Source organism: Pantherophis guttatus, chromosome 3 (genome assembly GCF_059756535.1).
Source record: "Pantherophis guttatus breed Tessera chromosome 3, ASM5975653v1, whole genome shotgun sequence".
In the NCBI taxonomy this organism is placed as follows: domain Eukaryota; kingdom Metazoa; phylum Chordata; class Lepidosauria; order Squamata; family Colubridae; genus Pantherophis; species Pantherophis guttatus.
Genome location: NC_142065.1, coordinates 59,094,812 through 59,155,759, shown reverse-complemented (window position 1 = coordinate 59,155,759; position 60,948 = coordinate 59,094,812). Strand labels below are relative to the sequence as shown.

The following is a 60,948-nucleotide window of genomic DNA, read 5'->3' as shown; positions in this document are numbered from 1 at the left end:
AATAGCCTTCATACTTTTGTATATTTATACTTTTGACTTTTATACAAAGTCATCTTATTGCCCCCATAATCTGGGTCCTCATTTTACCTACCTTAGAAAGGATGGAAGGCTGAGTCAACCTTGAGCCTGGTGAGATTTGAACTTGCAATAATTGCAGGCAGCAGATGTAAGTGGATGTTAATAACAGTCCTTTAGTCTGCTGAGCCACCAGAGCACTTGGCTTTTATCCATCAGCTGGAATATTCATAAGTATCAGGAGTGACAGAAATAATCTAAAGGGCATAAATCAAATGCCCACACAGTTATACCTAGTCTTGCCTATTTCTACTAGGGCTCTTTGCTGCAAGATATTTAGTGCCACAATTTGTAATTCAAAAGTAGATTTTATTACAATAGTCCAATCCAGGCACAAATAATATGATTCTGTAGTTACATTATTATAAATTAAACTGTATTCACACAGAATAAAAAAATAGAGGACTACATCATGTACAATAAAATTAGTTACAAAGGGAACTCCTTTCATGCACAGCCAGCTCAATCAGTCACCCTTTCAGTCCTTAGCAAGTCATTTCCTTTCCTATCAATTTTTACAGCCATGTTTTTCCCCAGCAGTAGACAACAATTGCTCATCTATTATTTTATGTCAAGAACAAAAACAATGTTGGTTCCCCATTGGTAATACACAGGTATTTCAATTAATCAATCCCAACTTTTCAAAGAAATTGTTCCATTCTGGATCATTTATTCTTAAAGAGATTTTCTACAACCCGGTGTGACCAATATCAAAGCTAGCACAAATCTTCACTGCATATATTAGAAAAGGCCATTTTTAGAAGGCATAAACATTTCCAGGTTTTGTTTCCTCCCCCCCCCCCCCCCCCCGCCTTGCATTTCTGGCTTTCAATACAAAAGGCCTTTCTGTTAATAGAGTTTTCTTATCACATTGTTTTTTGCAATTTCATTTATGTACATGCTAAAGATTCCATCTGGGTAGAGTAAATTGGTTAATTATACATTCAGGCCCCAGGCCCATGAAATCTTTAATTGCTGTAGATACGGGTTAAGAGAGTGTTGTGTCATAAGCTTGGCTTGTGGGAAGGTAATGCTTTCCTTTGCCTATCCCAGTCACTTTTCATCCATTTTGCAATAAAGATACATTGACACTGCCATTGCTCCAATCTGAAAAAGAGGAAAATGAGATAAAAAGTAAGTTTATACTCTTTCCATTAGCACAGAATTAAACCAGAAGACAACAATTCCCATTATCTTCTTGAAGAAATAGGTAATACTTTAAATAAAATCTAGCTCAATTATGAAAGAAAAAAATAAATCACCAAAACACCACCCTGCATCATACACGAAGGAGTCTCCCTAGCTATTACTTTCTAGGTTGTTCAAGGTTTGGTTATTTTTGGTTGAATACAATTTACAAAACAGCGAACTATGCCTTAATTCTATGTTTGAACTATGTCATCCCAGTTTACGATGTTAAAAAGAATCAAAATTTAGCATTTTGCATGGATGAAGTCACTGAAAGTCAAGTCTACCATAGAAATGAGAAGTACCTTCAGGGGTGGGCTTCAAAAATTTTAGCAAGGGGTTCTCTGCCCAGTTGCTGGGTGAGTGTGGCTATGGTGGGCGTGGCCTAATCAACCTCCTGCACCAAGATGGGGGGGGCGTGTTTTTGCCCTCCCCGGGCACTGGAGGCTTTCCTTGAGCTTCCAGGAGAGCGAAAACAGCCTCCCCAGGCTCCGGAGGCCCTCTGGAGGCTGGAAACGTGCCTGTCTCCGGCCTTCCCAAACTTCCGGTAGCCCCGTTTTCCGCCCTCCCCGAGCTTCCATGCGTGCCCTAGAAAAATGGGAGGGGTGGGGCCAGCCAGGACTGGGATTTGGGGTTTTCCGAACTCCACAGAACCTTAGCTAGAGGTTCTCCTGAACCCCTGCAAACCCCCAGCAGCTCACCCTTGAGTACCTCCCAAATTCTTGGATTATTTTCCCATTGGCATACCTATGCTAAGGCAGCTTCTCCTGCAAGGGAAAAGAGCAGGGAGATCGGTTGCTCTTCATTACAGGTAGTCCTCGACGTACGGCCACAATTGAGCCCAAAATTTCTGTTGCTAAGTAAGACGTTTGATAAGTGAGTTTTGCTCCATTTTACGACCTTTCTTGCCACAATGGTTAAGCGAATCACTGCAGTTGTTAAGTTAGTAACACAGTTAAGTGAATCTGGCTTTCCCATTGACTGCCTGTCCAAAAGTCGTAAAAGGGAATCACATGATGCTGGGACACTGCAACCACCTTAAAAATGAACCAGTTCTCAAGCATCTCACATGAGATGCTTGACCACATGACTGTGGGGATGCTGCAATGGTCGTATGTCTAAAAAATGGTCATAAGTCACTTTTTTCAGTGCTGTTGTAACTTCAAACAGTCACTAAATGAACTGTTGTAAGTTGAGGACTACCTGTAGTACAGTTTGTTTGTACTTATCCTACAAGTTGCCTACCTGCTACGTTTAAGAGGGTGAAACCTAAGTAATAATCACTTATTTATTTAGAGTCTTAGAGTGAGCATAATTTTCCATTATTACCTTTTAATAGTACATGGCTGATAGGACACTTGATATTCTTTATCAAGTATTTTTGGAGTACAGGTCCCATAGATCCTATCAGCATTAATGTAAAATCTAGACCTTTAAAAAATCCTGCTATATGGGAAATAGGTAACCAGTGCTATTTCCCACATAGCAGGATTCAAACTAGAATATTTAAAGATACTACTACTAGTAGTAGTTCTTTTAGACCCGAGTGGTTATCTTTCTTAGATAGTAAACTTTGAGGGCTGAAAGAGCCACTGTATGCAAGAGTAGAAACCTATCTTGTATCTGTGCATACAAGAACATCAAGCAGGGAAGACATAACATATGCTCAAATCCTTGTCTCTCTTTACATGTTCTGCTCATGGCTGTCATCTTGACTTTTTTGACTCCACCTGAGGATACCCATGGATGCATGCTATCACAGGGTGCAAATCATGAGAAAGTTTCATTAAAGAATAAAGCACATCAATGTAAGAATAGAATCGAACAGAACAGAACAGAACAGAACAATAACAGAGTTGGAAGGGACCTTGGAGGTCTTTTAGTCCAATCCCCTGCTTAGTCAGGAACACTATTCCATTTTAGACAAATGGTTATCTAATCTCTTCTTTAAAACTTCCAGTATTGAAGCATTTACAACTTCTGGAGGCAAGTTGTTCCACTGATTAATTGTTCTGTCAGGAATTTTCTCCTTAATTCTAGGTTGCTTCTCTCCTTGATTAGTTTCCATCAGTGCTTCTTGTCCTGCCCTCAGAAGCTTTGGAGAATAGCTTGACTCCCTCCTCTTTGTGGCAGCCCCTGAGATGGGTTAATGCTAGATGGGTTCTTACAAAGTTCAACCAACATACCTCTAAGGCCCCAATTCCAGCTGCAACTCCACCCACTACAGCTGCATTCTTACGAATTTCAGTCAGCATCTGATCGAAGCAGCCCTGGAATTAAAATTAAAGAAAAATCAGTTAAATTTAAAAAGCCTTGGCAGGAGCCTTGGTAATACAGTGGTTTAAAGCACCCTGTTATTAACACAGCTGCCTGCAATTACTGCAGGTTCGAATCTTCCCAGGCTCAAGGTTGACTCAGCCTTCCATCCTTTCTAAGGTAGGTTAAATGAGGACCCAGTTTGTGGGGGCAATAAGTTGACTTTGTATAAATATACAAAAGTATGGAGGCTATTGCTTAATGCATTGTAAGCCGCCCTGAGTCTCCGGAGAAGGGCGGCATATAAATCAAAAATTAAAAAAATTAAAAAAATTAAAAAAATTAAAAAAAAGAACTGCTTGTCTCTAGAAATTCCAAACCCCATTAGCCTGGGAAGAGTTCAAAGGTGCCATTGAATTTGGCTGGTATTCATCACAGGTCTTTGTAGAAGAGTGAAGTCCTGAACTTATTTGAGATCCAAATTTTTAAAACACTGTGTCAGAAATGCCAAGTATAGAATCTGGGTGCTAGATCACTGAAGGTCATTCCACAAAGCCTTGCCCCACTTTCCTCCAGAATAGACATGTTTTCATACCTTCACTGCAAAGCTTTCAGCTACAGTTCTATTGCAAGTAGAGGCAGAGAGAGACAAGCTGGAAGAATTGCAGCATTGCTCTGGATATAAGTCCTTTGAGTTCTTGTAGAAATAGGAGTCATCAAAGTCTGTGTAATTTGATAAACCACAGCAATTCAGCTAAGGAGAAAAACATATATTAAGATTAGAGTTCACATTCACCCACAGGGGATTGCATTAGAAGACCTTCAAGGACCCTTCCAATTCTATTATTCTGTTATTTATTTATTCTTTTTCAACATACAACATACAATCCTCAATAAAAACTCCTTACCCGCTAAGAATCCCACTGCAACTATCTTTTCTTTTATATTAATGCTTGTCTGTTTATAAGCGAACATTAGAAGCATTAAGATGACTCTCAATAAACTATGATACAACTATTAAAAGTTTCTGAGATGAAGACAATCTTCCAACTTTGAGGTAAAACTAACCGGCAGCTGTAAAGAAAGCAACATCGTTTCTGCTTAGGCGCAAGGGAGGTTTCTACATTTTCTCATAAAAATCTTGCATATAATGTGGAGATTGGAGTACCAACTTACTTTAGTCATTGTAATATTCCATGCTTCAGTAAGTGGGTTAGGTTTCCCATAGTCATCTTTTAGTAATTTTGCCACTGTTGCTTGCAATAGAGTCTGTGCCTGAAAAGAAAAATTATTCAAAACATATGAGAACATATAATAAGCTTTCCATATAATTAAAGATGCAAGGCCATTCTTTCATCTCAGTATCTGTGGAATTATTAAGGTTCTACTTCCCCTTCTGTAGGTCCTTTATGTAGGGATAGAAGGCCTTTTGTGGGCTGCTAAACACATATGGAATCAGGGGGAAATATCATTGACACTGTCACATAATGTCTTCCATAATGGGTATTCATGTAGTGAGATAGCTCCCCACCAACCTTTTTGAGGCATTCTAGCATCTTTGCTTATCTTGGGCATCAATAGGCACAAAATATGCAGCCATTCACCAATTTTATTTTCTAAAAATATTTATTGAGTCTATGTGGGAACCAGCCAGAGGTGGAGGTATGGGTTGTGGGTTTTTTTAATGATATTAAAGGTCAAGACATTACAGTATACCTGCTTCATTTATTCCGTTTCAGTGAAAAAAAATATTTTAAAAATAAGACCAAGTACTGAGGGAGCCTGGCAGGTGGTCAAGGAAATTAACCATGGATGCACTGGGGCTAATGGGTATTAGGTTGCCTAGCCCTTTCCTTCCAATAAAAACCAAAATTCTGAGACACATGAAAACATCTATTTTCTCTGCATTATTGTTATTCAGTGATGAGCTTCTTAAGGTGATTCCATTCATTTCTATGTCATTTGATCATTCAGGGTTGAGCTTCCATTCATATCTATGTCACTTTTTTATCAATTCAATCTCCTCTTAACATCACAGAAGAATGCAGCGGGCACTGAAGAAACAAGACTACTCATAACCCCTTAGGCATCACAGATGAGAGTGCTTGGCGTTCCAAAGATGTAATTCTACGGCAAAGAATTCAAGTCTGTGCTACAACTCATTTTGTTACTGCCCATGGTGATTGCCAAAAATGGGCAATAAAGCAAGCCACCTTTAATTTTTAAAAAGAAGGTAAACAGCAAACCACAAATAAGTGTCTACCTGGTTTTCCACAAATCAATGCTTTGTCAAATGGGGAATAGCTATACTTCTCTATACAGATAGGCTATGTAGAACATTTCTCAAAAATTGCTGTTTGGATACGTAATGCCAAATATCCTTTACAATGCAGAGGATATGCAGCACAATCTTGCTTGTGCCCTGCTGGGTTCAATAAACTTTCTTCCTCACCATCCCCATATACCTATACACAAAGTTTGAATCAGGGACCAGGCTGAGAGAAGATGGCTAAGAGAAAGTGAGATGTCCTTCTTTTCTTATGATATGGACATTAGAGTAGGCTACTTTCCATTTTATTCCTGAGGAAACAAGCCAGTGCATTTATGTCTCATTGGGTCTTGGGTGCAGAACAAACATATGCCATAAGAAAAATAAAGATTTGGAAAAATAATAATAATAATAATAATAATAATAATAATAATAATAATAGTAGTAGTAGTAGTAGTAGTAGCACTCTTACTAAGTTGTATGCATTTCTCCCTAACAAGGACAGACCATTATTACACAAAAGCTAAGAAGTAAGGTATCTTAACCTCATTGGTAATCTAACATTTAGGGTACATTAAGTGGAATATCTGTATTTACTTGAAATCCTGAAATACTACTCACAAACTAGCGTATTTTCTATTCCATGATACTTACGAGTGATGTGTAGACCAAAGCTACCACTGCACCAGCAACTTCAATTATAAAGATGATCAGGATAATGCTGAAGAACTAGGAAGAGGGACAATACAGTAATAAGTTTGCTTATTCTACAAAGTATTAATTCAAAAATGAAGCATTGGATGCTCTTGGCCAAGTGTGTTCCATCTCTGGAAAAATAGCTGCTTATAAGCAGCTTTCTCAGTCTGAAAGGCTGCTATGAACAGATTTTAAAGAGAATTAGCCCATTTTATATGGGGTTTCTCATATAAAACTCAAGCTCATATTCCTTCTTTTACTTTCACTGCACCTTCTTATTTGGATTCCTAGATTTTTCAGAATAACTTTTTATTAGCCTAAATTGCTATTGTAGTGGCAGTGTGGAAGACCCTTGATATTTTCATAAGTTTAGTGACAGAATTTTGATTTATCCTTCATATTAAGAAAGTTCTTTAGAAAATTCTGAGCTAAGCTGCTTGTGGTTTTTTTGCTCTTGTTTACTAAACAAAGGAGGAAGTGGAAATCTTCATATAACTTCAAAGCTTTTCTTGCTGTGAAAGTCTCAGACTCTCGATTCCCACCCCTGAATTATTTGCCACCAAACCAAGGTCAAAGTCTGTAGTCTCCTGACCATATCAGGGCCTTGAGGTCATGGTGTCAAGTTTTGATAAAAACCTTGAAGTTGTTGTTTGTTGGGAACTTCTGCACAAAATTGGTGTTGTTATTAAAGAGTTCCTGACAGTCTGTAAGAGATGTGGATATTATCTTTCTTGCTATGCATGCTTTTTGTGTTATGTTTTTAAATCTGTTTGCTTGAGCTAATAATCAGGCTTAAAATCCCTTTATTTACTTGGACGTTCATTGTTTCTGAGTCCAAAACAACCAATTGCCTGGGCAACCAATCGTTGCCCTGACACTTGGCAAAACAGTTATGATTTAGTATGTTGTTTGAACAAGACCTTATTTCCTTGTTCAAGTTATCTAACAGGGAAATAAAAATCAGCATTTACCAACAATAGCTGGAATATGTACTTTAAAAAAAATAAATAACAACTTAGTTTTATGACCCCAAAAAGAGGAAAAATATAATCACAAATAAGGAAACACTATATTCAAAAATATTGACTTGTTATTTACATACAAATTAAGGAATCAAGAAAAAACCAACTTGTTACTATCCAAAAAAGATAGAAATTCTATCCCTACTATATCTGGATTAATGACTTCAGATCTTTTCCTTTAAAAAAAAATATCCTCAATGAATAGTTTTCAATAATGCCTTCATCATGTTGGGTTTCATTACATACTTTAGTATCAATCAACACTTTTATGCAGCAAACAATGAAAACGCTTTGCAGAATTTACCGTGATCAGAAGGCACTTGCTCTCTTTCTGCGCTCCACAGCATCCGAGGAAGCCCAGCAGGAACAGAATAACTCCAATGGCAATGAGGAGGTAACCAACATGCACAAATTGGAGGACACTGGCGGATATCGCACCAAATATATTGAGGAAGGATTTACTGTCAACAGTAACCCAGATCCCGATGCCCAGCAGCGTTGCTCCACCAAGCTAGACAAAAAAATATATATATGTTCACGTGTAGGTAGTGGAGGTGTACGTGCACATCCATACATCCAGAATTGTTATCTTTAGCTCTGCACTTGTATCACATGTGATTCACCATATTGAAAAGACTTCAGACAAGTACTTGGAGGCTTCAGTTTTCCCACATCCACAATTCTGCAGTCAAACATGCTTCTCGAGTTCTTGCTAGCCACTGCGTATAACTGGTAGATTGATTTCAGCAAGAATAATTATTATTCACCAGAAACAACTGTTTCTAATTAGGAATTTCTAACTTCTCATCAAAAGGTGATGTGAGAAAGCCAAAATATCATCTTAAATATCACCTTTAAGTAAGACTATGCATTTTATTTATTTATTTCTATTAAATTTATACGGCTGCTCATTTCCCCAGGAGCAACTCTGGGTGGCAAACAACAATCAATATAAAAATATAAAACAATTATTATTAATTTTAAAAGAAATCATTAAAAATTAAAATATAGAAACCATAAGATAGAAAGATAGTAAATATATCAACTCCAATAGTGGAGAAATCTTAAGAGTACAGGTAGTCCTTGACTTACAACAGTTCATTTAGTGACTGTTTGAATTTACAACAGTACTGAAAAAAATCACTTAAGTTTTTCACACTTAAAATTGTTGCAGCATTCCCATGGTTACATGATCAAAATTCATACTTGGCAACTGACTCATATTTATGATGGTTGCAGTGTCCCAGGGTCATAAGATCATCTTTTGCGACCTTCTGACAAGCAAAGTCAATGGGGAAGCCAGTTTCACTTAACAACCGTGTTACTAACTTAATAACTAGGGTGATTCACGTAACAACAGTGACAAGAAAGGTCATAAAATCGGGCAAAATTCATTTAACAATTGTCTCACTTAGCAACAGATATTTTGGGTTGAATTGTGGCTGTATGTTGAGAACTACCTATATTACTAGTTCCCTGGAATCCCCAAACCTAGCGACATAACTAGTTCTTGATGAACTTCCGAAATGTTAACAGAGATTGAGCTAAACTAACTTCAGGACTGAAGAATGTTCCATAAGGCGGGCACCACAGCAAGATGGCCTGCCTCCCGGGACCCATCAAATATTTTTTGATATTGGCAACTGATCTTATAGTCTAGTCCCCACATACACAGTTGAACTAGAATTGTGTATAACTATAATCACTGCCTTACAGCTTGACACCTACAATCTAGACTGCATTTTGACATAATCCTTATGAAAATTACATTTATCCCTTAAAACGTTTTGCAATATTTCTTGGGCAGCTTTTTTGACTTATTAAAGCATCACATTTATGTCCTTTAGTGTAAACACTAAATTACCTTTTAAAAGGTTTTAAAAGTCAAAAAGTAAAATTCATGAAATTTGAAAATAAGCTTAATATTTAAGCTAGTTTTATCATGGCCTACTCTGGAATCCTGATTTATTTCCATTTCCTACAAACTGGAGATACTTCCCTATTTGTGATTCTATCAAAAAATAATTAGGACTCAAACAAATATGCTTTAACATTGCTAACATATTTAATGCAGCACTAAATATCATCAGTCCTGTATGATTACTTTACATTTATTTCTATTTAAGGAAGTTATATAGATTTAACCATTGTACAGAAGATGATATTTCAGCAGGTATAATGCCAAATCTTACTCTTCTGCATTGTTCTAAAATGCATAGAAGCCCCATTTTCTCTGACCCTGATCAATCTTCCTCAGATAATTTTATAGTCCTTTGTATTCAACAAGCTGTGATGCTATTGTCTATGGAGATTCTCAGGCATCTAGGTCATGGTTGTCCTGAGCAGTGGTAATATATGCAGTACAATACAGTGAGACATGTACAAACATTGGAGAAACAAAACAATCACTTCACAAACGTATGGCACAACAGAGGAGAACAATCCCATCAGGACAAGATTCAGCTGTCCATCGGTATTTGAAACACAAAGTCATACTTTTGAAGCAGCAAAGTCCACATTCTGGACAGAGAAGACCACTGGTTTGAAAGAGAGTCAAAGAGACCATCTACGTTGAAATTGATCAGGCCTTCCTCAACAGAGGGGGAGGGATATACCACCGCCTATTTTCTGTTTACAACACAGTCCCTTCCCACAGTTCCACACTCATTTGCACTATTTGGGTGACCCTGAGAGCACAGATAAATCTCCAAATGGCCTCAATGACTCAGAGAGATTGCTAACAACTAGATGACTGCAAGAAATATAACGGGTGAAATCCAGCAGGTTCTGACAGGTTCTGGAGAACCGGTAGTGGAAATTGGAGTAGTTCGGAGAACCAGTAGCAGAAATTTTGAGTAGTTCTGAGAACCAGCAAATGCCACCTCTGGCTGGCTCCAGAGTGGGGTGAGAATGGAGATTTTGCAATATCCTTCCCCCAGGAGTGGGGAGGGAATGGGGATTTTGCAGTATCCTTCCCCTGCCATTCCCACCAAGCCACACCATGCCCAAGCCACGCCCACAGAACCAGTAGTAAAAAAAATTAGATTTCACCACTGATATAAATCCTTCAATTCTCCACCATTCAGTCAGAAGTGAAGAAGCTTCTTGGATGAGAAACGAAACCTCTTCAAGGAAAAGCAAAGTTGCCCTTTGGAAAAACACCTTTGGGACTATGATTCTATTTTTCGAGCACAGGAAGAATCATTGCAAATTTCCCAGCCTTTCAAGGAGGTGTTATCAGAAGCTATCAAGCATTTCAACTGTGTAAATATTCCTTTTTAAGTGAACAATGCCTGTAACATAATTCACAAACATTCCTAAAGAGGTCAAAGCAATTGTCCTTGAACACAGGTGCAGGTTTTATTTGCTTTCAAACAAAAGGACAAGCCACAAAACCTATATCTAAATATTGGTGCCAGGCTGAATACATGGGGTCTTTGGGATGAAAAGTCACTTCCTTTCTAGATAAACCATATCACAATTCCCAGATTTGTAGAACAGATTCAGAAAATCTGAACTCACTTTGCTAAAAAACAAATTGCTGCCAGATTCATTTGACCTCTCAGAATTATTATTCAATAAACAGCATGAGCTAATACAGTAATTGCTGAAAGGGTTGTACATGCAGCTTCTCTGGGAAAGAAATGAGCATTGCCCTATAAAAATAATTCAGAAATTCAGGATTTTAGGACAGTTGATCAGGCACAATTGCATCTTTCTAAAAACAAGGGGCAAAACATGATATCCACTATTGTTCTAAATTAGTATTTTTAAAGTGTCATTTTTGTTTCTCTAGGACCGTGATGGCAAACCTATGGCACGCGTGCCGCAGGTGACACACAGAGCCATATCGGTGGGCACGCGAGCTCAGCTCTGCTGTATATGTGCACACCAGTCAGCTGATTTTTTGGGCCTTCTGGTCCCATTGGAAGTCGGCAAACAGGCCGTTTCCGGCCTCCTGAGAGCCTCTGGGAGAGGGTGAGGAAGGCAGTTTTTGCCCTCCCCAGGCTCCTAGAAAGGCTCTGGAGCCTGGGGAGGGCGAAAAATGGGCCTACCAGGCCCACCGTGCCATCACATGGCAAAAGCGGGGGAAATGCAGGGGGGGCACGCACACATGCGTGGGGGCGGGGCACATAGAATTATGGGTGTGGGCACACGTGCTGCCGACCCCCCCCCGCACTCTCCTCACTTTTGGCACGCGATGGCAAAAAGGTTAGCCATCACTGCTCTAAGACTTTACACCTTCATCCATATAAAAGCCCTATTTCAAGGAACTGACCTTTATTAAAAAGTAGGTAAATAATTCCAGTGATCCTAATTTTTCTAAGGAGAATTAGAAGGCAACCCTGCATTGTAGATTAATGTTGTTTTGTATTTTGTAGGCTGCTTTTTGTGTAATGAACATTCATAGGGTGAACATAAAGATGACTATAGTGGTCCCATAGTTTTTTTTCATAAATCTCTATTAGGGGACTGCATGACAGTCTGAGAAGGGATAAAATAAAGTGGTGAAGCTACTCCCTTTTTCTGATACTATCTTTTTTTCTCACTTTTCAGTATATTTCCTTCTCAATCTTTCTGTTCCTGACACTCTTCTCTCCCGGTCTCCCCCCCCCCCGCCCCCAAAAGGTAGATCATAAAAAAGGCGGAGGTCTAATTTAAATGTTTCAGAACATATTAAATTAGAACTAGGCTGTAGGCCCACAGTTTACCCAGATTAAAACAGGGAAAAGAAACACAGGGATAGGGAGTTACTGGGGAGGGACACAAAATGAGTGCCACATTTTGAATAATGTCACGGAATAAAGAGATTGAGGGTAAGCATCTACAGAAAATGCAAATATGTTGCAGCTGCATATGCGAGCCATGTAAATGACAGTTGCATATATACTACGCTTTGATTCAACAAAGATTTAGTCAAGCCAACCAATTATAGTAAGTCGAAGGAGAGATCCAGTTTGAACCAAATCCAATAGCCTAACCTCAACTCCATAGAAGCACATTTATAGGAAGTGTACACGGCACAAAAAAACTTAGCTTGTTTAACCATGGTTTGTTAATCAAGTCATAATGACCTGTTCAAACATACAACTAAGTCCTAAACCACAATTTACAAGCCACATATTTTATCTGTACCTTTTGTGTTTTATTGATTTTATTGTACTTTCTTATTAGATTGTTGTGAAACACTCAAAAGTTTTTTAAAGTAGGGCAGCCTACAGGTTTATTAAATTATTATGATTTGTCGCACTGTCATCCAGATGTTCAGACTGGATTTGGCATTTTTGTCTACCTATCAAGTCCTTTCCAAGGACGCAGGATAAGGTAGATATGGATGTTTGATAGTGTCACAGATATTGTTGCAGGATATAAACTGTTCAGAGTAAAGACACTTTTTGCAATTGACTGATGTTGCATTTGTCAATGCCAATGGTGTTCAGTTGGTGCTCCAGTTATTGTCCTATGTCTTGATGTGATTGTATGGTTTTGGTATAATGCAATTTATGAAACCGGTCACCAACTACCACATACTTTAATATAATTGATGTCACTTGGCCACATATCAAGCAGGCATAGCCAGGATGAGATGTCATTCTACATGCAGTCCTCAAACGTTTCTCAGACATTAATTTATATTGTTCCCCATATTGTTAGTGTGCAGAAGCCATGTATGGGCTAATGGTTAAGATATTGGAAAAGAAGTGAAAAGACCCCCACTTCTTCAACCATGGATATCCGTTGGGTGACTTAAGGCAATCTTCCCCTGAGGCCAACCTACCTACTTAGCCATTGTTCTCGGGGGGGGAGGAATAGCTCTTGTTCCATGCTTAATTATAACACCAAATAAAAATATTATGTAAAGATCTTTTTCTTCTTTGCATGTTGATTTTCATAGATCAATTTCCCAGATAAGCATCAAGGACAGGAGGGAAAGGAGAAACATCCAAATATTAGCTCCAAACTGCATTCCTTCCTTTCAGCACAACATATACAAGCACTTCTTGCTTGTTCTATGAAACCCTTTTTTGGGATTGTAGCAGGGGTGAAATGCTCCTGGTTCAGACCGGATCGCCCGATCCTGTAGCGATGGAGGCGGGTGGTTCGGAGAACCGGTAGCAAAAATTCCTGCCCAACCCACATTGCCCAGCTGAGCCGCACAATCATCAGAGGCTTTTTTTTATTTTTAAAAGCATTTTTTCTACAACCTCTTTGGCCAAAAAAATGCTTTTAAAAGTAAAAAAAAAAAGTCTCTGATGATTGCGCGGCTCAGCTGGGATCATCAGAGGCTTTTAAAAGCATTTTTTCTACAACCTCTTCGACCGAAGAGGTTATAGAAAAAAATGTTTTTAAAAGGAAAAAAAGCCTCCGCCAATCAGGCAAGTCAGCTGGCATTGTCAGAGGCTTTAAAAAAAAAAAGCTTCTGCCGATCAGGCAAGTCAGTTGGGATCGTCAGAGGCTTTAAAAGCATTTTTTTTACAATCTCTTCAGCCGAAGAGGTTGTAGATAAAATGGTTTTAAAAGTAAAAAAAAAAAAGTTGGCAATGCCCATTCAGTCATATTACCCCACAACCACCAAGCCACGCCCACAGAACCGGTAGTAATAAATTTTACATTTTACCACTGGATTGTAGGATGGGGCTTAAACACTAATCTTTTTACCCTTTTAGCAGTCCAGAACCCTTTGCAAATGGGAAGTATATACAACTGTAGAATTAAGTGGGGGGAAAAATCAACCTGAAATCCTGGGGCCCCTAAAAGCCCCTAATTCTTTTCAACACCCACAGAGTTTACTTCAAATATAGCCACAGGATGTTTAGCAAGAGCTGTATGAGCAACTGCTCTTTCTTCAAGCTTTGAAACTAGGTGTATGCTAAAGGTGTCAGTTCAAGCTGACATTCAAGACTTCCTTGAGAACATTAGCCAGGTATGGAGAAAGACGACTGCACTGCTTTTTGAAATGTCATTTATAGAACAAGTATGACATCAAAGCCACACCCACAGAAACCATAAAACTGACTCAGTTTGTCCGAGAAACATGAATAGATTTTAATGACTACCTTTGACTTGAGCCACAATTGTACTCAAGTTATCCATTGTCAATTTGAGGCTTGGCCTTTCTTTGCAGAAAAGCATATTTCCTTAGGAGGACTACCTGTAATACAACCTAAAACAACCACACAGCAACACTTCTAATTGTTCTACCGGTAATTGCAGCCCCCAAAAACCGCTAGAAACACAGAAAAAAAAATTCCTACAAGCCAACCATATTATTAAATGACTGTTTCATGTTATTTTCAAATAGTTTAATCTGTGAGCTGACGTAACTACAACTAATATTTGCAGGCAAACTTCAGCTTCACTGAATATATGATGCAAGTCACTAGAAGCCACAACATACAGGCATGAAGTGGCCAGCAGATCATCTAATATAACTTCTAAGACTGTTTACCATGAATTTATGGGACAAGCGGACAAAACAATAGTAGAATCATGACTAAGGGAGAGGAAGTTTGGACACTGATCCTTCCATATATGTATGTGTTCTTTCCCAAGGACTGTCACCAACCTGCCCCCCAGAAAGCGCTATTCGCTAACCAGGGATTATATTTATATTGTAGTTGTGACCATCTCCTACCACATATCTTATTATACCCAATGATTATTCGCATGCTGAATTTTTGATAAACTCACTTGTTTCTATTAAATCATTCATAGTTGACTGGTAGAACCGAGTTGGCAAAGGTTACTACAGCATGTGATCACCAGAGATTAATTGTAAGATAAAGACACAGCTTGCCATAAACATGCTAATAATGTGCTGTAAACCGATACCTGCCTGATATGCTCTTATAGAGAAGAATAAACTTGATGGTCTAATCTGTCCTTCATTAGAATTCATTAGAATTCTAAATATGTCTACTCAGACTTGCTTTGACTTTGTGTTTCAGCTTCACATATGTCTTATTTCATACCTATTAAACATACAGTACAGACATGGAGCTAAAAGGAGGTGAAAAAGGTTCTTTCACCCACTCATTATTTCACAAGAATGCAAAGCACCTCACTGCTTATTTACAAAAAAAAAGAGGTAAGTACTCACAAATATGGCCAGGTTAAACAAAATCATCATAACCTTCAGGAATGTAAAGCAGCTCATTTTGACAGCTGTAAAAAACAAATAATGAAGAACTTAAACAACAGCAGGTCAAGAAACTTTTAGAGAACTAAATCCAACCGATATTCAAAAATGTGGACACAAATTTCAACCTATGGTCTGGTGTTTACAAACTCTCAGTGTGACATTCAAACGGGTTTCTTTGAGGGTAAAAGCCTATTCTGAATTTTATTATTATATGGATATTGTTGGGCAATATTTGGATAAGAGACTTATGTATTGATCTAAAAGCAGGGATGTGTTAGCCTTAAAGGCCAATGTCCCATTAATTCACATCACTTCCAGCTGGAGCCTCATTGACCAAAATTGTAGAAGCAGAACTCCAGCATATAGAACTGTGGTTTAGATAAAAATCTTTTTAGACACCCTTAAGATCAATATCCATTCTGCAGAGCACTAGAAAGATATGCTAAATTAAAAGGAAATAATAAGAAAAACCCAGCAGACTTTATCCAGTACTCTTTTTTTCTTCACCTAATGGCTTTCATAGCACTGGTCAGCACTGGCAGTATCAGAATTGAAAAGAGCTCAACTCCCACTTCTTGCCATAATCCAGATTAAAATATCCCCAAAAGATTCTTGTCTAGACTCCTCTTGACCTTCAGTATTTGGTTCAACACTACATTGTTCTTATTGTTAATGTCCTTCCAATATTTAATTGGAATCACTTTTCTAGTAACTTACATCTAGGATTTGAAAGAGCAGGTTTTGCCTTTTTCAAGTATTATTGCACCATCTGTATCTTCTCAGTTTAAGGCTAAATTTCCCCAAGTTTACCAATCTCTGTTTTTAGCACTTAATTTCTAGTCTCCTGATGATTCTTGTTGCCCTTCCTTGAACTTGTTCCAGTTAGTTTGACTAGTGCAGTACTCAAGGCAGGATCTGGCCAGTACAGAAATAAATCAGAACTATTCAAATCAAATCAGTTTTTTTCCTATGATCTAGAAACTATAATTATAAAGTCTAAAACAACATTTGACTTTTTACCTCAACAGCAACAATACATTATTGTTTCATATTCAGTTGATCGATTATCATGTCAATATTTTTTCACAAGTTAAATTGCTGAGTCTCCAGTTGCATTAATGGAAGTGACAAAGTGGTCTGGACAAATAAGGCTAAAAGAGATATGTTCCCCTACATCCTCATCTTTACTTGGTGTTACTACAAAAGAAGTTATTCCAGAGTTGATTTTTAAATCTTTAGAATTGTTTGATATAGTAATATTGCAATAACAACAACAAAACTAAAGACAGAAATTATATATAATATCAGAGTAAATAGCACAGATAAAAGGCAGTTAAAAACAACAGACAAGTCCTTTAGTTTTAAAGAAATAAACATTAAATAATCCTCATTTTCTTTTACTAAGGTCAAATTAAAAACTGAGGCTAATTCTTATGCATATCAATCTTTTTTTTCAAATATGCAAGAATCCTTAGAAACAAAGGTCCTTTGTCATTAGTTCATAAATACACAAGGAACTTACCTTTAAGGGCACCAACTAACTCCAAAATCAACCTGAACAAGTCTCACTATCTTTACACTTGACAAAGCAATCAACTCTTAAGTAATATGAAGAAATTGTTTCGGCCTATTAGATGAATCACCTTTTCGAGCCAATCAAATCTCTGTAAGAGCTAAGGCCACACCTCAGCAATTTATTTCTTTTAAAAAAAAAACACCCATAGGACTACTAAACCACGTTCCTTTATTCTTTACTGCTCCCTTGTGGTTATAGGTGAATGGTGTTTTTTTGTTTTTGTTTTTTTTTAGCTTTACGGCTGGTTTGAACAACTCTATGTGTATAATACAATGCATGAAGGAGTTGGAGACAAATAGTTGGAAGCAGCCAACTATTTACAGAAGAAACGCACAGAAGAAATTAAAACTGATGCTACAACGTTGCTTGGCTTCCAATAGTAGAGATAATAAGGAGAAACCCAGACAGAACTATGGGTTGGGCTGGTTTTGTGCAATCTGGTTGGCTACTTAGTGCTGCCATCTCACTTCCAATCATAACACCGCTGCTTCCAGTCCCCAAACCTCCAAGGGATCAAAAAAAGTCCAGCTTAATATATATGCATTTCCAACTGAGTCCAGCTTAATGTATATGCATTTCCCTTCATGCGAAAACCAATTGCAAAGTAAATAAGTGATTGGCCAAAAAATGTTCTTACAAAATTTGAGTGGGAGGAAGGTAGGCATGCATTACTCTTGACAGGATGCAAGTTATAGCAGCCATTTTGGTGACTTCTGTCTTTCTCCTGGAATCACAACTCAAATAGCCTGGAATTTTCTTGACAGCTAAGATCTTTGTATGGATTAGCATCATGGCTGCTGGTGGCCAGAAGGAGATGATCATAGGAGAAGATCATAATCATCAAGGATGATTATTATATGATTTATTATTATTATTATTATTATTTTGTAGTGTGGGCTAGATGAGGTTGGATCTGCCTTTTGCCTTCAGATGAGGAATAGGGAGGGGAGAAATTCTCCCCGCCAGGCCTGCTGGGTCTGAGGTAACTCTGCAGTTTGGTTGAGGTGCCCCTATGCAGTGGAGGGCAGGATTGGTAGTTGGATCAGACCAGCTCAGCTCTGGATGTCTTGCTCAGTGATTATTTTTCTCAGACTATGGTCCTAAAGAGAGAAGAATCTGGAACCAACATCTGGATCTTTGCTTACTTTTAACTGCATTAAAAAATAAATTGAAATAATATACCACAGGATATCTGGCTGGGTTCTTTTCCAACTGACCAAGTTTTTTTTCCAGTTTTGAAATAAATGACATTTTTCTTTCCTCATATTATTTCCAGGTGAGGCAATGATTGAGTAATTGCCATGCTTCCGATATGTAATTTTATGGAAGATTCAGACATCATCCTTATCCTCATCATCTATTTGTTTTTGTTTTGTTTTTTTCATTTTATCTTATTTTCCTTAAGGGGGAAAAATCTATTTAGGAGAAATATGTGGAATAGCTGCCCATTGACTTCTGATTATTAGAGCTTTTCTTTTCTTGTATCTAATTATGTCACAAATATATATCAGCAACAACTTTTTTAATGCTCTTCTTCATGACATTGTCTGATTTGATTTCCAGCCTATACAAATAGATTTACTTAGTGACCACAGCTGGGACTGGAAACTCAATCTTAAGCAGTCACTAAATGAAACCACAACTGTGCTTTAACTTTCCTTTGCTTCACAGACCTTGAAGGGTCATAAATACAAGAATACTTTTTCATCACCATTGTGACTGCAAATTGTTGCTAAATGAAGACTACCTGTACAGTATCTAAAGCAGCCTTAAATTGTTGTCTTTGTTTCAGAATTTACTGTACCAGTACTACTGTTTTCTTCCCATTCCTACATACACTTTGTTATGGGTGCAGACTGACATGCTTCACCAATCAATCTGTTGGTGGCACAGCTAAGTGACTATCAAAGGTGAGAGCAGCCTATAGGCATATCATCTGCTTTCTGGTTTCTGACTTCCATGGAGTGTGTGTGTGTGTGTGTGTGTATGTGATTTAAAACAATTACCTTGAAGAGTTTCAACACAATGCATACCTTTTAAAAATCCCCATAAAGGTTTTAAGACTCAGATGTCAACCATTGCCAAATATAGTATGGAGAAAGGAGAGCACAGCAGCCTATAATTTATCCAGCAAAAAACTTAAATTGTATGGCCTTAGCAAGTGCAGAAAGCATCTTTCTCCAAATTAAAGAAAAAAAATCCATGAAAATGATAAAAGGCCATCTCTTGCTTTTTGTATGAACATTTTTTTCTTCACATGCTCTGTTTCCATCCATTTGGGTAGAAGATGAAAATCCTGGTCAAAGACAGAGCCACTTGGTAGCAGTCCAAGCCCTGGTTGCTTTTATTTGAATGATTGTCTTTGTTGATCTTTGCCAAGAGAATAATGCAAATAACTTTGTTAATGTTTTGCATGCAACACAGTTTAAGAGAATCAATTACAGTTTTCCCACCCATTCTATAATAGTTGGAGTCCATCAAGGACAACACAATCCTTAAGTAGGGTGAAGGAACCTTCTAAAGTTAGACAATCACAATGGCATTTCTTGTGATTTAAAAATGCTCTGACATAATGTGGTTTGTACGCCTTAGCATGTTGTAGTTTATCATGCAGTCTACAAATCACATGCAAACAAATCATGTGAATGTATAGCATTTGCAAATTCAGCCAACTGTAGTTTAGTACATTAAAAAAATGATTGCACAAATCATGGAGTAATTCAAAGAATGAACCTTTGACCTGTTCCATCTTTTGAAAGAGTGCTGTGAGTGCATTCTGTTTTACATCTTTTAAACTAGCCTACTTCCTCAGCTATAGTAATAATCAGTTTGATTGACATAATCAATCAATCAATCAATCAAAGAAATCTAGTTATTGAGTAGAATGCTCCCGAGAAGAGTCTTGTGACAGTCTGACTATGCTGTGTATGTCTCAGAAATAGTTCAGTTCAAAATTCAGTTTAGTAAATTAATATTTTAGAAGCTTTACTTTAATCTGGTAGGGCAATAAATAAAATGGAATCCTTCCTGGGATTCCGTAAGGGAGAAGTCCACACTGTGACACAATGAATTAAATCAGGGATGTCAAATTCACATCATTACGTCACATGATGTATCACGACTTTTTCCTCCTTCGCTAAACCAGGCGTGGGCATGGCCAGTACATGACACATCCAGCCCATGGGCCGTGAATTTGACAGCCCTGAATTAAGCTATGGTTTGTTTAAGCAGGTGTTGTTAAAGTATAATTGGGGAGACTCACATAAAATGCTAATCTATAAACTGTGCTTTATCAATTATAAAAACTAGATTTGTACCAAACGAAGCCTAACCTGCCAACAAGGCTAGATTCGATGTGTAAATCTAGATTTGGAATGGAAAACTTGGTCAAAGTCAGGGTAGATATCATCTTGCATTCTACACCATTGGGTATTCTCTCCCTTTCTACCTAGAAAAAGCTGACCAACTGACCAGCAAGAGTTCTTACATCTGAGTTCTCAACATGTGGGAAGGGCAGGAACACGGCCACAGTAAAGTTTTCTATGAGAAAATAGTCCTAGTTATTCTTCCACTAGAAACACAAGCCTACATCCCTTGGTTTCCCATATTTTGTGATGATATAACAAACAGAATTCTAAAGGAAAACAATAAACCTGCCATTTGAAAATTGAACTTTAAATGTTATGCATTTTAACTCAGAAGGGGTTTTTTTTTTGAGACTTGAATTGTAAGCTCCACAAAAATAAAACAGGATTTAAAGATATACAAATGAATTAAAGTAGTACTTGAGTACTTTCTTGGCTTAATATTTTCACCCCTCCCTATCCTGCAACAGCTACCTGAACTGAATAATGAAAGCATTTTGGGAATACCTTAAGTGTAGCATTTTCACTTAGCATCAAAGTAATGGCTAAGATAACACACTAATGCATGTCTTGAAACTCACTATACATGTGCTTAGCAGGACAAATAGTATAGTATGTCCCTACATGTTAGTTGGTGAAGCAATGTGGTAAACCAGAATGCAGAAACTTCAGGGCCAAACAACAGCTTCTTGCACATTAGTAAAAATTCTGTGATTCGCCTTGGTGACTTTTAAGATATGTGAACTTCAACTCCCAAAATTCTCCAGCCAGCAGGGGAGCTGAAATCCACATTTCTTAAAAATGTTCAGTTCACTGAGTTTCATATTTAATGAATAAAAGAGATAATAATAATAACAATAACAACAGCAATGTCTGAGGGGACCTTGGTGCTCTCTGAGCTTGCTTGTTTTCTTGAAGACATTTTATTATCTAACTAGGTAACAGTATCAGTGCTAGTAAGGAGTGCTGTTTGCTGGCAATTTATATTCTGGTGACTTGCCTGTCTGTGTAGGTGGGGGCAGTCTTAGAAATTATTTGGTTGGACTGTTTACTGATGGTTCTTTGGCAATTTCTTGATTGGGGTATTGTTTACTTGATTGTTGGTCTGAAGTTAACCTTGGAGTTAGCTATGCTGACCTAGGTCCTGATTACTGGTGGAGAGGTGCTGGAGTCTTTTTCTCTTTTGGGCTGGACAATTGTCTCTTTTGCATAGTCTATAGATCTGTCATGGTAAACCTATGGCACGCATGCCAGAGGTGGCACGCAGTGCCCTCTCTATGGGCATGCATGCTGTTGCCAGCTGTTCTTCTGCTTTCCGGTGCATGCATGTGCGCTGCCCAGGTGATCTTCGCACATGCTGGAGCCCCAGAAACCCGAAGATCAGCTGGCTGGTGCGCATGCGCGCACTGGAAACTCAAACACCAGGTGGCTGGCACATGCATGCACACTGGCCACCTGGTCTTTGAGTTTCCGAGGCTCCGGAACACATGTTCCAGTTTGGTCACTTGGTGCCGAAAAGGTTTGCCATCACTGCTATAGATGTTGTTAATGTCTATGTGTCTATTGATGGCTGATTTGTCAGAGTGCCAGGCTTCTAGAAATTCCCTGTCATCTTTTAACTTGGCCTGGTCCAATAATAATGTCTTCTGTATCTCCGCTCTCCTTTCCTTTATTTATTTATTTTTTTAAATCACACAGCTGCTTCCAATCTCATCATCTCCATAACTTGATTTCTCCCACCTGATTTTCCCACCTTGCTTCTCTGACCATAAAGCTGCCTCACACAATTGTTGATATTTTTTGGGCAGCCAGTGGTTCTGCTGACATCCCCAAACAAATCCTGTATAATGGCATGAATGTGGTTTCTTTTAGACAAAGGAATGAATGACCTCTTGGTTTCTTTTAGACAAAAGAATGAGTTAAGAACCTCAGAGTTGGTCAGATGAAAGAGGAGCCCAAGAGCATAATTAGCTACTTTTCATACCCTCATTCCCTTCCCACTGGCTTTACAAGGAGGCTGAAAAATTGCAAGAAAAAGCTAGTTTGGTTTAGTGGTTAAGACACCAGGGTTGAAAGTGGAAAACCATGAGTTCAAGTTTTGCCTTAGCCATGAAAGTCAGGTGGGTGACCTTGGCCCAGTCACTCTCTTTCAGTACAACCCACCTCACAGGGTTGTGTTGGAGGAAATAGGAGGAAAGTGTGATGGATATGTTCACTGCCTTGAGTTATTTGTAAAAATACTAAAGGCAGGATACAAATAAATAAATTAAAAAATAGGGACAGAGCAGCACCGGAGCTTTCAGCGGTAAGAAACAGGGAGAATCATTGCATCATCTCTTTGTGCCCCTGTTTCCCTCCAAATTCCAACAGCGTCATCAAAATGTGCCAGGTGACACAAGATGGAGGAATTCTGGTGATGGGAGCCTTTGGCCCTGTAATGCGGAGTTACACAAATATAATTTCTAAAGGCTTCCTTTCTCCATGCAATGTGAGATTCCTTGATAGCTGGGCTGGAGGAGGCAGTATCTAAGGAAGAGTAGAGGGAATTTTTTTTTTTTGGATTCTTGCCAATGGTACTCTTAATTTGAATTTCCTTCAGCCACATTTGCTCAATGTGTTTGTTTTTGTGAAGTTTTTTTCCCAACCCCTAGCATTCCTGCTCTTAAACAGTTAATTTTTAAAACATAGGTAGCATTAGAAATATAGGTTAACATAGAAACACATTTATTATCAGCATCAAGCTATTTCTGGGGTGACATCAGGGGCGGGTTTCAAAACCCATCGCTACCGGTTTGCTCATGGGCGCACTTGTGTGTGCACGCGCCTCTTCTGCGCATGCACAGAAGCATCCAGGCAGGTGGACGGAGCCTCCCACCGCTGCTACCAGTTCGCCTGATCCAGGGTGAACCGGTAGCAACCCACACTGGGTGACATCCAATAGACCTTTAGAGATATGGAGTAGAATCCTGTGAAAGATAAATGTATGTCTTATTCTTGAGCATGTCCTTTTTCCCCTCACTCTTGTAATTTGTATTAAATTTATATACCACCCATCTCATTGTCAAGAAATGTACAAATTATATAATCTTTTGTCAGGTTAAGTACGGTCTGCAAGATTAATGAAGGCACAAGCTGAGTTGCTTTCTGAGGGGGAAAAAAACCATTCTGGATAGTTTTGTCCTTCAGGTTTATTGTACTGGTTCTTGCAACATTCTCTGAGAAGTGTATTCATTTCCTAATGTGTTTAGAAATCAACATTAAAAATGCAAAGATGGCTCCAATCCCAAATTCACTTAATTTGTAGATACTGAATTGTAATCTGCTGGCTGAACAGAGACTTCTAACTTTTTTGGTACACTGATTGCTGACGAAGTATTTGAGGGCTTGCAAAGAGACCTATAGATTGACAGCCTTTGGAAAAGGATACACGGTGCGCGTGCCAAAGAAAATGATGTCATCAAAGTTGAAATTAGAAGCTAAAAAAGCTTGAAAGATTTTTCTTTTCTTTTTGGCTTGCAAGTTAAATATTACCTTGCAGCTTCTTTTTATCGTCTGTCTGAGTCTGTGCCAGTGATAATACACAGATCTGGCAAGTGAAACATATAATTTGGATGCCTCCTAATTCTCTTGTCATGGTCTTAGTAAATAGGCTGTAGTACTGGGCTGTCTATGAACATAAAAAGGGGATAAGGAAGACCTGCCTTTTTGACCTGGATGCAACAGAGAGTTTGTAAGTGAGCAATCTAATAAGGGGAATCCCTAAAGCTATCTGAAGGGCTTCAATGAACATGCCAAGGAATGAGGGGATTTCCTAGGCACTGTGCAGAATATCAAGGTCTTGTGAGGATTGTGGATTCTAAGCCGAAATGTAGGCCTCACCATACAACAGGAAGCCTTTGAATCACTGATGGAGTAAATTTGTTTGTTTAAATCTATATATATAAAAGCAAAAACCACTCACGCATTAATCACGAAATCTCCAGAACCTTAAAGCCTACAAACTTGAAATTTGCCACGTACGTTCCTCTTGGCTTCTAAGTGCTCACTAAGAAAGGATTTTTCAAAATGACCACCAGAAAATGTATTTCCTATATTATTATAACACACTCTGATGCTAATTAGTTAGTCGTTCTACTCCCCCTCCCAACTTGAAAATAACTCTGGAGGGAATGGGATAGCATAGGACAGGCTTCTGTGGGGCAAGCCTCATGGAGAGAAGGGGCTAGAAAGCCTGAGGGAGAGAATGGGATAGGATAGGAGATGTTTCTGTGGGGCAAGCCTGAAGGGGAGAAGGGGAAAGGCTTCTATGGGGCAAGCCTGAGGGAAAGAAGGGGATAAGAAAGGAACTATAGGGCCAGCCTGAGGGAGAGAGGGGGAGTGGAGAGGATCTATGGGGCCAGCCTGAGGGAGAGAAGGGGGTAGGATAAAAGAGGCTTCTGTGGGGCAAGCCTGAGGGAGAGAAGGAGACAGGAGAGGCTTCTGTGGGGCAAGCCTGAGGGAGAGAAGGGAGAGGCGAGGCCGATCGTAATTACTCATTAATTTTCAAACTCTAAGTGTCGATTTATCAAGCCCGATCACATAGTTTCATAGCGGAGCACAGGTATTCAGATAGTATTTTTATATATTTAATATGGTAACTTTCAGAACTGTAGCAGCATTTCCTGTAGTGACCAGAAGAGGACTGTACTTTCTAACTGGGTAAGTCTAATATACTTCAGCCCATATGGCTTTTTCAAGCATTGCTCTTATTATCTGTCCATCAGCTGAGAAAAAAAGGAAACTTTACCAAGAAATTTCCCTCTTAGAGGATAATATTTGCTACTAAAGGGAGGTTTTCTTGAAGCAATTTTTAGTCTATGGCAGGGTGTCAAACTCATGTCGTCACGGCGGCGTCATATGACATATCAGGACTCCCCCCCTCCTCGCTAACCTGGGTGTGGGCATGGCCAGCATGTGACGCATCCGGCCTGTGGGCCGGGAGTTTGACAGCCCTAGTCTATGCAGTACATAGGATTATTTTTTAAATGTGTTATTCAAGGCACTAGAGAGGAATTAATATTCTCAAGCAGCTATTAGCATGTTCAAGAGGAGTGAAATAAAGGCATGTTATATTTGCAATTAAGCTATCTTCCTGCCTTTTAAGTAAACTTCAACTGATTTAACCTTATTTCAGACAAATTTGTGTGTCTGTCAGAATATAGTATTCCATATTTTGTTCACTATAGTAGTTGGGGTCCAAGAGAAAGTGCTAAATAGTTCTAAAATTCTCTGCCTTCAGTAGAAAGTGCTTTAAAATTCTATAGTAATTCTTAATCTGTGAGCCACATGCTAAGTGTTCATATAGCTAAAAACTGTCAGTTAAAAGTAGATGTCTTTTCATTGTACTTTTTATTTTAAGTATGATTATTGAATTTTAAACTCATTGCTGCAGAAAATTAATAGTTTACTTCTGTTTATTTTTACTTGGTACAGATGCAATATTAAAATAATGGTGGGTACTTCCAGTGGTGGATTGCCTCCAGTTTGGACTGGTTTGCAAGAACCGGTAGTAAAACCGGCAGGAGGCTCTGCCCACTGACCCGGATGTCATCAGGAAGTTTCTGTGCATGTGCAGAAGCTTCTGCGCATGTGAAGAAGCGCACGCACGGTCCCATTGCAAACCGGTAGTAAAAGTAAGTAGAACTCATCCCTGGATACTTCCCATAGTTTTCTTGGCACTCAAATGGATAAATAATCAGTTGAACATTACCAAGATTTGCAGGTTTTGCTAAAAGATTTTCAGTAGTGTTTTTATAAAGCTTCTACCTAATCAAAGATTGTTAAATTGCTGGCACACAATTATCCCAATTATCTTCATAGAGAGAACAGTAACATCCGTCCAACAAAAGAGCAGAAACATTTAAAGGGGATGGGGGGACGACAAGTAACAGACCCTGTTGGGCTGAACTTTGCAAACTCATCTTTGCGAAGAAAAATCCTTTTGGGATTTGTGCTTATACTTTACTGCATCAGAAGCAATTTCTTAGTGTGTGCCAACTGGCATGAACTGCTGTTGCTCTTTAGTGAGACATCAGTTGAAGAAATATTTGGCAGCAGAAATTTGCTTTGAATAATTGTTCTAGGTCAACTTTCTGGCTGAAAATCAAAGCAGGAAAATATTCAGAATTGGCTAAATGAAATGAATAAACAGCTGTCTGACTGATCAGTATTCCCTGATCCGAAGACTTCTGTGGCTGAGTCCTAGAGAGAAGAATTAACATATTTCTCATGAGACCATGGCATATGTGGGTATTTTCTCTTCTTTAATCTTATATGTGCTCATATGCATTCTGCTTCAAGTTATATGTAAATACATGTATATAACTTGTTCCGTGTAGTTTAATATAAAATAGGTATTGCTTCTGATACAACATTTCAACAATATGTAATCAAAAGTTGCTTTCTGTAATTGGTAAACCAAATTATACAGAGAGCTGTCATTTTATTTTTGAAAGAGAATAAGGATGGAAGTCAGAGACTCTGAAGTGCCAGTTTAAATCTATTGGGACCAAATGGGTGATTCAGTACAAAAAGAAAAGAAAAAATGCCTGAGATACCCAAGACACACTGTGCTATGTTAAGGAAGGGTCATATCTATGCTGTAAATCCTTTTGTTATGAAAACTGTTTTGCCAAGGTTTTTTTTCACATATTAGTAAATACAACAGTATCCCCCTTTATTTTTCTTTATCTCCCCCCCTCTCTCTGCCTGCCTTTGTCTATTCCTGTATTTAAAAACTCTTCAGCCTTCCTCAAGGCACTACTATACAGTCTCAAATGTGCTGTTCCCATTTCAGTCCCTCTCTTTCCTCTAACCATCTGTTCTATTTTGCTGCCATGGTGGCATCCTGATTTAGGGTGCGCCGAGCATATTAAGCACAGTTATTGGATAAGCTTTGCTGTTGTCCCCCTCTCTCATTGGTATCCAGTATGAAGTCATCAGCCAATCACATCCTTGTAGGAATGACCAAGCTGCTATCCCAAAGCAGGAGGCAGGACCAGGAAGAGAGAGACGTTTCTTTGCTAATATTGGCAGATAGTTTGGTGATGTAAAGAGAGAAAGATAATTTTCTCCATCTGTTTATTGCTGTTTCTGTGTTTCCATGTTTTGCTTCCCCTCATCCAGTTGCTAACAACAGCACTTTTACCTTTCCTTTTATCTCCTGGTTTGTTTATTCTATTTTTTAGCTTGTCGGTGAATGCAATTTAAATCCTTATCCTATTTGGCTTCCTTGTCATTTACATTTGTAAGCACCCAGCCTTACCATTTTTAGACAACACTTGCTTTGTGTTATTTCTTGCCACAGGAGCAAAAACAATAAAGTTCAGATGGTCTCAGATAGGTAGATTCTGTTTCCAAGACAAGTGCTGCATTCTTCTTGGCTTGACTAAAAAAAATACAAGGTGTTTAGGAAATTGTGCCTTGCTGAACTGATAGATGCTATAGTCCACTGCATCTGATGCAATGCATCTGTCAGGAACCCTAGAAAATTATAATGCTAGACCTTTTCCAATCATAAAGTTGGGCTCTGCTTTTGTGTTTAATTCAGTTACTGCCATAGTTGATTTTTTTTTGTTTTTTGTTTTGTTTTGTTTTTTGCAAACTCTTGCATCTCCAAATTGTCTTGTCTCCCAATTGCTTCACTTAGGACTGCAAGGAAATAAACCTTTGAGCGATGCTATTTCAGCTGCTTTCTCTCACATGCTTTTTTTAAAAAAACCAGCCAGCCTCAGAGTATTCTGATATTCATTGTGCAAGGAAGAATTAAATTCCTTGTGGATCTGCATTTGTGATTGCCATGTTGTGGCATCTTCCTGGAGAGTTCACCCTGTTATGGCTATTTTCTCAACTTGATACTTCACAGTGTTGAGTCAAACTGGACCATTAACTGGAGACAGCTTTCAGGATTCTTACTGTCAGTGAGTGTTTTCATTCCCTTTATGGCTTATGAGCAGCATTGTTGCATATCATGTTTCATTTAAAGGTCTGACTACACTATCTTTAATGCAGAATAGAAGTGATTTGGGATGTGTGTTGCCCTAGTAGCAGTTCCCAAGCAGTTTATAGCTATTGTCAGTGTTGCACCAAGAAATGTTATTGGACTGATCTTTGTTTGACCTGGGAAAAGGTGGTGGGTGCATTTTATGACTGCATCATTTTTATTTATGTGAATTGATTATTCCTACCAATCCTCAGGCAGATGCAGGGTGCCAAATAATTATTAATGAATAAGGAACATGTGCTTTCTAGTTTTTATGTAGCCTCTAAAGCATCTGTTTTGTGAAGCACATTAGGCTTAAAATGGTCTGTTTAATTAAACTGGAGGAAAAGTTCTGGGGCTATATTTTAATTGACTTTGATAACATTTCAGGAAACTTAATAGGAGAATGTAGCCAGGAGACTACAAGAAGTTTTTGCTAGCTCTCTGGGGATTTAAACCAACAAATTATATTCAGCAGCCAGATGGGCTTATTCCAAACTGACAAAGCTACTGCAGATAAAAACTTTTGATTTTTATATAGAGAAAATAAGAAAGATTGCTCTAATTTGAGTGTTGTTGGAAATTTGGGTCACAAAATTGCAAAGTAAACAAAAGCAATTTCAGGAAAGACTTTTATAAATGTCAAATGTTCGGTGGCAAGGAAAAATATAGTCTTAGGAAATAATATTTGAATTACTATCCAATTAAGCCTTTCTCTAGAAGAGAGCATGAAATGTTTTTCTATTTTTCATTCCATAGATTTCTTGGTTACTGTAGCTGTGGTGTATCATACTGTACTGAAAGTATTTCCTTGAAGAATTTTCATGAAAATATCATGTAAGCACTTAAGGTTATTGCCTATACAATTGTTTCTATGGTCATAGGAAAAATCCAAGATTCTTTGGTGTACTGTCTGATGCTTCATAACAAAATGATGCCTGCACAGATTTTACTGCTTTCATACTAAACTGCTTCCATTTGGGAAATATGACAGCTTTGGGAAAGCAGATACAGTATTTAAAATGTGTGTGTAAGTCTTCTCTGTGAGAAATCCCAAACCTCTTTCAAGAATGTCACTAAAAGGAATCTATATTTGGATAAATTCTTCATTGGCAAATTGTTATCATATTATCACAGATAAAAATAACATTTTTAACATTTTATATTTCAAGGGATTGCTTTACACATGTACAAAGCTTTGCCTCTTATAAAATCCACAGCACTCTTGGGCCACCATATGAGTGTCTTTATTGTTGGCCTCCTCAGACTGTTTCTTCTTCTCATTGAGTTGACTATTGTTCCTCCATCTCATCAGTAGAAAAATTAAAAAAGTTGGCCAAAACCTTTCCCTTTCTTGCATTTGTCTTGTCATATTTCCTTTGTGCAATGGAAAAAAATGATAAATCTTATTTCCCTTACCAAGTAATTTGAAAGCAGTTTTACTTCAAGGTAAGCTTTACTCTACCAGTAGGATGTTCTTCCCTCTGGACCAAGGGTGAAATCCAGCAGGTTCTGACAGGTTCTGGAGAACCGGTAGTGGAAATTTTGAGTAGTTTGGAGAACTGGCAAATACCACCTCTGGCTGGCCCCAGAGTGGGGTGGGAATGGAGATTTTGCAATATCCTTCCCCCAAGATTGGGGAGGGAATGGAGATTTTGCAGTATCCTTCTCCTGCCACGCCCACCAAGCCACACCACGCCCACCAAGCCATCCCCACAGAACCGGTAGTAAAAAAATTTGGATTTCACCACTGCTCTGGACCTGTATGAGATATTCCTGTTTCTTTCCTCCATTGTTCATTGGAATTGGCTCAGTTTTCTTTCATGATGACTAAAATGTCTAGATTGCAACTTCAAACATTGCTTGTCTCTCCCTTGTATATTTTTTTTCTGAAATAAACAGAAATACAAGTAAATGATGAGAATTTAGAATAAATTTTGGCAACAGGGTACAACAAATTGATCAGAATGCATAAGCTTATGGAATTAAACCTAAAACTAGACAGAATGTTTTATTTCAGTGTGATGCATAACCTGATGAAAGCATTTGATAAAGTTTGTGCAAATTTTGAAAAGTAGCCCTAACAGAAGCACAAGATCATTTATTTTTTCTCAATTTAAGTGTTGAAGCATCATTAAAGATTTATTTTTGAAATGCTATTCTGTTTTGAAGATTGCCAGCCACACTGATCTTCTTTGACTGGAATTTATTTTATGTTTATTTGTTAAATATTAGCATGCTGCTTCTCATTTGTGTACATTATGAATAATACTCTTAATGTTGGGAAATAATACAACATTTTTGTTTATTACAGATGGTGTTTTTTTTTTTATGGTAACTAGTAGTTCACAGCTACTTAGTTAAAAACCACATTGCTTTCTCTTTACATTTCTTCTAATAATTGGAAACAGTAATTCAGTAAAACAGCTTATGTTATTTTCAAAGATGAGCAGTGCTAAACCCCCATGGCAAATGAAGCCATGAAGAAGATAGGGTAGATGCTGCTTCAAACAAATGTCATAGCTACCAGTCTGCTGGAATAAGAAACATGGGAGTTAAATAGTCTCTGTTGGTCTCTCTGTTCTTAACAGGGCCCCTTGGACCTATGGAATTTGCCAAACACTTAAATCCCCCTAAACTGGAGATTTAGGTTGTAATGAGTTTTATAGAAATCTTAGGGGGGGGAAACTATCAAAGTTCTGTTGATGCTATGTTTCCTTTTTTAACATTCATTTTAAATTCACAAATATATATTGTCATTTTTATAAATCAGCTTGTCCTTGTTGAGAACATAGTGTGCATATCCAAATATTAATAGGAGAGGATATGCACACTTAATTGCATGTGCATAGCTTATAATTTGTTTCTCTTCAGAGGAAGTGGTGCTTTGACTTCTAGATATTCTAACCAGCCTGTGTAACACTTTGAACATAAGTATAAAGAGAGCAGGGAAAGTAATGTGCTGGGATCATCAACTGTCATGCCTTTTGCTTCTTTGGCTTGCTTTCAACCAAAGAGAAGCAGAGAAGCTGGACAAATCGATCTTTATGGATTCCTATGTGCAATTATCTCTTCAACTAGTGAGCAGCCCAGGGTTTAATGGTTAGAGCTGTGTGTGAAGCCTCAAAGAGAGTCTGGCTTCAATTGAGCCTTTTCCAAAAGGTTCTTTCAATGTGACTCTACAAAGCAAAGCATGTTCATATGCAGAAGACATTTCGGTTGAAGTGAAGAGGGTGGGTGAAGCTTTGATTGGTGACATCAAGTCAGAACACTTTGCTTTTCTACTTCAACTCTCCATTTTGTTCCAGCAGTTGCAGTTAATGTGGCTCTGTAAAGTAGTGTCACTTGGCACAACTTGGTTAAACTTTCCCCAGAATATGATGCAGTTTCTATTGATCAGAATATCAGGCGTATTTTGAAAAAGTGAATGGCCGGTATTAGAAAGCCAGTTTGGTGCAGGCACCAGGCTAGAAACCAGGTAACAACAACTTTAATTCTGCCTTGAGCACAAAGCCAACTGGGTGACTTTGTGACCAGTTTTCCTCAGTTGTAGGAAGAAGCAAACCACTTCCCCATTGAACACATTAACACATTGAAGTGCTTATTTAAAGAATATTTTAGAATATAAAATTTAAGTTGCCAATGACTATGGACTAGAAGCAGTATGAAATTATGGGGGAAACTTGTGAGGATGGTATGGCTCAAGAACATTTTCCCATTCCATACATCAAGCATCAACAATGTTTAAAATTATTTAAATTCCTACCATTTTTTGTGTTAGCAAATCTAGCTGAGAAAGATGGAAGTAGCAATCAAAAATTGTTACGTAGGTTCAAGGATCAAGCCCAATAACTCATAGAAGTCATTCCTTTTCTATTAAATATACTTATTGTTTCTATTTTTCTTCATAACAGGTATCATGACAGGAGAGAGAGAGATATGAAGGAACGGGATGGGGCTTATATACTAAGGAGGCGGAGTCAAGGTAAGGAGGAGTTATGAGGGGGTGGTTACTGGAAAAGGGAATTAATATTTACATTCTTTTGATATATATATATCAATCAATCACAGGGTTAGTCATTTACATATGACAAAAATAAGGAATTCATGTTGAACGGCTGCATTGCAGGAATAAAGCAGAAGGAGCAGAAGTTTTGAATTCTATTTGCTCAATTTTGGGCTCACATACCTTGCCAGTATTGCAACCTCTAGGTCTGCACACTTGAGTTATCAGACAGTTCTTCACGGAAATTAACAACTGGCAATGCACCCGCCCTCTGCACAATCTTCTCAAGCTCTTTGCCCTCCAGAGCTGTTGACTCTTGAAACAGCTCCCATCATCACTAACTATACTGGCTCCAGCATTGTAGGAGTTCAATTCCAGTTGATAACGAAGGCATTGGGAGGGAGCAAACGGCTCTGTGAAGTCTTAAGCAAGAATGGAGGGCAACTTTGAGGCAACCTATCAGTTTCCTTTTACTTGCTGCATTTACCAGGAATGGCTTTTATTAAATAAAAGTATCAAAAAGTCTTATTGAGTTTTGTGTTACGGTGGTTTACGGAAATAATACTGACAGACACAGCCTGTGAAGGGCGTGATTGAGAGGCTTGTGGGCTCATGGTGGTGACTCTAGATAAGAGCATTTTCTCTGTTTGACAGTTCTCAGTAACTTCAGAACTGGAAAAGGTTTTGAAAGACCTGGCATGGCTTTCCTCTTCCTCTTCTTTCTGATATATGAATGGTAGGGATTAGCAGGGTTATCTCCACTATTAAGCAAAATAAAATATGACGCATGGAAGAAAGAGAGAAGCCATGAATCTTGGGTGCCTATTTGAATTTTCCTGCTTTTTCAGGTATATAGATGGTCTGTGTCTTATAGCAAGGTCCACTTCAATACGTGTTATGAGAAGTTTTACATCAAAATATGTTTTATTCTTTATACTGTTTCCGTCTTCCCTTAAAACATTAACAGAAACCACAATGGACTGAGAATCAGTGTCTCCACTAGATAATTGACAGTCAAGCTGAAAATAAGTTAATCAATTAAAATGGGCAAACTTCCTCAAACCCTGAAATAGTAGAGCCGAGGTGGCTTAGTGATTAGAGTGCAGTACTGCCGCTGACTGCTAGCTGCAGTTCGGCAGTTCAAATCTCACCAGCTCAAGCTTGACTCAGCCTTCCATCCTTCCAAGGTGGATAAAATGAAGACCCAGATTGTTGGGGGCAATATGCTGACTCTGTAAACAGCTTAGAGAGGGCTGTAAAAGCACTATGAAGTGGTATATAAGTCCAAGTGCTATTGCTAAATAAGTTACCCACACCTAACACACATATAGAAAGATAAGGCCTGCAAACAGAGTTAATTAAATTAGATCTCCCAGCCGAAATGCATCTTCACAAGAATAAACACCATAGACATACCTACACACATATAGACGCACATACATACCCACACACAGATACACACAAGTGTCACCCTAGAATCAACACATAGACAAGCTTCCCTATAAAAATCTGCTACTGTACCCCATTTCTCTGCATCTATCCTGAGAGGCAAACTGTTTTGCTTTTAGGAATAAATATTTCTTCTTTCTGGATCTCATTTTTATTTATTCTTGCACAGCCCCAGCTCAAGTTGGACCTCCAAATTATTCTTCTAACAGTGTGTTAAGTCTGATGCCATTTTGTCTAACTCAGATACTGTAGCTAAAAGTTTTGAGCCAGCCTTGGAATATAGGGAGATGATAAACAAGCATGATTTTCCTTGAGACTTGAGATTACTTTTGCAAGCCGAAATGAAATGACAATTGTTATCCATATTTTCACCTTCTCTAATACACTTTGAGAACAGGGAAGCCAGAGGTATCTTCTGGTTTATTGATTTGAATAATTTTGTATTTGAGTTTTCTTCTCTTAAAAGTGAAAAATGCCCCATGAAAATGTCATCAACATTTTAACATTTGGCATTTAATAGTTTGACTGCCCTAATTTTAGCTTTAAAATGTCGTTAGGATAAAGATCCTACGATGGCCTATGGACATGATTTGGCCTCACTCACTGACCTTCCCAATTGCTAAGTGTAGCCCTTCGCTTTCAGGAGAGACTGATTATTTTTGCTTCGTGGCAAAGCAAGAAGCACATCAACAGGACCCAGGCAGTAGCTAGCAGAAGGGCAAATTGTTATAATGAAACAATAAATTGGGCTACAAGACAGTTGTAAAGAGCTTGAGAAAGGGGAATGGAGAGGAAAATGGCCTAAAAGAAATGCAGTAAGATGCGAGAGCCAAGAGGCAATATCAGCCTTGGACACTGATACTTATGGATCACAAGGGAAGTGGTCAGCCTAATGATAATCAGAGCAAAAGCGAGAGAGCTGGGATTTTGATGCTGGCAGGCTAATAAACTCAAAGAAATGGGAAACAGAAGAAGCTGAAGCAAGAAAGAACTAGGGAAAAGAATTATCAGGGCCAGAAAGTTATTGGTTTATTGAGAGGTTTATTGATGTGCCCTAAAAATTGTGAGCAAGAATTTCTGGAAAAAGAGCTACTCTTTAATTCACAAAAAACTGCCAATCCAATTAGGTCAAAGAGCGCTGAATTTTTTTTACTACCAGTTCTGTAGGCATGGCTTGGTGAGCGTGGCAGGGGACGTGGCAGGGGAAGGATACTGCAAAATCTCCATTCCCTCCCTACTCCAGGAGAAGGATACTGCAAAATCCCCATTCCGTCCCCACTCCAGGGGAAGGATATTGCAAAATCTCCATTCCTACCCCACTCTGGGGCCAGCCGGAGGTGGTATTTGCTGGTTCTCCGAACTACTCAAAATTTCCACTATGGGTTCTCCAGAACCTGTCGTAACCTGCTGAATTTCACCCCTGGGTCAAAGGGTGTTCCTCATGAGGACATCTCAAGCTCTTGGTGTCTGAGATGAGTTTTAAAATGCCAGGAAGTGACAGTGAACCAATGAAGGAAAACCTTTGAACTAGAAAGCATGGTTCTCTTATATCTGCATGTGACTGTTGCTTTGAAGTCCCTCTTCCTAAGCAGAAAGAGCATAATGGAGCCTCTCATGGGCGGGGTGGTGGTGAAATCCAGCAGGTTCTGACAGATTCTGGAGAACCGGTAGCAGAAATTTTGAGTAGTTCGTAGGGTGGAAATGGAGATTTTGCAGTATCATTCCTCTGGAGTGGGGTGGGAATGGAGATTTTGCAGTATCCTTCCCCTGGAGTTGGGTGGAAATGGAGATTTTGTAGTATCCTTCCCCTGCAATGCCAACCAAGCCACTTCCACCAAGCTACACCACGCCCACCAAGCCACGCCCTTGGTAGTAAAAAATTTTGAATTTCACCACTGGGTGAGGGGGATCATGCAATGATAGCTGGGATCTGAGCAGTATGGAGGCTGAAACTCAGCCACTAACTAGACACTTTTTAAGTGTCTTAAAGTGACACTTAAGTGTTTAAGTATATTCTAATCTCATTTTAGCCCCTGGTCAGGCACCAGGAGCCTTCTGTGCCATTCACCATTCTTGATCATGATTTAGTTGTTTGGAAGCTTTTGCCTCTTAATTATTTATAACATATTTAACCATTTATGTCTTCAAACTTCAGAATTTCCCCAAGCTTGTATGTACTTGCCTCTTGCATGTCAGTGGTACCGTATAGCTACATAAAACGAAAATGAATTTGCTATTAGTAAATGGGATATTTACACATTCAGTGAGAGCAGAAAATTCAGATGAATGCCCTTCCATTTTTCCCTCTTCAAACAGTACCAACTCACTTTGAATATAGTAGTTCTTTTCCCCTGTTATTTCTTTTCCAAAGGCCACACTACACACCATCTTAGTTACTTAAGTTTAGCCTTGGGTACAGGAAGTTTCTCTCCTTAAATAAAGTGATCTCCCTAGATCAGGGGTCTCCAACCTTGGCAACTTTAAGACTTGTGGACTTCAACTCCCAGAGTTCCTCAGCCAGTAAAACAAAGCTGGCTGAGGAGCTCTGGTAGTTGAAATCCACAAGTCTTAAAGTTGCCAAGATTGGAGACCCCTGCCCTAGATGGAGAAGTTGGGAGTCCCTTTGACGGTATCTTCAGTCTTGATTGCCTGTTTGCTCAGCCTCTATTTGTTCCCAAAAGTAGCCTATTAAGACAAACCATGCAATTTGTGGGTATAGGACCCTGATCAGCCCAAGAGTGTAATCTCCTTTGCTGGTGCTTTATATCTTAATCATGTTCCCTAACAATGGCAATAGTAATCTGTTGCCCTTCCAATTTCAAACTTCATCTCCCTTCAACCCAGCTAAGTTACTTGCCTCAGTTCCAGATACTTGGAGGGCTCTCACAAGGAATCTTGAGCAGAACTCTCGATATGGCAAGAAAAGAATCCACAGATATATTGAAGCTTGTCTGACATCTAAAGGGCTGCCACAAAGAACTCTATTATTCTATTGGTTCTTTGGAATATATATATATATATATATTGCTTCTAGTTGCTGTTTTGTGGATAGAAATCATTGGTATCAAGCTTGAAAACTCATGAAAATATGGGAAAAGAGTTACTTGGTAGTCTCAAAAGTGCTTTTTTCCCAAAAGGTGACTAGACTTTGCCAATTGGACAACCATGACCTGGATGACTGAGAATCTCCATAGACACAGAGCTACTTGGTAGTGAGATGGGTGGCATATAAATTTAATAAATATATAAGTTAAATAAGTAAAATTAGACTTGATGAAAATTGGAACAAATGCATACAGTTTGAAATATTTATCAATATTCCCTTCCCCCAATCATCACTGTATTAATTTATAGTAAATTTATTTACATTTGGTAAGAAAATCATATTGTTTTTCTTTCATTCTGTTTACAGGTTTGGATAATGAAGATGCTTTCCTCCAAGGATTGTGTGTGTGTGTGTGTGTGTGTGTGTGTGTGTGCGCGCGCGCGTGTCTTTTAACTCAAGCAGAAGCTTCTGACAGGTAAAAGTTGTCTATGCAGTTTTATAAACTGGGGGGGGGAGAGTTGGGAAGGGAGGATATTTATTTATTGAAATGAAATGAAAAAGAAAACCCAACCTTAGTTTTAAATGGGCCGGATTCTCTCTTGATACCTCTTAGTAGATTTTTCTCCCTTGGTACCTCTACATGTATTTCACTGTTAAGACAGAAGGTGGCATGAAAGCACCTCCTGATTCAAAGCAGCAGATAAAGGGTTGATGAGTTTCTTTCCTCCCTGTAAGAGAACTGACAGTCAGATGTTTTGGCCTTAGGAGTTTTTCAGAATGAGGACCTTTAGGAATTAAATAGAGAAGTGATTTCAATTGTAGCTTGGATGTGATACTGAGTTGTTGTTTTTTTCCATTCTAGACATTGCAACATTTTTCAAAATGTTCAAAATGTTAAAGTATCTGCATCTTGTTCAAAGTGCTTCAAAAACTGTCTTGAGATATATGCATGTGCATTGCAAAGGTAACATATCCACTGGGACCATTAGTGCATCGACACCCATGAGGAAAGCAGCATATGAGGTTTCAAAAGCCAGGACTGCTTAATGCATTGAAGAGAGGTGTTTTATTGGGGTTTTGGGAAATACCTTTTTCTAATACTTGTGCAATCCTCTCTAGATTAGATTTGTATGTATTAGGCTCCTGGCATTTGTATCATTACTCATATATATTGCATAATATATATATGATTCAAATTAGGTGATTTTTACTTTTTCACAAAATAAACTGCCTAGCACATTTTTTCTTCTGTCTTCATACGTGTATGTGTATATCATGTATATGTGTCTGCCTATATTGTTAAGTATCTGAAGAGGGTATACACACCCTATACAGACATTTAGGAAGTATTTTGAGTATTTGACCACCAGAGGGCACTGTGGCATAAGGCATTATAATCATCTGTTCTGTTCTGGCAGATTGTGTCATGGGCAATATGAAGTAATGAAGCAGTCTTCTAACACCCCCCCTTTCCCCCCCCTCCCTCCTTCTTCACCTGTGCTAATTCTTCTCTGTTTTGTTGCTGTTGAGTGGAGATTGTTTGCAATGATGGGGAAGGATGCAGAATCAAGCCTAAGCAGCCAAGCTTTTTGACAGCGCAGCCCCAGAGGCTGTCATGCCAGGACATGTTGCTATGGAGAGAAGTCTGACGGGATATCTATATAAAGAAACATGAGCTCATCTATCCTCAGCAGAGCTCAGAAACTGAGATATTTCATTGTCTCTGTAAGGCACACAGATGCAGCAGTGAAACCTTCACACATTCAAGTGGAGAGTGAAGTACTAGCCTGCAAGCCAAGTCATGCAAGACTTTTCAGGCTGGATCAGTCTTTTGCAATCCTCCAAATCAGGATCCCAAGCTTTTAGTTTTAGCCATTATTTTAGGAGCTCCTTGTTCTGAAGGAGCACTTTATATACAAGAAGATTCCATATTAAAATTGACTTATTCCTGAAACAAGAGTTTCATAAAGTCACTTGTTTGCAAGATTAGAAGGTCTTTTGAATGGGCATGACTCTATTATTTCTTTTATTAGATCAAATTGCACTCGGTTGATATGAATTTTTTATCTCCTGTTTCTCTCAATAATTTTGGAGGTATGGGGTGTACTCTAAAGCTGTGATTCTAAACCTGTGGTCTGCAGACCCCTGGGATGCCACGATGTCATAACTTTTGTGATTGTATATTAAGAAAAAGGGCCATTATTCCCCCAGAATTTAAAACATTTTTCTAATGTTTAGCATAAACTATCTGATACCGTAGATTGCTGAAGTTTATTAATTGCTTTTAGATCTCTCCATGACACTTAAAAGAAACATTTTTAAAAGAAACACTCTTTTATTTATATAAAAAATATTTAATATTTAATAATATTTAAATATTATTTGAATATCTGAATATCAGCATAGACTTCAAGTGAAAACAAAAATACTTTTTAAAAAAAGTTTGTACTGTTTGGAAGCAATGGGCTTATGAAAACGTGTTGTGCAAACAACTCATCCATGAAATTTGGTCCTCTGAGTCATAACAGTGTTCTTGACAGCATGTAGCTTGGTGGTGGTTTGTGAACAAGCTGCTCAGATGACCAACACCTAAGTGCCTCCAGAGTAATGCAGTCACAGGAATCACTTCAGCTGCAGAATATTACATTGGAACTGGCCTTGAGTTCATTTCATTAATAAAGCTGAATGTGGTTCAATGAAGTTGTGCTGAATGTGGCAGCTGATCTCCAGTTTGATATTCAAGGCAACTAAACTAATTGCACTCAACTTGGATGAATCCAATGAATTTTGACCTCATTAAATGAGGACACTAAATATATCCAATGGAGCAGAATTATATTGTGGGTATTCAGAGGGACAATAAAAGTGTTCAGTGAAAAGTGAGGTTAAAGACAGCTTGCACTTGAATTTGGACCCACAGATTGTAAAAGCCCCTTTTGTTCATGCCAATACATTCAGACCTCCCTTCATGCACTCTGCTTCGAATGGAGGCTCACACATGCCTTCATCTAACATTATAAACAGAACATTTTGTGGCTGGCTGGATTTGCGGTTAACACTTTTCTTGCTCCATGTGCAGGACCCTTGAATCAACATCAAACAAAATTGAAATTAATTGTGTTGCAAAATAGAACTTGGCTAAATATCTGGAAATCAGGTAGAATTTTGCAACAATATAAGTAGTGCAATGTCATGTACTGGGCATGGTGTCAGAACTGATGGTTTAAATATCAGTATGCATTTTGCAGATGCATTTTGATTTGATATCACAATGGATGAGATAGAAGTGGACAAAATACATGGAAGAAAATTGCATTGGTTAGAAGAAAATCAGAAGGACGCGCTCATATTAATATTAATATTAGGCCTATTATGGATATACAAGCATATCCAAATCTTATTCCACATGTACATTTTCATGGAGGTTTCAATTTTACAATTCTTTATTTACTTTTTCAAGATGAATGAAACTCATGCTTTACTATCAGATAGTTGCTCTTTTAAATTAGGCACGTCATAATCAACCAAGATATTGTATAAAATGGGAGAATAGAAGTGATATCTGTTTATATTTGAACTTTTATTTATTTATTTGTTAAATTTATTTGCTGCCCATCTCACAGTGTGGCTATTCTGGGCAGTTTACAATTTTGAAAAAAAGATACTTTTTTCATCTTCACTGTCAATTATCAGTTGCAGCAAGAATGGCAGAGGATCACATCAAGGTTAATGTATATTTAAATCAATTTCACTATTTATTTAATTGCTAGTTGTTTGTATATAGATACAAAAGACCTAAGTTTGTAGAAGATTCTCATTCAGCACAAAACTTTCCCTAGTGATCAGCATGAAGTGTTGTCATAAGTATGTTTGCTTTTGTTGCTTAAGTCTTGGAGATAATTACATGTGGAGGCTGGTCTGCACTATTTCAAGCTTATATCTCTGTACTTCTGGTTAGATCAAGAGACTTTGCCTAGTTGAGTATCAGATGTTGCAGTGGATTCACCATAATAGACTTACTAGAGACCATTTATGTTTCAATAAAAGCTATTAACCTGATCAGTTGGATTGGGGGGAGGGATATTTTTCCTGTCAGCGACTTGTACTTTTGTGCTCTTTCCCCCAAATCCCAAGGAATTACCTTTTGTGTTATGAAATAGCATTAACATTATTTGTAACATAATTATTTTAATTCTTCTCTGAGGAAGAGGTTGCCCTCTGAGAAACGTTGCTGTTATCTGCCCCCAAATCTCTCGACACCTAAATGTGGAACAAGTTAATAGTACATAGTGAGACTCTTGTGTGAAAGTGATTGCCTTACAGTCTCCCTAGTTTATGGATTATAGTAATTATTGAGGTCTTCTCAATCCTCTATTGAGTGCAGTTGTAATTCTCTAAGATCTTCCATGTAAAAAAAGTTAGAATAGATGTTTACACTAGTAGGTAATAATGATATGTGCAGAATTGCCACACATTTTCATGTCTAAAGTGCTTGATAGTAGAGACACTAAATAAAATACCACTCAGTTTGACCGACAAGCAGCATGCATATGTAATATCATTGACTGAGATGGTCAGCCATAGAAATTGAGCAAACAAAGACACAAGAAAATGTAGCATTGCTCATGTTTCAACAATCGACGTGTATGAGATAAATTCTAAAATCTGATACCCACTATTAAGCATCAAGGAGAAGCTTTCATCATGGGAAAAGTAGTTATAAAATTCTGGGTAGGCAAGTAGTGGAATTTCTGACAGCCATAAGAAATGGGAAGTTGTACACTCATAACAGAGGTGGGTTTCAGCAGGTTCTGACCAGTTCTGGAGAACCAGTAGTGGAAATTTTGAGTAGTTCGGAGAACCGGTAGTAAAAATTCTGACTGGCCCCACCCCCATCTATTCTCTGCCTCCCAAGTCCCAGCTGATCGGGAGGAAATTGGGATTTTACAGAATCCTTCCCCTGGATTGGAGAGGGAATGGAGATTTTACAGTATCCTTCCCCTGCCATGCCCACCAAGCCCACACGCACCAAGACATGCCACACCCACCAAGCCACACCCACAGAACCGGTAGTAAAAAATGTTGAAACCCACCACTGACTCATATATGCTAAAGCTGATAATGTCTTCCCCAATATTTTCTTTACATTTTATAGCAATAACAAAAGCCTTTAGACATATATGCCACTTCTTAATGCTTTACAGCCCTCTCTAAGCGGTTTACAGAGTCACCATATTGCACCCAACAATCTGCTTCCTCGTTTTACCACCTTGGAAGGATGGAAGGCTGAGTCAAGCTTCAGCTGGTCAGGATCGAACTTGTGGCTGTGGGCAAAGTCAGCCTGCAATACTGAATTCTAACCACTGCGTCATCATGGCTACATCCATCTACTTTTCTTATAAATGTTATAATTTTTGCTACTTAGTATGATCAACATTACAATTAATTTTATGATCGGGGTTCGCCCATCACACCAAACCATAAACAAACCACAGAATTCTAGTTATACATAACACTTGAAATATAAAGCCGTGATCGACATGTTGCATTAAATCAAAACCAAATAAGCTATACTGTAGTTTATAATGGCATATGTGAGCCTAGCAGTAGTTTAGCTGTATCAAGAATGGAGTGATACAGTCTTCCCCAGATTTTCCACCTCGTTTGTATGCAGCAAATTGAATAACTTCTGTCAAATATGCTTCAGTGGGAAGAGATTCTCCTGTCTTCTCAGATTCTGCTGCTAGAATTGTTCAACAGTAGTAACAGCATGGCATTTCCCTTCCTCACCCCCCCCCCACTTCCTCTATTTTTCTGCTGCAGTAATAGCCAACAATATGTTGGCTGCCTGGAAGACATTTGTTTTCCTTACAGTGACCCATCACTCTGGAGCACTATACAGAAGCTGTTCTTTAAAAAAAAAAAAAGCAGTGACACTGTTCCGATAAAAGAAAAAAAAAGGCCTTTTATAAGGAGTGGTATCAAAGGTCATCTGGTTTTTTGTTTTTAATAAATTTTGGAAAGTGTTGAATCTTTTCTATGTAACTTCTCTCCTGATGATGAATATGATTGCAATTTCAGAATTTCTGCCAGGATACAATGTGTAATAGGTTAGTGGTTTAGGGCAATCAGTTATGAATGATTAAATAGGTTAATTTTGCATTTTTCCTTTCATGGCAGGAGAGACGTTTTGAAGATTATTTTAGGGAGGCAATATAAGTTGGTTAGCTTTGTATACTGTATACCATGATTTGAAGGTATGGTGTAGATTACCATCCCAGGGGACAACATCTCCTGATTCAATCCTCCTTGGCTGAATAATTGTCTGAGTGTAAAAGGGTACGATCATGAACGTCATACCAACTGAAGGTAGGACTTTAAAACATGTAGAAGGTATGAGAATAAATCAATTTTACATATTGAACAATATCTACTATCATGATCCAACAGAATAATTTGGCCAAGAAAAAAAAATCCATATATGTTGGGATATTAAAAATATGTAAATACTAGAAGAAAGATTAAAACTTTATGCTCATTTCTTAAATTTGGTGAGTACAGTATTTGAATACTAAATGTTAGTTCCCCTCCAAATGACAATTTAGGAATGTGCACATCTTAAAACTTTACTGGGTGGCACGTGGCTTTGGGTTATAGCAATGCAAGTCTTGGCTTCCTTTGAACAGGACTTCAGAGGCATTCAAGCTTTGCAGGGCGACAATGTAACTTGCAAAAATCCTGGATTGAACTTGCTGAAGAAAATGAAGGCTTTAATGTGATAATGACATCCAGGGCCTGGCAAGCAGAAAGATGATGTAAAATTAGATTGAATGCTGAAGAATGGAAACTGTATTCATGTCTGCCTCTTGGGGGCATAGCAAGGACAGACTTCATCAGCATGTTGTCTATAAATACTATCTCTTTTCCCAGATGGAGATAAGCTGACCAGTTTTCCAGACATAAGCAATTTAATAAGATGCTTTTGGGTTCCTTCTCAATACAAAAGTAAGCCCACAAAGTACTGTCTAATATGATTGGAGCCTCTCTGAGGGTAATACAAACACAAATTGCCAGGCGAGGGCGATTGTCAGATTGGCCATTTGTGATTCTCGAAAGATTTTACTTTATTGATTGTTACTCCAGTTTTCTACAAATAGTGGAAAAAGATTTTCCACTTATCACTTATCCGGACCATTGTAGAACTTCAGAGTAGTTCTCTGGGACTTTTGGGTGGGGCTGGGTGGAATGCATACTTTTTTGTTCTACAAGTATGTTCTTCTATCTTTTCCTTACTAAACCCATGCATGCATGTGCCAGCATACATGCTTGTTCTTTTACTAAAAGCACAGATACAAAACAATTCTTGAGCTCTTCTCAAAGAATATCCTGTTCTAATTCTAATTCAACCATTCATCCTGTGTCTCATTAAATTCTACTTCTGCTGATTTTCATACTTGTATATTTTCCTGGGAATCATTTTTTTCTAGATAATCTTATGAGAAACTGCTCCTTACTAGTACTGTTGATGTTACCTATAGTTAGGGTAATAAAACATCTGCAAGAACACAAGCAAGCTCAGAGAGAGAGAGCACCAAGGACCCTTCATTTCAACCCTGAACTACAAATATTCTCCTTTATTGGTTCTTTTATATGTACTACCCATGGGTATAACATAATTGAAGTAAGAATTGGCAATTTGGAATATTCAGTTTCTTCTTCAATCAAATGTTAAGCTCAATTTCTATTTTTCAATGAACAACTGTTGAGTAATAGAAATTTCATAACTTAAAAATCGGACTAAAAGCGTTTAACATTAATGAAAACACTAAGGGAAAAGTGAAATCAATAAGAAAATGATTACTGAAGCATGTTTTAATTGATTTTACTACTTGTTTTAAATCATCCATAAGTCACTCATGGTTGTTGGTACGAGAACCCTTGGAAATTGAAAATATAACCATATTTAGCATACTTTATCATTTGAACCCATTTAAAATTTTTATCAAAACGTTTTAAATTTCAGTTTAATTTCTGTACTGTGCAAATATTTCAATATATTTTAATATAGCTGCAGAGAAAAAATCTTTTAGTAGACATCTTAGCACAAATTAAAATATTGCTTTTTTAAAAATGAACAATTAATCATCATAGATGAATAGTGCCTACCCCAAGTATCCAGTACAACACTGTGGATTTTAATTGCACCTCTTTAAAGTTGAAGGAAAAATTATTTTAAAATGATATGATCTAAGAACACCTCTTTAGAATCCAGAATTTTGTTAGGATAATACTTTTATTATATCAACTTGAGGTTGTAAAGTAGTCATTTTAACATTATTTTGAGCACCAATTAATTTTCATAGGTTTGAAAAAAATTTCGAGCAATTAAAAAAAAAAACAAATAGAAAATTAGGAGAACCAGTAACTGTGACTTGTTAAGCAATGCCTGCATCAGTTATAATCTTAGAATGAGAGGTCTCCACAGGAGTGCAAATTATGTTCTAGAATATATCGGCTTTGTACCCAGGATTCATCTAAAGGTTGCATTTTTTCCCATGGTTTTTGAATGTATAAAATTTAGCTGTGAAGTAAAAACTTTTTCATCTTGAGGCATCTCACAGGTGAAAAATAGCCAGAGGTCATTTTAAATGTCAAATGATTGACGTATGATTGATCTGGGGTGGATGTATGGAAACATACAAATATTATGTAATCGACCTGGCATGATAAAAAAAATTTATAGAACGCTAAAGACTGATCAATACACATCTTTATTTTTTTAAGGATTGTGGACCAATGAGCAAATTAAGAGATACTTCAAAGAACCATTGCATCTTTGCAGGATTTATTTTTCACTTTGATACTGATTTGTACTAGCAGTGAAATGGAGAAATAATTAAGTTTGGTGATGTTTCCTTGGAAAAAAATGTCTGCTGGAAAAACTATTAACACAAAGAATGATTTTGTATTCATTAACTTATTACATTACTATAGAACTCAAAATTGTCTTAGCATCTTAAGAGTCATTTGCCAGGGGGTAGGGGCTTGGAATTAATTTTTTTCTTCTTTCAATTTTTTCCTTTTTTGGTTGGTTTAATTTCAGTTTCTTTAGCAGCTGGCAGTTAAATTAATCTATTTTAGTTAACCTTTTCTCTACCTTGAAATACAATCCCTAAATAGATTTGATTTAACTGTATGAGAAGAGACTATATACACGTTGTTTGTTTTGTGATTCTATTTTGTCTTTGCTGGTCATTTTTGAACCACACTAGTCTTTGTATCTATCATCAGACAATCTGTCCTCTTGATACTGCCTTGGTTTCTTCACAGAACAATGTTGAGATAGCGTACAATTGTCCCAGTGTAAAAGGTAGAGGTTTTTTTCTGACATACATTTTGTCATATGAATGCTCCATAATGTCTCATTGATAATATTGCATTCAGAGGCTAGGATTTTCCACTGTAAACCAGTGCAGGTGTGCCCTGCCTACTCCAGTTGCTTGGCACTGCCCTCCACAGCCTTTTTGGCTTGGACTAAGCAGAGGAATACATACAGGAAGGAGCAATAGCAGTAAATAAACTGGATTTAAAATAAATAAATAGCTGTTCTGTGCATCGCCTTGGAAACAGACAATGTACCTTAGTGGGAAATATACCTCTTTTGTTTCAAATGAAAAGAAATTATATTGAAGAACTGAAGAGCAAAAGAGAGATTCTATGTATGCGTTTTAGGAGGAGGTAGGGAAGTGTGAAGAAATCCTCGTGCAGGTTTTAAAAGGGTTTAAAGTGGTGTTTCTTCATCTCCAATCCTATATCTCCCCTTTTACGTCAAGGCAGCACTCTTTTCAGACTTAGGAAGGCCAGGTTCAATTAAAAATTTAACATTTTAGTTTGGGCACAGAAGGAATGGAGAGGAAAGGGGTGGCCAGGATTGGACATTTTATGTAGATAGGGTGAGGTAGCACTTGCAGAAAAATCAGGGGGTTCGGGGAAGCCAGTGCATGTCCCACTACAAACACAACACACAAACAAAATGGCTTACACATTAGAAGGAAAATCCATGAAGTGTCTTCCTCAGTCTGGTTGTCCACAACTGTATGATCTTCAACTACCAGAATTTTCTATTCTGCATGTTCATATCTAAGAGTTCACAAGAATGTCCAGTCTTCTCATGTCTGTAGTAATTCAATATTGCTGACCATGCTCATCCATTATTTTTGGTTGTAGAGAATCATAAAGCTGGAAGATACTAGATAATCAGGTTATCCAAGCTAACCCACACTAAGCAATTATCATGGCCAACAGGAGAAGGAAAGATTATATATTCATTGCCTTTATTTATTTATAAGGTAATAGAGACAGGATAAAAGTAAGCTAAAACTAAAAATAATTTAGTTTTAAATTAGTTTTTTAAAAAATGGAACCCAAAAGGTTCTTTAAAATCCTAGGTAATATTTTAATGATTTAATATTTATGTTGATTTCCTAAACCTGAAACAAAGATAATTGATAAATTCAAATCCTTCTACCTAGATTATGTGTTCTCCCCCCAAAATCTATTACATGCAAAAAAAATGGCAGTAAATAGTCCATATACAAAGTATAAAGGCAACGATCCAGTAGAGTAAATGCTGACTAAAAAAAAAGATCACTTACTTTAAAAAGATTAAAGTGATGGGCATCACATTTCAGTGAAAGGAAATACTATAGACCAGTTTTTCTGGTAATCGTTACATCTGAAGGTAGGATTATGAGGCAAAACACTTTCCTGGTACAGAATATGCTACTTTAAGTTCTTTATATCTTTATATCTTTTCATTAATATTGCCAACTTATATCTTGCAATTGTTAATACATTTCTTCCTCTGAAATATAGGCTTTTGTTTTCCTACCTTATACTCATGTTACAGAAGTCATAGAATCATAGGGCTGGAAGGACCTTGGAGGTCTTCTAGTCTAACTCCCTGCTCAAGGCAGGAGACTATATCATCCCAGATAAATGGTTGTCTGGTCTTTTCTTGAAAAACTCCAGTGATTGAGCACTCACAACTCTTGAAAGATGGAAATGTTGCTTCAGAATTTCTTTTAACCTTTTCTTGGTGAAGTGTTGAGCTTCATATTGGAAGTGGCAGAAAAGTACTACTGTTGATAATGTTTCAATCACTTGGAAGCCTCTTTAGATGCCTATACTTCCCAATCTAAAAAACACCCAATAAAAGGAATTCCCAACTTCTCAATGGCATTTAGGTGAGGCCTGAGAAGACAGAATTCCAACTATACAATGCTGGGAGCTATTGTATGATGAACACTAGGCATTCACAAATGTTTCTTGTCTACCTCAAACCTATATAAGTGCAAAAGTGCCCCAATCTTTCATCTATGAGAATTTCACAGATTTTTTTTTTTTTGAAAGCTAGAGTCCCCATCAAATTGAATGAGAACTGGTAGTAAAAATCCACTGGATAATTTTCCTTCATGGAGACAGTTAACATGAAAAATAATACCTTAACTTGTGTTCAAAAGCTATATTGGTAGCCAAGATGGATTCTCATTAGATAAAGTGATGATTTCCCAAAAGTGATTATTTTCCTTGAATAAAGCTGTATTACTTTTGCAGTTTCAATGGAAAAAAAGATTGCACTAATATGCCCCAATTCAGAAGTGGATCGTGATTGCCACAATTCATATATCTTTTTTTAAAAAAAAGTTAAGACACTCCTGAGAAGTGGTATACCTGACAGCCTAAGAACCAGACTGCTTATGACATAAGAGATTCATGATAAAATAATCTCTGGAGCTTTTGGTAGTGGTTCTTAAAAGAAGCTCCTTGCACTTTAATTTAATTTGGGACACAGCTCCAGGAAAAGAAAGAAGTTTAAGCCTTCCTGGTGTGCAATTTATGCTATATAACTGCACACTTGGAATAGAGTTTATTCATGAGTCTGGAATTGCCTCAAGGGCTGGTGAAGTTCTGAAGGCCTATTTGACCCTGTTCTTGGCTCTTTTTGACCTTTTCACTAAATAATCATATGCCACTGTGAATGGTTACTGGTATTATCCCCTTCATTGCAGTTCCTAACTGTGCTACTGTATCCCTTTTTCTCCAAAGAACAGGAACAATAGGAGTAAAGTTTATGGTAGACAAAAAAAAAAATCTGTGTCCTTTGTGTTATACTTTCCATATTAATGGCATAACCTAAACAGGGGCAGCTAAGTTTTTGGCACTACTGGACATATTCTAAATTGTGAAATCATGCCGTGGATAATCTTACAAAATGCTTCCCATGGTGGATATGATCACTCACAAAAGCGTCAGTTTAATAGAAGACAGACTAATTAAATTGCTTTCTTCTACCGCCTCATCTCTGCTACCATCCCAGAAGATCTTTTTGTCTATTTTTTGTGTCTAGCCACCCATTTTATATTCCAACTGGAGGCCACAGTTAATCCTGGAAAAACTATGCTAAAGGTTGGTGCTTTGCTGCATGATACTTCCCATTCACATATGTTAAAGGAATATTAAGAAAATAAACCAAATCCAATTCAGATACAGCAGAGGGCTTAGTAAACATGAACAAAGATTTTGTGGCATATTGATACCTACTATCTATTGGTTCCATAAGAAGTGATTCCACAATACATCACAACCCTACAATGTATTTACAACATTATTTGTCTTGTATTGGAAGAGATGTGGTAAAGTTTGTGCATGCTACACCCAAGCTGCTATAATGCATAGCTTGACTTCTTACCCTGACATTTCATGCGTTCATTTCTGCAAAAATGAAAGCTTTGTGTCCTCTAGCCACCACTTGAAGAACAACTACTAAACAAGTAGGAAGATGTGAAAATTAAATAAAAGAAAAAGATGGGATTAAAGCAAGGAGTAATAAAAGATAGAGTAATAAATAGATAAAAATGCTTTTCTTACCTGCAGTTTAAATCAATACCCTGGCAATTCTGATGCTCCCCTTTGGGCATATCAATGTCTATTGTAACTAGTTCCCAACTCAGAACTTCTATTCTTCTATTGTCACTTCTTGTTCCAGATTAAAAATATGTTTAAAGAGCAACAGGAGGATATGAAATATGATGGTGCTTAGAAGTTGGTGAATCTTTTTGATTTTTCAGCAATTCTATATACATACTGCATGGCTTAAAAAGTGATCAGTTCTCCACACAGATTCTAAAAGTAGATAAAGAAAACCCAATTAAACCATAATACTTGTTCATTTATTCATTGAAGGAAATTATCCAAAGCCTGCCTATTTGTGGCAAAAGTATATGAATTCTTTGCTTTCAGTAACTGGTCCTCCCTTGATCATCATATGCTGCTATGCAGCCTTTTTTCTAGAACAGCTAGATCAGATTAACTGCTTCTGGGTATAATCATGTCTATCTAGAATTGTGGTCATATCAGTTTCTTTCCTGGTTATTCTGCAGCATAAGCTGCTATCATTTCTCCTGCAGTGTTTACTTTCCAATGATTCCATCTTGTCCACCTACTCATTTTTACAAGCAAACTGTAGGCTGCTTAGCTGTATATAATTCCTATCCTTTTTACAACCTACATATGTGTTTATGTTTTTACTTCCCCCAATCCACCTCCTGTTGCTCACCATCATAACACTCTAAAAAAAGGGATGGTTTTACAAAATAATGAAAAATCAAATTGAAAAATCCAGACTGGAGAGAGAAAACTTTAAAATGTTCAAAACTTCCCTGCTGATTCCAATAACTTGCCTTAATGCAGCCTAAACAATTTCATTTTTCACACTCGCACCAATCCCTAAATCCCCCTGAGATTTGGGTGGGCCCAACCCTATTAGCCTTTGGAAGGCTTCAAAACCTGGCTTTCCCCCCAGGGGTGGGGCTAAGATGTATGTCTACAGTATGTTTGGGATAAGTTTTACTTAGAGTTTTGGTCACATTACATTGCAATAATTTTATTTTGCTTTATGTGCTTATCTGTTGTAAGCCTCAAAGTTACAACAGCACTGAAAAAAATTGGTCCTCGCACTTTCTACCGTTGCAGGATTTCCATGGTCATGTGACCAAAATTTGGGCATTTGGCAACTGGCAAGAATTTGCAATTGTTGCAGCATCCCAGGGTTATGTGGTTGCTATTTGTGACCGCTCCAGCCAGTTTCCAACAAGCAAAGTCAGTGGGGCAATTCAAATTCACTTAACAACTGAATGACTCACTTAACAACTGCAGTGATTCACTTAACAATTATGGCAAAGAAGGTGATGAAATTTGGTGCAACTCAATTCTGGTCCCAGTTGTGTTGGTAAGTCGAGAACTACCTGTAACGAGCTAAAATATGCTCAACCAGGAAACAAAATTTCAGATGCCATTGTTCCTTGCCTCCGGCTGATACAAAGAGATGAGGCAATGCTTTAAAGTAGGAGAATAGCCAAAGAGGAAGCTGGCAGAGATGGAGATGTATCTTTCAGAGGTGGAGAGAGCAGTAGACCACACTGCATAGCATAGAAAAATGTGTTCTTAAGTTTTCTTAAGAGCTTTTATTTCTATTCCTTTGTCCTGGCATCACCCTTAGAAAGGGGCAGAAATAAATTGGTTTAAAATGTGACTTTTATCTTACTTCAAGAAAACATCAATTCCTTCATGTTGTCTAGCAGCATAGCTCGGTACAAGCATTCCAATATCGTCTTTTCTCTGCTGCACATGTAGCAAAGCTCATACTTAACCATCAAAGAAGTGGGGACTTTTGACCTAGAGAGGCTCAGGCTATGTCCAGGATACCTTTCTTTTTTTTTTTTTATTTCTAAAAGAAAAAAATACAACCAAAAAGAGAATATATGTAGAATGGTCGGTATATCCTATTAGCAGCTAGGCGCGATATCTAAGCTGGATACTCAAGCCTGAAAAATTTGTCCTCTGTTTCTGTGACCCACATCAGAATGGCTAGTGTAGAAATCCCCTTTGACTTTGCTGAGAACAAATTCCAAAATTCTCCTGGGCCCTAAAATTAAGACAATAAGCCAAGGAACCTAGTTCTAACAGCCCTCCCCACTTTTTCTTGCTTTATCTTGACTACTTGAGGAAAAACAAAAATTCGATTCCTAAGAGCCCCTCCTGTCTGCAACCCACTGCAGCACTGATCTTAGACCCATACATGACTTGGGTAAAGCCACTCAGCTTCTTTCTATCTTTTTTGCTTCTTATTTCATTTGCATGAGAGACTTTGGTTGGCTAGCGATGATGTCACCACACCAAAGAGTCAATAAGCAATTAACACTATGGATTTTGCGGTAAAAGGAGTTGAACCGTACACTGCTACTTAAGCCGTTTTCTATTACAGTAATTTACTCTTCAGCTCCCTTTCAACAGGCAGACCTATTTATCAGTTTTTTGATTCTGCTTCTCAATCAGAGCAAGGAGGAATCTTACAAGAGAGAGATCCCGATTCGGTTGCTGTGGCAGATCTTTCCTTTCCTCCCGAAGGAATACCACGATCCTGCATTCAGTGCCACAAAGATCCTCAAGCAGATTTTTTTTAAATATATATAAAAATACCAACATTTGATAACAAAACACAAAGGCTGTTTCTCTCCCCCCCCCCACTTTTAAACTCCCTGCCTGCAGAAAATAGATGAAATAAATGTTCTAGCATAATAAAGCTAAACATATTTATGAAGGGAGGGTCAAAAATCAGCCTTCGTCTAAACACCTTTGTCTAAATCCACTGCCAAAGAAGTTGTAACTCATTGGCGAAATCATTGGAGAGAGCAAAAAATTACCTGGCTAAGAAATGTTTGATCAACTGAAATGCTCATTGGGGCTTTAAACAGATTTTTTTTTCCCCTGGCTAAAAGAAAACCTTCCCAACCAGTTGCCATCCCCATCTCGGTTACGATGATAGTTTCCCATATTTCTAGCCCTTTTGTTGAGTACATTATAGAAGTATTGCAGTAAATGTAATCATGCAGGAATCATATAGACTACATATTCATGCTTTTGTGATCTCTCAGGAACTCTCAAAAATTGTGCCAGTGCAGAAAAGCTTCAGTATGGAAGCCTGATCTACAGCCATTGATTCATTACATTTTTAAATAATCTGAATTTCCCTGTCTCCTTTGATGTGGCTCACAGCTGGGTAACCATGGGCAAGTGACTCTCGGCCCTAGGAAGGAAGCAATGGCAAATCACTTCTGAAAAATCTTGTCCAGAAAACTGCAGGGACTTGTTCGTGTTGGGACACTTAATATAAATAAGTATGGAAATACTTGTCAAACTTTCATGTTTTATTTTCAATAATAATTTGTATGTGTGATTGTCCTCGACTTAACGACCACAACTGAGCCCAAAATTTCTGTTGTTATGTGAGGCATTTGTTAAGTGAGTTTTGCCCCATTTTAAGACCTTTCTAGCCACAGTTGTTAAGTGAATCACTGCAGTTGATAAGTTAGGAACTTGGGTTGTTAAGAGAATCTCACTTCCCCAATGACTTTGCTTGTCAGAAGGTCACAAAAGGTGAACACATGACCCCGGGACAGACCAACGGTCATAAGTATGAACCAGTTGCCAAGCATCTGAATTTTGATCACATGATCATAGGGGTGCTGCAAAGGTTGCAACCGTGAAAAACGGTCATAAGTCACATTTTTCAGCGCCGTTGTAACTTTGAACTGTCACTAAACAAACTGTTGTAAGTTGAGGATTACCTGTATAAGCATACATATTCAAATGACTGCATGCATTTCTGTCTAGTCTCAAGCAGGTGTTCTTGTCCTTATGCAGTCTTGATTATGCATCGAGTGAAAGGATTTTCACTCAGCATTTCCTTTATGCTCTGTGCATAGATACTACAAACAAGCAACTATTATCTTGACTCTGCTGTCCTAGCTACTTTTCCTCCCTCCTGCATTTTCCACCAATAAAGTCCTTCTTCCCACAGCCAATCAGAGCACTAGGCAACAGATGATATTTTGGGATGAGGGCTCAGAACTACGGTACCTAAACAGCCTCTCCAGGGCTGTGTCTGTGCAGAGAATTCAGCAACTCATCTGAATGTCAAGCTGAGATTAAGAAACAAAACAAAACTCTGTACAACCTTTGTTTCCTTGTAACTAATCACATTAAATTTGGTCTGCGTTAATATCTAAATGCTAGTGGATGCCGCAGCAAAGAAGGTTTGCTTTTGAATTTGAGCCTGTTGATTTCCCTAAGATCAGTAAAAGGCTATGTTGCTATTTTTAATGTGCATTGATACTTTGTGGATTCACAACATGCCTTTGAAGATTTCATTTATTTTCTCAAGGCTTTTAACAATGCTAACGAACCTTGTCACATGTATAAGCTTTAGCTCATGTTGCTTGCAACTTTACAGAATTAAGGGCAGATTTCCCTTTTTAACATGAAGGTCATTATCTGCAGCAGGGTGTCAAACTCGTGGCGCCACATTGCCGTCACGTGACAAACATTTTGCAATGTTTTTTTCCCTTTGCAGAGCTGGGGTGGCCGTGGCCTGCGTGTGATGCAACCGGACCGTGGACTGCCAGTTTGACACCCCTGACCTGCAGCATTCACATCATACACAAGTTGAAGTCAACATTGTAATATTTCCCTGAGTTGTATTCCTGAGAAAAGGGTGAATGGTTGTTTTTTTTTTTGAGAAAACCCTCAACTGAAATGGAGGAATAGTAAATTTTCTACTTTCCTGATTTAATGTAGTTTAATCAGTCTGGATGACAGCTAAAGGTTGGGCACAATTCGCCATCTTCTAACCTGTTTTTAAAAGAGAATTTCCAAATAGTAACTTTCCACTGGGATCATATCAAGTTGGCAGAAACCTTTGTGTTATCGTGGACTAATTTTGTGTCAGAATTGCTACAATTTACTGCTTGAAGATCGAGGCTGCAAGATAAACAAAGACAAAGGGAAGGCTGAGTCAACATAATTGTCACTCATCCTAACAAATACTTGTTTGGAAGTTATTAAGTGAAAAACTATCTGCATTCTGATCTTGAAGCTTCCCTGTGGCTTCATTTCCAGCTCTGTGGATTTGCTAAAGTTCTGACAAGTTTAATATACAGACCCGAACCTGAACTTGCCAAAAGTATCAGCCTGAGGCAGTTTGCTCTCTCAGTTTGTCAATTGCCATCTTATAACTAGGAAGAAAAGACAATTCCAGATGGATTGCATCATTGGCTCCTATGTATCTTTAGATGCTCATTTGGCTTTGGATAATTTTTAAAACTTGCATCTAACAATTACCCATATTCCATGTTTGTGTTGGTGGTATATGTATTTTGAGAAATTTTGGATGATATGTGAGTCCGCTTTCAAGCAGCCCTCCCATGTAAGGTGGAGGAAAATGTGTTTAGTTTGAAAAATCCATCTATGTTTTGAGATTGCATGAAGTTTAAAACCAAAATTCTAGAAATCTAAAATTAAAGATACTACTTTTGAAACCAGGTTCTCTGCTTCTCTATTCAACTTTCAGAGTTTAAGGAACACTTTTGTTTGTAGGTGCAGGCTTCGTGGGTGTCAAACTCGATCATGTCATGAGCCAGATCGTGACATATTGCAATGGTTTCTGCTTTTGCCATTTTTTGCCAGGGTGAGCATGGCCTGCGTGTGATGTATTCGGGCCACGGGCCACCAGTTTGACAGGCCTGATTAAAGGAAGTCTGTTTTTAAGAGTATTTTGGTCATTGAATCACCAATACATGGATATTTATTTGAGCTTCCAGAACAAAACAGATTTAAACATAGGTAGGAGCAACTATTTGTAAAACAGATGTTTCTCTTTTGGGGGAAGTAAATGTTTTCCTAATATTTGTGGTTATTTATCTATAATAGCTGTAAAATGCATAATTAACTGCTTCATCTGAGAGATGGGAAGAAGCAAACAATTCCCAGAATTAGACATGGTATTGCACTTATGGGTCTTGTGTTTTAGATCTACCATGTTTGCCTAGATAAGACCTATCCGTAAAATAAGCCCTAGTTAATACCCCGCCCACTCCATTGCACCTGGTTGCACGGGGTGGGGCGAGGCACACAGGTAAAAATCAAGTGAGGGTGGGGATGGGGGGGTTGAGATGCTTACCTTCAGACAGTTGCAGTCAGGCCTCGCACACCACGACACCTGCCTTGCCTTGCTGGCCCACTTCTTCTGCAGTTCCTGCCACCACTCGTGCATGTTGCCTCTGGCCTCCATTTCATTGTTAGAGGCCTTCTGGAAAGGCCTCTGCAGCTGAGAAACGAGCTCCAGATTGACATGCACGGTGCCCCCTGACTTCCATTTTGCTGTCAGAGGCCTTCTGGAACGGCCTCTGATGGCGAAATGGAAGCCAGGGGGCACCGCGCATGTCAATCTGAAGCTCATTTCTTGGCTGCAGAGGCCTTTCCTGAAGGCATCTGATGGCAAAATGGAGGCCAGGGGAGATGTGTGCGAGCAGCAGCAAGCGGCCACAGAAGAAGTGGGCAGCAGCGGCTTCCTGCTGGCTGGGGCTGTTGGGACATCCGCCCCCCCAAATAAGACCTGGTGCCTTTTTTGTTAGCAAAAAAAATATAAGACCTGGTCTTATTTTGGGGGAAACACGGCAGTCTAAGGGCAGAGGTTGCCCACTGCACAACTGATTTGTTAAGTCTGGTTACACCTGAGATTCTTAGGCAAAGAGGAAGTGATCTTGTTTCATTTACTGACAGCCTAAATGGCAGCTGTTGTCTAGATTTCTTGCTTTGAGGAAAGCATATAATTTTCAGGATAGGAAGAGATCTAGCTATGAATATCTTATTTGCAAGTTTAGGACAGAAGCAGAAACCAAACTTTTTTTAAAAAAAAAATATTTGAAGAGGATATTACACTTGAAGTGTTTCCTGTTAATATTAAGTCAGAGTCAGCAATTTAACATCTTGCATTTTGAACCATAGTGACCACAATCCTTGATGTTCAGATAATGGTAGTATTAGTCTACCATATTAAAAGAAAATTAGGTTGTCTATTCCTAATCAGGGGATAATTGGATGTAAAATTACCCCTTGCTTTTCCTAATATAAAAAAAGTTCTGTCACATTTTCTCTGCAGGTGTCCAGGTAAGATGTGGGTTATAGTTGACTTTTATGTTTTCAAAAGTGTTGTCACCCTTGAATATTTGTACAAAAGTCCCATGAGAAAACGTATTTTATTTAATCCTTTCTACATAGTTTTAGAAAGCTAAAATATACTGAAGGGAAAAACATACTGAAAGTCTCACGGCAGGAAAAACCACCTGCACAATCCATTACCTCTAGTTTACCATGAATGCAGCCCGAGCCAAAATATAAGAGCCCTGTTTCTGCTCAACAGGTCTTTTGAAGTGAAAATTGATATTCAGAATGAAGCAGCCTGTTGGGCAACTGTCGGTGGATCTGATACAGCTTTGTGCTGACCTCTTTCTTGCAATACTTAGCAATCTGCCTAGAAACAGGCTTGTATTTGCAAGAAATAGGTCATGGCTCTTTAAGGATTAAGAAGAGATCTGGTAGGCCATTGTCTTTTGAGCTGCAAGGGCACATTCCTATTGGCTGGGCTAGGCGCTGTGGCCAGGCAGAGAAGTCTGTAATACAACCATAGTGATAGGCTAAGAAAAGCCAGCCCACTCTGCAATAGAATGACTTTGTGCTAAGTTTGCATCAATTATACTGTGAAGGAAGTCTATGGCACATATAAAGCAAAGTCCCTCCCTATTGATTGTTAACCAATGTGTTGTGTAGCTGACAACTCAAAAAAGATACAAACGTTTCTGTTGGAATATGATTTGAAGATTTTAACATCAGCTATTTCTCACCTGAGGGACGCCAGAACATTCTGTGAATAAAACATGCTATGAAATAACTATGTTTATTGCATTTTACCAAGAACAAATTATTTAGTAGTTTTTGCATTCTCAGTTACTACATTGGTAAGGAAAATAGACTTGAAAATCAGACTTGGAAGTCATTCTAAAAAAACATTTCTGATGCTTTGTATTGCTAAATGTTAAGGCTGGGCATTAGCTTGCAACAGAGCTTCAGTTGTAGATTGTAATCTAGGCACATCTTGCTTAATGCTGGCAAGGAAGGAGCTAAATAAAAGATAATTAAGACATATTAAACCAGAGCTGCTAGTTTCCTTGTGTTTATCTTGCAAGCCTTTTTTTTTTTTGCAAGATCTTAGCGTAAACTGAAAGAAATTATTGAGTGAGATGTTTAAACTGCAAACTTAAAAGCCACACCTTATATCAAACTTTGCCACTGACTGGAATTAACCTTGCTTTTTCCATGCTGAAGTCCCTTATAGTTCAGGAAAAAATGGATTATAAGACATTATTTCCATCAAAAAAAGATAGGTCTTAAAGAATTTTGTATGGGATCTTTAGTTATTTAATTGCAAACAAGTTACAAATCTTCATAGCTTCATATTCATCAAGATTATTGAAACAGAGAAGGGATCAAATTGGAAAGTCAAAAGAATAAAACCCGCAAAAGAAAGCAGATTGGTAAGGTACTTACATTTAATTGCCAAGACTACTACTTGTAGTTCCAAAGACTTAGAGTTGACCTGAAGGAACTTTTTATCCATAGTAATCTCTTACAAATCATAATGTCATAATTATGGTTATTTTTATGTTATGATAAATGTGTAACAAGCCAAGAAAAGAAAACTCTTTAAATAGTGAGCCACTTATTGGACAACAGTGTACCTCATATTGGGCAAAAATTATTAGTTGAACAGAATGCGTCCCAATGTTGTGTGCTTAACAAAGCAAAGAGAAAGTTAATATGTGTAATATTGCACGGAAATTCCCATTCAATTTATTATTGCACTTTTCCCAATGTAGAGTGAGACTGTATTTTTCAATAGTCAATTGCAGTTAGTATATGCATTGTTGTTCTTACTTTCCTATATCTGCATTTTTGTGTGCATTTTTATTGGAAACTGTCACAACATTCTGAAAAATGAATTTCAGCTGTATGCATGTCTCAAATTTTCCTATATAGTTAGAAAAATGAAAAATGTTTATTTGTATAAAACTTATAAAGCAAATTTTTCAATTGTCCCAAACCTCTGTATAGATTTTCTCCTTCAGCAACACCATATATACCTCCATCAGATACACTGATATAGGGTTGGAGGTAATGCCACTGTAGTTCCATTGTAGTTCCACTGTAATTCCACTGTAGTGCTACTATATCAGAAAATACTGATATAGGGTTGGAAGTAATGCCACTGTAGTTCTATGGAGGAGATTGCTATAATGTTTCCAAAGTTACAATACCTAGGACAAGATCTCTTTGCATAAAAGCATGAATTCAGATATCCTGATAGAATTTTAGCTTTGAAAAAAAATTGAATGTGTCCTACCTCTTTTTTCTGCATTTCCAGTTTTATATTTTTGTATTAAGAAAATTACTGCCCAGAGTGTTGGTTGTAAGATGCATAATGGTAATAGGGCAAAAACGTAGTTTCACTTAAAAGCGTTTCAGCGAATTATACTAGCTTTTATGATGAGCTCTAACTGAAAATTACATCATTTCCCAGGCAACAAATCATGCACAAAGCCAAGATATGTCTGGGTGCTGTTGCAAATCTGTATTAGTAGATTCACCTTTGCTCCTAGTAATGGAAACTCTCTGTAGAGGCTGGTGGATTTTTTTTTGTACCTGTTGTTGTTTATTCACTCCACAGTTTTGTCCACTGGGGTTAGCTCACTCTGAAATGCATGGTGTCTGTGTGTCTAACTGCCAGCTTTTTATTTATACCTTCCGTGTAAATAAAGCTCGAGACCATCAAAGCCATGAGCTCATCTGTTATATTTGGTGATGGTGAGTGAAGGGTAAATACATGGGTACGACTTGGATTCATCTCTCAGACACAATGGGGCCAAGCACCACATATGACTCATGCTTTCTCCTTGTCATTCTTGGAAGCAATTTCAGTCAGGTCCATGAGATCCTTAGTGTGGACCTGGCATTGGGAGAAATTTGCTTTCTCTCAATTTAAGTAGCATTATGTCAGCTTGAATTGCAGGAGATGCCGTGAATGTTACATGGAAAGGTCTCCTACGTATCGGTCTGTAGGTCAGGAAAGTTGGCTCTCCCAAGAATGGCTTCCCGCGCTCTTTTTAGTTTAATCCCAAAGTAAAAAACAAGATCTCCAGTTTCTGATTCCACAGTTAAAAATGGCAACAACTCATTTCAGCTATTGCAGGCATAGTAATTCCTGGCTTGGAAAAGTGACCATTTTTTTGCAGTTAACTTTCTGTTCCTACAGTTTGTAATCCTATTGCTTAATTTAGGCACTCAAAAGGGCAATACATCTATTCTTCAGGACTTGAATGTAGTTTGAAGCAGGTTTGTCGATTGTCTTTGCTTCTGCCAACTTTGGAGACCTAGCTGACCATAGGCATATAGTGTGTTTCTATTGGCCAGTTTTGCAAACTTGTCCTCTATTTTTACTTGATCTTTATTTATCTGGGCTTTTCCCTGGGGTTTTTTTATTATTATTATTATTATTAATTTTATTCTGCCTGCCAAATTATGAGTTGCTCAGAGTAATTCCAAAGTTAGACAGCACTTAAATAAATAAATAAATGTGCTTGGATTTTAAAATTCAATCAAAACCTGCCATATTAACCCCACCTTACATCATTCTTGATAAGAAAAACAAAAATGTCTAGATAGTGGACACCGTAGTACCTAAAAGCAGCAGAACAGAAGAGAAAATCACAAAATACAAACACCTGCAAATAGAACTAGAATGACTGTGGCAAAAGAAAGCAAAAATAGTGCCAATAGTAATAGGCACCTTGCATACAATTTCAAAACAACTGGAGTACCATCAG

At 38.0% G+C, this 60,948-nt stretch overlaps 1 protein-coding gene and 1 long non-coding RNA gene across 2 annotated transcripts; one reads left to right on the top strand and one right to left on the bottom strand.

Annotated features, from left to right (window-relative positions):
• Positions 1 to 363: 363 nt before the first annotated feature.
• On the bottom strand, positions 364 to 17,259 carry TSPAN1 (tetraspanin 1). The gene is made up of 8 exons (XM_034414994.3): positions 17,172 to 17,259; positions 15,608 to 15,672; positions 7,811 to 8,017; positions 6,443 to 6,517; positions 4,696 to 4,794; positions 4,115 to 4,273; positions 3,450 to 3,533; positions 364 to 1,182 (listed from the first exon to the last, which is right to left on the bottom strand). Exons 2-8 carry the CDS (start codon positions 15,662 to 15,664, stop codon positions 1,129 to 1,131), a joined length of 735 nt encoding a protein of 244 aa, XP_034270885.1. The 5' UTR covers positions 15,665 to 15,672; positions 17,172 to 17,259; the 3' UTR covers positions 364 to 1,128.
• Positions 17,260 to 27,666: 10,407 nt separating this feature from the next.
• Positions 27,667 to 32,597, top strand: LOC148114603 (uncharacterized). Its single transcript, XR_015733089.1, has 3 exons — positions 27,667 to 28,548; positions 29,370 to 29,447; positions 32,525 to 32,597. It is a non-coding gene; the product is annotated as an uncharacterized LOC148114603 (long non-coding RNA).
• Positions 32,598 to 60,948: the final 28,351 nt, after the last annotated feature.

Bases quoted from the DNA above. Each gene is read 5' to 3' on its own strand.
- TSPAN1 (XM_034414994.3), bottom strand. From the start codon at position 15,664: ATGAGCTGCTTTACATTCCTGAAGGTTATGATGATTTTGTTTAACCTG. The intron at 4,795-6,442 runs GTAAGTATCATG...TTTTCTTTTCAG, and splicing joins CTTTGGTCTACACATCACTC to GCACAGACTCTATTGCAAGC. The intron at 4,274-4,695 runs GTAAGTTGGTAC...TTTTCTCCTTAG, and splicing joins GGAATATTACAATGACTAAA to CTGAATTGCTGTGGTTTATC.